The sequence below is a fragment of the Humulus lupulus genome, chromosome 5 (assembly GCF_963169125.1).
Source record: "Humulus lupulus chromosome 5, drHumLupu1.1, whole genome shotgun sequence".
Classification (NCBI taxonomy): domain Eukaryota; kingdom Viridiplantae; phylum Streptophyta; class Magnoliopsida; order Rosales; family Cannabaceae; genus Humulus; species Humulus lupulus.
This window is the reverse complement of record NC_084797.1, coordinates 164785117-164857205: the sequence shown is the minus strand read 5'-3', so window position 1 is coordinate 164857205 and position 72089 is coordinate 164785117. Positions and strand designations below refer to the sequence as shown.

Sequence of the window (72089 nt, the reverse complement as noted above, 5' to 3'; positions counted from 1 at the left end):
CCACAAACACCCCGTGCTTCGCTGAAAAGGCCTTAATTCCCTTCGAGAAGTAGGTGCCACCAGCGAGGCACCCCTGCGCCTTGGTTTCTAATGACATGTAAAGTTTGGAGCCTCCTCGATATGTGTATGAGGAACACTTGGAAACACCAAACAGATAAGTCAAATAATCATTAGGCGCCAAACATGAATTGATGAGGATGACTGGGTACAAGGTATGTGCACTAATATGGGATGTACGATCATGAAGAGGACAGAGGCGTGGCCCCGTCATCCGCGTCTGATGAGTAGTGGTGGTACGAACTTGTATGGAGAGTGGAGGCACTACCTAAGCACCCCCGACCATATACCAGAGTCGACAGTACGATGTCCTGCACCACTACTTTGGCATTGTCAGGGTAGACACCACTATGTCCTAAGCCACGACCCTGACCCTATACCGGCATACGTCCTTGTCCCCTGGGACCTACTTGTATCAGTGGCCAATAGAGCCCACCTATAAATAGGTTTCGACCCCTCATGTTAAGGGGTTGGAAAAATGATTGTATGGAGAGACATTAAAGAAATATATGATCCTTGATCCATTGTAGTTTTGTATTTTCTACTGATTCAAGTTCTTTCCATCTTATTCTTAGCTATCTTTCATAACCTAATTTGAGTTTTCTGACCTTGTATCGTTGACGAGTTCTTACGGTCAACAATTTGATGCCGTCTGTGGGAAGAATAAATATCAAGCCACTGTTCTTCCATTAATTATGGCAGGAAAAAAATTCCAAGATGTTCTAAACGACTGAGAGAGCCACGAGTGGTGGAGGTCCACCTTGATGGAGATCAGCTGAAGGCCTCCATGAAGAATCCTCTTCTGCCCAGAGATGTGGAGGCCCCAAAGGAACACGAGGTTCATGAAGATGAGAGGGAGGCCTCATCCCCAACTGTCCCACCATATGAGAATCATCCGAGGTCAAAAAATGCCCCTGCAGGAGATACCGACGAGTTCCTGCCCCCAAGGCCGCCGCAGGTGCCAAACTCCGACCGGCAGGATCTGGGCCCATCGATGTGCAGACCTGACAAGCATCCCCGGGTCCATTCTGTGAGCTCGAGTTCTAGATCTCGATTCTACAAAGAGGAGATACATGAACTGTACCGCAAGAACCAAAGGCTAGAAACCACCATAGAGAACATGCAAGAGGTGTTAAATGGCCTGTTGCAATGGAAATCAAACATATCTCTCCCTAAGTGAAAAGAGAGAGGTCAAGAGGGGGCAGAAAGCACCATCCCAGAAGATGATGGAAGGACTCGACTCACCACCAGTAATACCCCCCAGACAAAGCAACACAAATGTCCTGGACCAGCGAAGCAACCCCAGAGGACAGAGCAGAAGAACAACGCTGACCCTCGTAACGACGTCGAAGTCACCTCAAGGAGAACACCCTCAAATCTATGAGAGGAACTCAATAAGAAAAGGGCTGATAAAAGGACTACACCTCCTATGGCGCCTCGGGAAGGAAAGGGAAAGGGAGATGCTAACCCGTCCACGTTGAAAGACTCCTTGAAAAAGAGGAGGCAACACCTAGACACAGAAATGAGGAGCCTACGGAGCAAGATCGTCACCGCATCTGGAGGACAAGCCATTAAGGAAGAGTTCGACCATGAAACACCCTTCATTAAGGAGATCCAAGCCATCCAGCTCCCAGCCAACTTCAAGGAGCCTCATATGACCCCGTATGAAGGAAACACAGATCCTAAGTACCATCTGGATGCATTTAACAACCTGATGAAGTTAAGGGGGATTAGTAGCGAAGCCAGGTGCCATTGCTTTGCTGTCACATTGAAAGGACCTGCGTACAAATGGTTTAAGAGACTTCTACTAGGATCCATTAAGTCTTGGCAGCAGTATTCTGATGAATTTCTCCAACAGCATCACGCCATGTGTGATTACACAATGCCGGGCACCAGCCTCGCCAACGTGAAGCAGGGAGAAAATGAGAGTCGAAAGAGCTACATCCACAGGTTTAACATGGAGGCAGCCAAAGTAGGGAGATTGACCCGCAGGGAGTTAAAAATGGCCATCAAAGTCGGAGTGTGTCCGGGAAGCAAGTTGTGGGATAATATGCTCAAAAGGGAAGTCACTGACCTAGATGAATTCTACAAAAGGGCACAAAAGTACATTTGTGTGGAGGATGGCCATGCGAACTTAAAGGTAGGAAAAAATGAATCCCATGTAAAGCCCCCAGTCAATGAAGGGTCAAATGGGACGAAGAAGAAGAGGGCGTATGAAGGGCCAAGAGATGATCAACAGAGAAGGCCCAAACATGGAAGCGACCATAGGCAAACGGCTTACACATTCTATACGAGCCTGACGGACACTAGAGAGCATATCTACCTCACAAATGAGAATTGGGTTCCCTTCAAGAGGTCCCCACCGATGAGAAAAGACCGGTCCACGAGGGACCCTAGCAAATACTGTCAGCACCACAAGGATATCGGCCAAACCACGGCAGAATATACCCATTTGAAGGAAGAGATTAAAGTGCTCATCCGCAGGGGGCACCTAGGCCGATATGTCAGAAGGGAAAAGCAGAAATCGAAGGATGAGCCAGTGATACCTCAGGCACAAGGAAGAGCCTCAGAGCTACAAGGAGAAGTGAGAACGATCTTCAAAGGTCCGGGGTTTGGGGGAGAGTCTAGGTTGGGTCGAGACAGGTACGCTAGAGAAGCCAGACAGAGTCCACCACCGTGTCTCATGAGTTTGGAGCAACGACCCCCAAAAAGCTTTAAGGGAGAAAATGACTCAATCACTTTCATGCTGGAGGATGCACGAGGGGTGCACTTTCCCTATAATGATCCTTTGGTGTTAACAGTTCAGTTGGCCAACATGCGGGTGCATCAGGTGCTCGTACACAACGGAAGTTCTGTAGATATCTTATATCGCCCTGCCTTGGAGAAGATGGGTTTGGGCGTCAGACACTTGAAACCCTGTCAATCCTCCTTATACGAATTCACAGGGGACTCGATACAACCCTTAGGGGTGATCGAATTGGTACTCACCATGGGAGAACAACCTAGATAGACCATAGTCATGGAAAATTTTGTCGTGGTAGATTGTACTTCAGCTTTCAATGCGGTATTGAGGAGACCATCCCTAAGAGAATTGAAAGTGATTACTTCAATATATCACCTCGCCATCAAGTTTCCAACTCCCGGTGGAGTAGCGAGTATGAAAGGAGAACAAAGAGAGGCAAGGGAGTGTTATAACACCTCTCTTCGCACGTCTATGAAACCGCGAGAACTGATGGCGATGATGGTACATGGGGGCGCAAACCTGTAGGAACTAGACCCCAGAATCATGGAGGAGCCAGGGGCAGAACCCGTGGAGGAGGTAGAGGAAATCGTGGTGATGGAAGAGCCACTACGAAAGTTGAAGGTGGGAAAAAGCCTTCAGAGCGACATGAAGGAGAAGTTGGTAAGGTTTTTGAAGGACAATCTGGATGTATTCACTTGGAGTCACAAAGAAATGGTGGGAATAGATCCAATATCATGTGCCACCATTTGAATATCGCCCCCAAGGTGAGGCTCGTTAGGCAGAAAAGACGAGCGCTTGACCCAGAGAGGTACACAGCCTTAAAGGAGGAGGTTGACAAGTTGAAGGCCAACGGGTTCATCCGCGAATCATTCTATCCTATATGGGTATCGAACCCGGTGCTAGTCCCAAAACCGAATGGAAAATGGAGGACTTGCGTTGCCTTCTCAAACCTCAATAAGGCTTGTCCTAAGGATAGTTTTCTGCTTCCAAGGATAGATCAGCTCATGGATGCGATGGCCGGGCATGAGTTACTAGCTTTATGGATGCTTACTCTGGATACAACCATATACCTACGGACCCAGCTGATGAAGAGCATACGTCATTTATAACGGATAAATGACTCTACTGTTATAAAGTGATGCATTTCGTATTAAAGAACGCGGGTACCACCTATCAAAGATTGGTGAACAAAATGTTCGCTAACCAGATAGGGAGGAACATGGAGGTATACGTTGACAATATGCTGGTGAAGACCCAAAATTCCGAAGAACTCAACAAAGACCTAGGTGAGATGTTTGACACATTCAGGAGGTACCGAATGAAGTTGAATCCACTCAAGTGCACTTTCGGTGTATCCTCAGGAAAGTTCTTAGGTTTCATGGTCAACTCCAGAGGCATCGAAGCTAATCCTGATAAGATAAATGCCCTAATATAAATGAGCCCACCCAAGAACAAGAAGGAGGTGCAATGTCTAACGGGACGGGTGGCAGCCCCTAATAGATTCATTTCGAGGTCTACGGACAAGTGCCTCCCCTTCTTCAACATCCTAAAAGGGATCAAAAAGTTCGCTTGGGATGAAGAATGTGAGTGTAACGACCCAAATTTTCTAATAGTTCTTAGGGCCTTGATTAGCATGCCTGGAGGGCAATAAATGAATTAATGAGTTAATATGTGAATTTATGTGAGTATGTGATAGAGATGCTTGTTTAGTTGAGTCAAATGTGCATGTGGGCCCCGTTTGGATATTAGGGGTATGTTTGTGATTTTAGGCCGTCAAGGGCGTAAATGAGATAAATATGATATGCATGTGATATATTTTTGTGTAGCACGATCCGAGACAGTCCTGGGGAGCGGTTAGCCAGAAAGTCACAACGGGGTTGAGAATCCGACTCAGGGCGAGTCGAGGGCTAATTTGGGTGTTAGATGTGTTAGTGGGTTATCGGGGTATGAAAGTAAATATTCGGAGATATATTTGAGGTTAGAATGTCTAGGAGGGAATATTGGGGAAATTTACCATTTTGCCCTCAGGGACGTTTTGGTACCCCGAGCCTTGAGGTAACCCTATAGACTTAAGTTGAATAAAACAAAACTTGGAATAGTTTAGAACACTCAGAAACCGACCCATATCCTTCCTCATCACTTGGTTTACCTTTCTCTTCATCTCCTCTCTAAGTTAAGCAAGGAAAGCTTTAGGTGCCTATCAATCAAGACTAAGGATTTCAGCTGGGGATTTAGGGGAGCTTGAAGCTTGGAGCTTAGGGAGCTGGTTCATACGTTCAATCCAACAAAGGTAAGTTCCTAATATGTTGAATTGTATCCATTTATTAGTTGGTTTTAAGGTTGAATGTTTGAGGTTGCATGTTAGCTAAGTTTGTAATTTGTTCTTGATGGCTTGGCTGAATTTGGTGCTAGACTCTGTTGGGTTTTGAAGCTAATTCTGTGTTAGTACTTTTATGGTGATAAACTGGGACTGTTAGTTTAGTTTTGGGTGAATTGGTTTGAAGAAAATGCAGGAAGGGATGAAGATTTTTGGGTTTGGAGGTGAGGGTCTGGCCCTAGGAGGGGCATGCCGCGGCCCATGTGTGCGCGCGGCCATGGGAGGCCAAGGAGTTGGATGCGCGCCGCGGCCCGTGTGTGCTTTAGTGAAGTGCTAGCCTCTGTTTTAAGGCTAGTCGCGGTGCTTGTGGGTAGGGTCGCGGCTCTTAGTGCCAGTTTCTGTAATAATGTGTGTTTAGGCTTAGGAACTCAAAGGTTAAGGTTCCGGATGGATTTTATCACCCGGATTGATAAAATCCAAGGTTCCGAAGATTAGAGTTGTGATTCAAAGTTACTTAATAGACTAGAACTTGATGGATAGATATTGTTAATGTGTTGTGACTAGGGTTTCGGCAAGGCTCAAGTTAGAGGACTGTGCTCGGGATATCGATGCTCGGAGAACTCGGAACGCAAGTAAGAAAACCCTTGTTCCCATGGAGCTTGTATGCAGGGTTGTGCCCCAATATGTTTGAATTGCAGGGCGTAGCCCTTTGGTTGAGTTTGTTAGTGTTGAGTATTTGTGTTATTATGCTATGATTTCTATTGTGAAAATGTTCGGCAAGAGCCGGGAACGGTGCAGGGGCCGAGAGCGGCAAAGGGCCAGGAACGGCGTTGGCACGTTGAGTGCAAGGCCGAGCACGGCAAGGGGCCGAGAGCAGCGTTGAGCACGTGGAGTGCGAGTTGCTAGGGCGAGACCCTAAAGGATACCTGGGATATCCTCATGGTGTGGACCGCGAACCCAGGGCCTGGTAAAGCGCCTGGGATAGCTTGGCCGTATGTGTTTAGCCTATTGATGGCCTGTTTATATGCTATGTGCTGGTTTTGCATATGTTATCTGTTTGTGGGTTTTCTTGTTGGGCTTCGGCTCACGGGTGCTCTGTGGTGCAGGTAAGGGCAAGGAGAAAGCCAACCAACCATGAGTGTAGCAAGCATGAGGCGGCGTGTACATGTTTGGCCTGCTTGGCTGCCACAGCCAGTGGATTTTGGGAGATGATTGTAATAAAACCTAGATTTTGTCGTTTAGTCGACTTGGTTGTGTTTATGTGCTGTAAATATTTCTAAACAGTATTTTGGGATCCCAGGTGTTAAAATTTTATGATTTTCAATGAAATTGAGTTATTTCTAAAATTTCTACTCTGATTATGACTTAATTACACTCTTTCTTTATAAGCCTCGATTAGCGAGTGATTGCACATTTTTAAACTCACTTAGTAACGGCTCTAAGGTAGTAGGGCGTTACAGTGAGGATGCTTTTATCAAGTTGAAGGAACACTTAGGGAAGCCACCCTTGTTGGCAAAACCTGAAAAGCGTGAAAGGCTATACTTATACTTAGCATTATCCGAGCATGCCATAAGCGCTGCCCTGGTTAAAGGAGAGAAGAAGCACTAGCAACCCGTGTACTACGTCAGTAAACGGTTAGTAGATATGGAGAACTGATACCCAAAGATAGAGAAGTTGGCATACGCATTAGTTGTGGCTTCAAGGAAGTTGAGGCCCTACTTCCATGCCCATGCAATCGAAGTACTCACTGATAGCCCTTTAAGACAGGTCTTGCATAAACCTGAAACCTCGGGGAGACTGATGAAGTGGTCGATCGAGTTGAGTCAATTCGACATCAATTATACCCCAAGGACCTCCATCAATGGACAAGTGCTTGCAGACTTCATAGTGGAGTTCACCTATTGACCAAATGAAGGAGGAGATGAAGAAGAGGGAAAGTCAGTCGTAGAAGGAGAGCAAGGAGTTCTGAAGAATGGAGCCTGCATGTGGATGGAGCATCCAACGAAGGAGGATCTGGAGCAGGAATCGTGATGACTGGACCCAAAGGACATAGGATGTACTGTTTGTGGACGTTCAATATTCCATGCCCATAAAGGGTCCAAGGCGTGTGCTAAGGTCCCTTAAAGTCCTAAATTCATGTCTGATCCACGGGACGCTCGGGCCATCGTCCTTTCGCAGCAGCCTCGCATCAACTCGTGAGGCATGAGGTCCCAGCCACATCACCACAGCCTCGCTCGGCCCACCTCGCGCATGCACCTCCTGCCTTGTTTGGCCACGCCCCAGGCGCGCATCAACGGACTCGCTCGGCCATGCCCCTGGCGCGCATCGACGGCCTCGCTCGGCCACGCCCCTGGCGCGCATCGACGGCCTCGCTCGGCCACGCCCCAGGCGCGCATCAACGGCCTCGCTTGGCCACGCCCCTGGCATGCATGACGGCCTCACTCGGCCATGCCCCAGGCGTGCATCGAAGACCTCGCTTGGCCACGCCCCAGGCGCGCATCGACCGCTTCGCTAGGCCATGCCCAGCCGCGACACATCGACGACCTCACTTGGCCACGCCCCAGGCGCGCATCGACTGCCTTGCTAGGCCATGCCCAGCCGCGAAGCATCACCTTCCTCGCTAGGCCATGCCTAGCCGCGAGACACCACCCGTCTCGCTCGACCATGCCTTGTTCATCCACCCAGGCGCAAGACACCATCCACCCCACTCGGCCACGCCATCAGATGGCCACCCGAAGGAGGCCTCGCGATGGGGCTTCGTGAGGAGCTTGGGAGAGGCCATGCGAGGGAAGCCTCATAAAGGGGCGTCGTAGGCAGCTTGGGAGAGGCCTCGCGAAGGGGCTCGTGAGGGAGGCATCTCGTCTCACACCCTTAGACATCTGGCAAGGCCACGTGCCTATCACCCATGCTGGTGGGTGGCTTCGGGGCGCTTCAGGAATCTCGTGCCGAGGACCCGAGAGTCCCCACTTCACATCACGACCATTATGTGCACCAAGTGTCCCATTCCCTATACCATGAGACACCAATGCTTAGAGGCTCCGAAGCGAGTCGAATGGAATATACTTGCACGACCTGGTACTGGGTACGGCCGTTAAGACCCTGTACGTTGAGTACGTACACCTGTACCAGTGGGGGAGTGGGACTGCTGGGATAAGAGTTATGGCCCATACGTCTACGGCCAGGAATCAGAGTGGACACCACTACCACCTGCGCCGCTATGTCTGTTACCACTCCTCTAACAGGGGTACGGACAAGTAGTGGAGACATCTTCCTGACGTCTGCCCCTATACTGGATGCATGACCACAACCTCTGAAACCACTCTCCTGACAGAGTACTTATGTACCACTTGGTCTCTTGGACCACCATGTACCCAGGGCCATTAGAACCTACTATAAAATGGACTCTACCTCCACCTGAAGGGTGGTTAGAAAATTTACTGTAGCAAGTGCTTGAGAGTGAATGAAAGATTGATTTCTCCATTGTTGTTCTGTCATTGTTCTTGAGTTATTACTTAAATTTCTACAGCTTTTTTATTGACTATCTTTACTTGATAATTTTTTCCAACTCAACTTAGTTGACGAGTTCTCACCGTCAACATTGTTCGATACTGTTTGGGTTCAAAGCCTCGAACAACGAGGCGGAATACGAAGCGCTTCTAGTAGGGTTACGGTTGGCCCAGGGGCTAAAGGTAACGCATCTACACATTTTTAGTGACTCATAGTTGGTGGTGTTCCAGGTGAAGGGTGAGTATCAGGCGAGGGGTCCTAAGATGGCTGCATACTTAGAAAGGGTAAGAGGTTATCTGGGGCAGTTGGTGGAGTATAGCATAGAGAAAATCCCGAGAGAGAGGAATACCCATGCTGATGCCCTCGCGAAGCTAGTTTCAACTAAATATAGGGATATCCTTGAATCAGTACCTGTGGAATACTTATCGAGGCCAAGCATCGTTAATTCAGACGTTCACATGGTCAGCATCCCAAAGGAGTCATGGGCCGACCCGATTATAAGTTACCTGAAGGATGGAGTTGTGCCAACAGAAAAGAGGGAGGCTTGGAGGCTGGTGTATTAGGCTTCCCGATACACCTTGTTAGACGGGATCTTATACAAGAAGGGGTTTTCTGTGCCACTCTTGCGATGTGTTGATGAGGAGGAGGCTATGAAAGTACAGTATGAAATACATGAAGGTGAGTCCGGCAACCATGCGAGTGGACCATCCCCGACTCGAAAAACCATGAGGCAAGGGTACTACTGGCGCTCCATGGAGAGAGATGCAAATGACTTCGCAAGGAAATGTGACAAATGAGGCACGCAAGCTATTCCTGAAAACCCCCGAATGAGTTAACTAGCATGACTAGCCCTTGGCCCTTTGTTATCTGGGGGATAGACCTGATTGGCACCCATCTCGCATGTAGAGGTGGAGCAAAGTACGCAGTCGTAGCCGTAGATTACTTCACCAAGTGGATTGAAGTGGAACCTCTAGTAAAAATAACAGCCAAGCATATCACCATTTTTGTCAACAAATTCATTGTCTACAGATATAGAGTGCCCTACAAAATTATTTCTGACAACGGCATCCAGTTTGAGGGGGAAACGTTTGAGGAGTATTGAAGGGAAATAGGGATAAGGAGAAGCTTCTCAGCTGTTGTACAACCACAGGCCAATGGGCAGGTGGAGGCCATTAATAAAGTCCTTAAGAGGAACTTAAAAACAAAGCTAGAGAAGATGAAAGGGGCTTGGGTTGAGGAGCTGCCTAATGTGCTTTGGGCCTACAGGACCACCCTGCGCACAACCACTGGAGAACCCCTTTCTCCTTAGCGTACGGATGTGAGGCTGTCCTCCTGATTGAGATGAAGATTAACTCCTTCAGGATACAGGCATACAAGGACCAGGTCAACCAAGTGGCAATGGCCGAAAGCTTAGAAATACTAGAAGAAAGAAGGGAAAAGGTGCAAATGAGAGTGGCGGTATACCAGCACCGGGCAGCAAGGTACTACAGCTCGAGGGTGCGAGAGAGAATGTTCAGAGTAGGAGATCTGGTATTAAGAAAAGTACTCCCCAACACGCGAGACCCAGGGGCGGGGGTACTTGGAGCGAACTGGGAAGGACCCTACCAAGTCGCTCAATACATACCATCAAACACCTATAAGCTGGCGCGCATGGATGACACTGCCATACCTCGAGCATGGAATGTGGACCACCTCAAGAAGTACTACCAGTAAGACTTCCACATCCAATTCAAAGAATGTCTATGTTTAGTTTGCTGCATGTTATGTTAACTTAGTAGATAAGAATCAAAGAGGTTACCTAGATAACCTCCCAAGTAGATGTAAACATTTCATTTATGTCATTGTAACCTACCTACTATAAATGAAATTGTTCACAACTTCGCGAGTTGTTTTTCTTCTCTATGTGAGCATCAACCAAAGTGCCTGATGGAATAAATTTCACCAAGCACTTGGGGGGCAGGACAGGATGCACGTGTATAAGAAAAAAAAAAAAACTCCTATCTCTTATATTCAAAAGGATTAGCTACCCTTATGAATATCAAGGGAATAGTGTAAAAGGATGACTTCCAACCAAAGGCTGACACCCCCGCAGGGGGTGAGGCCGTAAGGAAAGGAATCTCCCAATAATTCTAGAACGGCTAGTAAGTCGGCTAGCCAAAATAGGTCCTAAAAGAGACCCTTGAAGAAATAGTACTAAGCATAATGACGAGAAGGACGCTTCTTGCAAAAAGTAACAATCGCGCGCAAAGAATATAAAAGGACCCCAAGAACCCAATGGGTTAGCGTGTCCTTAAAAGTATAATCAAGGTGCACCAGAAAGATTATCATCATCAGATCAAGAAAGAGACATTAAATCCACAAATAGTAATAATAAGAGGGGCTTACCAAAGTTCCTTAACTTCGATAAACACAAAAAGAGAAAGGGGAAACAATACGAGAGATTACATGGCAACAACATATGTAAACCGAAGGTAGTGGAATCTACAAGTCTCCGTCTTGACCCTTCCAATCCGAAATTTTCTCAAGCGCATAATCTCCAAAGGGAGACAGGTCAACGGCAGGGCTGGTCCTCCACACGACATGTAGCGTACGCTCAACTATGTCATTCTCAGCATTTACAAGCTCGGTCTCGAGCGTAGCAATCCTCTCATTCAGGGTATGGATGATAGCCTCTAGCTTGGTGTTGGAGCGATAGGTCAATGCAGCCTGCGCTAAAGTGGCATCCCTCTGTTGAACTGCCTCGGCCACTTGCACCTCCAAGTCACGAACCTGTGCTGATAAAGCATCCTTCTCGGCCTTGAGCGTAGCAATCCTCTCGTTCAGGGTATGGATGGTAGCCTCTAGCTTGGTGTTGGAGCGAGAGGTCAATGCAGCCTGTGCCAAAGCAGCATCCCTCTATTGAACTGCCTCGACCACTTGCACCTCCAAGTCACAGACCCGTGCTGATAAAGCATCCTTCTCGGCCTCAACCATCGAAAGGTTCCCCATGGCCTCCTCAAGCTGGTGTTGAAGTCGTTGTGCGGATGAAGAGCTTGAGGCGATAAACCGGTGACCCAGGATAGAAGCTTAAGTAAGTCAAAAGAAAAAACATAGAAGAAAACCTTGGGGGCCAAGCGATGTCAAAACAAAAAAATTTATTATTATTCGAAGGTTTTAACAAGTACCTGCAACGAGGCTCGCATATAGGCGTCTTCTAGCTCGATGTCGGGGACGTCCTGCAAGGTTCCCCACTCGCCTTTGGGAAAGGTTCCCAGGTGATGGCTCATGGTTTGTCCATACCGCCTTGCCAGAGGATGATCTTCAGAGGCAGAAGCATAAGCTTGACTAGGGGAAATGTGTGCGCTGGCCGAGGCACGTTTGGACAGAGAAGGGGACCGAGAAGGTCCTAATCCATCCGCAGAGGTGCAGGGGGCAAAAGAGCACGGAGTCACCTCCTTAGGTAAAGAGGCGCCTGAAGACCCCCGCCTAGAACATCCCCTCGAGGGTAGAGGAGCCCCAACAAAAGAAGGAATGACGAAATTCCTTTTAGGCACAGAAAGGCGGCGGATAGAGGAATCGAAGGAAAACTCGTCGCCAGGCATCAATGGTGGCACCCGAGAGGTAACACCGTCGGTATGTCCGTCGTCAGCCACGTCCCTAGCCCTGACGGCTAAAGAGTGTAGACACGAGTAGTTCTCAGACACCACCGTCTCCTCAATGTCCATATGATCGCCCAAAGGGTAGACCTAGTCTGTATCGGCTACCTCGTCATAATTACCTTCATCATGGCCGTATAGCCATTGACCTGTGGATTCAAATGAGGAGGGGCATAGACCTGCGGATTCAGATGAGTCGGGGCACAGACCCGCGGATTCAAACGAGACAGAGCATAGAGAGACGGTTTGGTCAGGGGTCAGCAACTTGTACAAGTGAAGGTTGCTCTCTGTAAAAAGGGCACAGGCTTGTTTGCATTCAGCCGGCAAGGCCAGGATTTTCATCACTCGATCGTGAGCCGATGGTTTCAAGGTAGAGCCAACAATCCCTAAGAGACCTGTCGTCAAGAGAAAAGAAATAACTATAGTTAGATAAACCATAGAAGAAAAGCAGAGTAAAAAGAATTGTCGTACTTGAAGTGTTGAAGCGAGTGTGTCGGGTGAACCCACTATAAGTGAAGAAGTAGTCTATTTTCCACGAGCCCTTATTTGAAATGGAATGCCCTTTATGGGCCATGAATTTCTGGAGCTGGCAGAACCCAAGAGCATATGTATTCGCCCTAAGGGTGAAGAAGTAATGAACCTCGCTCATGGAAGGCCCTCTGGAATGCACCTATTGGTACAACATGTATAGGCTTCTAAGCACCACCCAAGAGTTGGGGGACAGTTGTAGAGGCGCCAGTTCAAAGTAGTTAATTACTTTGATGAAAAAGGGGTGAAGCAGCAGAGCCCAACCAGATCTGATTATGGAGTCGCTGAAGGCCACGAACCCTTATGGCGGCTCAAATGCGCGTTCATTATGCTTTGGGATGACGAACTTGAGATTTGATGCTAGTTGATGAGCCTTTAACATACTGGCCAGTTTAACACTGGTAAGGCTAGACCTGACCGCATCTTCAGAAGTGTCAAAGGTTCTCTTCGGCATCTCGGCTACCTGGACAGAGATAGGCAGTTTGTGAGCTATAGACTTTCTAAGGATGCTGGAAGACCCCGCACGCGTCTTATATCTACCAGCACTTTGCTTGACCCTAGGGCGTAAGACCGAGGGCAGGGGAGGAAGCGTGGATGGGATCATAGAAAGAAACTATGGTTCAACTGATTCACATGTATTGCCTTCGAAGAACGGATCCCTATAATTGGGAGTGTAACGCCCTCCTAATAAGGATTGTTACGCTGTGTAGTTTAAATAGTGCTTAACTCGCTAACCGAGTCATCTGAGTTTAAATCGTGTAATTAAAATAACTACAGGTTTAGGTACTAAAAGCTTCGATCAAATTAAACGATTTATTAAAAATGTTTAACTTCCATGCATGGTATTTCATTGTAATTAAACACGGTTGCAAACCCAAAAACAAATACAACAGCCGACCTACGCGACAAAATCAGGGTTCAATTCTAGTTCCAACTGACAACCTCGGCCGTGGCGGACGAGCAGGCTGCATATGTACACTCCACCCCTGAAGCTCTCCAACTCATGGCTGATCTAATCTTTCCTTTTCTTTACCTGCACCAACTGGCACCCGTGAGCCAAGGCTCAGCAAGAAAACATAATCATACTTACAAGCAGTACATTATCACTTCATAGATTTACAACTAACATGCCTAGTATCAATAATCCTACTAACACATGCAATTAACTTAGCTGAGTGGCTATAGAGCCACACTAGAGCCCATCTCCATCTTTCGTACAGTCGGCTCTAAAGATGGCCAAGAGGGTGTGATGTTAACATTTCTGGCGACCTTAGAAGCATTCAAGCGCATGTCTCGCTTTTGGATTGGCTTAACCTTATCGGTCAACGTATGGCATGCTACCGCCACCCTCAATTCCTGGGTCGAGCCTTTAAACTCTTGACCAATAAGCTGAGTGCATCAGCCCTTTGACTAGTAAGTCAATTCCTTCAAAGTTCAACTGGTAAGCTGAGTCCTTTAACTTTCAACTAATAAGTCGAGGGCTTGACCTTTGACTAATAAGTCAAGTCTTTGTTTTTCGACTGGTAAGTCGCATTTGTAACCTCAGATTGACGAGTCAGATCCGTAATCTTCAACTGATAAGTAGACTCTTTAAACCTTTATCTGATAAGTCGAAACCTTTTATCCTTTGACTGATAAGTCAAGTCTTTCAATCTTCGTCTGATAAGTCGAATCCTTTAACCTTTGACTGATAAGTCGAATCTGTAGAGCATGTTATAATCCTGACTATTAAGCCAGGCCGTTTATCAGATTACACAGACAAACCTTCAGCTTATAAGCTGAACATTCCCAACCAGGTACACATATTAACAACCACGGGATTACACAAGTGTGTATCGCACCCCTTTTATTTGTATGGCATCCGGGCTAGTCAAGTCCATGTCGCACTCCTCCATTTGTTTGGCATCCGAGCCAGTTAAGTGCATGTCGCACTCCCTTTCCATTTGTTTGGCTTCCGCGCCAGTCAAGTGCATGTCACACTCCCTTTCCATTTGTTTGGCATCTGAGACAGTCAAGTGCATGTCGCACTCCCAGGGTGGCCTAGCCATAGTGGCCCACACTCCACATGCATAATGCCAATCTCAGCTCATAAGTCGAGTCCTACTGATCCTCGACTCATAAGTCGAGTCTTATAAGCCTTTGACTTATAAGTCAAAGCTTTAGGACCCTCGACTCATAAGTCGAGTCTCTCAGAATCCAACGTAACCTCGACTAATAAGTCAATCCCAACTAATATCCTAACAATCCCTTGGTTTATAAACTGAGCTTTCCAGACACAACAGACAATCACATATCTCATATAACATACGTATGAACAATTACAATGCATTATAATACATTCAAATAGCAGTCATAGGCATAATCATAATTATGCGCATTCCAGTGTACTTAACCAGACATTCACAAACATAATTATAATCATGCTCATTAACAGGACCAAAGCCTTAATCATATCTATATTCAGCATTGACTAAGCTCTAATCACACATTCACACAATGGGTGTAGTTTTCTTACCATTGATCCAAATGCAAGTTACTAGCGACGCCCTTTGAGTATGATTCCAGATCTAAGCCCTTAGCGATGACCTAGTCACAACCATAATAAAGAATTCCATCAACATCGAGTGATTAAAGGCTTTCAGATCAAGTCCTAGCCTCCGAGACATCAAATTCCACCCAACACAGAAGTAGAATTGATCCCGAGCCCAAAAGGTTAAGTTCCCGACCTAAAAACACTCCTAGGGCCAAAAATCCTCTTAAGGGTCGCTACCCTAAGGACCCATGCTGCGGCCCGCCTCTAAATAAGAGGCTTGACCTCTCTGGAAAACAACACATGTACCGCGGCGTTCCCCTGAGGCGCCGCGGCCCGCCTCTGCCTCCGAGCCCTCCTGGCTGCTTTTTGCTCCATAGGGTCGCGGCACACCAAGAACAAGGCTGCGGCCTAGCCCTTCGAACCCAGATTTTTTGGGGTTTTCCTTAGCCAAACCCTACCAGAAACAACCTAATTTTACCCCAAATCTTCCAACTCAATTCCCATAATTAACACAACCCTTTCCAGCAACAAAACCCAACTAATTACCAAATTAAAACTCATCAATAATCCCAAAACCCATCCTCCCAACTATCAAACAAGCAAAACACCATAACTCTCAATGAATTAACAGAACGACATAAGAACTTCAATTTAGAACCCTTACCTCAACTGTATGACCCAAGTTTTAATCTGCTCTCAACAATTCCTTGGTTTCAAGCCTCCCTTCCAAGCCAATTCTCTATCAATTGATTTAACCCACCAAAGCTCCAAGAGGTTATGTGTAGAACGTGAGAGAGAAGGAGGAGTTGCTGAGTTTCTTTTCTTTTCCTTAAGTTTCCTAAGCCATCTAAAGGGTTCCCAGCCAACCAAGTCCTACACTTGGACAGAAATGACCAAATTGACCCTTTGCCCTTAGCCTATTCATCAAATGTTCTCAAGGGCAATTTTTTCCTTTGTCTCATACCCCGCTATTCACAATTTACGTCCTATAATTCCCGTTACCTCCAATATTCTCACATGATTACCAAATAATTTCTCATTACCCACTAGTTCCCAGTAATGTACTAAATTACTAAAATACCCCCAAGCTCACCCCGAGCCGGGCATAAAACCCTGTTGTGACTTTTCCGCTAACTTGCTCATCAGGATCGCTTCGCGTTGACTAACCCAAATATATCTACATAATAATGTGGTCTCAATCACACAAGCACATATTTGCATTTATACCTTGAACGGGTCAAATTACTAAAATATCCTTCTTATAAGAAACGGGCCACATACACATTTAATATTCCTAACATAAAAGAATGATTATATTATAATATAATTCACATAATAACATAGTTATTGCCTTTCAGCTCCCTAATCCAGGCACTAGGCCACATTAGGAAATTTGGGATGTTACAACTATCCCCTCCTTATAGGAATTTCGTCCTCGAAATTTAACGTACACAACTCGGGATACTGGTCTAGCATGGTTGATTCCGACTCCCAGGTCGCCTCCTCGACCTTGTTGTTCCTCCACAATACCTTAACTAAAGGTATGGTTTTATTCCTCAGGATCTTGTTTCTTCTGTCTAAGATCTATCTAATATCTGAACTGACTGTTCCTCATAGGAGAGATCTGTCTGGAACCCCAGCTCCTCATAACTCAACACCTGAGTCTCATCTAATACATGTTCCCTCATCCCGGAAATATAACATACCTTATATACAGCCAACTCCGCCGTAGATAATGCCAATCTATAGGCCACCTGGCCGATCCTCTCCAGGATTTCGAATGGCCCACAATATCCAGATGATCCTCTCTGATTTATCATCAGTCTGGTAAGCTATACTACACTTCAATTGTGTATCCATCGCCTTCTATATCTTTCCCCAAAAATTGGAAGTAATAATAGAGTCCCTATCTGATAGGATGAACCTCAAAGTCTCATGAAGACATACTATCTCTCTCACATAGAGATATGTATACTAGCCAACTATGTTGTTCGTCCTTACTGATAAAAGTTAGCTAAATTTGTATACTGATCCATAATGACCCCAAGCTGAATCATGCTGGCCCACTACCCTGGGCGATCCTATCATAAAACTATTGTGATACCTGTTGGAAAAAGCTTATACAGGATCTTTATTTATTTTCATGTATATCTAATATTAAACAAATTAATACGAGATAGCCTAAAACATGTTTCTAAAATTGAATTCAAGAGAAACAAATAATAGAATACTTACAGTATACGCAGCGGAATTAAAGAGTCCTTCCTTCAGTTTCTCTAACTCTTGTATCCTTTCTGTCGCAGAGTATTATCAAGAAACTGAACCGATCTTCTATTTTCTTCACAATCTTCCAATGTATCCTTAGAACCACCTAGACTAGTGTGGGCAATTCTCAACACATGAGATAGATATAGAGAGAAGAAGAGAAAATAACAGAGAGGCTTAGAAAAGGACTTGTGTTTAGAGAGAATCTAAAACTATCAGAAAATCTAACTTGTGACTTATCAAACTTATGTTTTGACTTCTCTCTAAGCACTCCTTTTATAGACTCAATTAGGCCATTTAATTTAATTAAAAAATCAATAAAATAACAGCCATTTTGAAGCCCTAGGTCGAAATTATCATGGGCTATAGGCCCGTGAAATTTCCCATTTGATTATAAGCCCATTGGACTTAAAATCAAGGCGTGTGTTATTTATAATTGATTTAATTAATTGAATAACAATTTAAATCATTTATCAAATTAATTATTTATAATTTGAACCTTGATTTAAACTTATTTATTAATTTAGATACCAATTTATCTTAATTAAGAAATCTGCCATAATTTCTCTTTTCTTCTCAAAATTACACAACTCTGTGAAACTATCCAAAATTGACCTGATCAACTTTGATAATTCTAATTGATAATTAAATCAATTAATTGAGACTATCTAGATGATTTTATCCAAGGTACAATGGGGACCATGGGCCTATGAAATCAAGCTCCAATAAGTTATCATAAATCTAACAAATAAATTTACTAACTTATTAATTCCTCGTGACTCCACTGCAGAATTGGAATTGCACTGTTGAATTCATAGAACGCTCTATAACAAATATAGATACACCATTAATTATCCATTGTTACAACCATAATTGTCACTCAATCCTCTATAGACGGTCTACAATGAGATAGGACTAAAATACCGTTTTATCCATCATTGTATTTTATCCTTAAAACACTTAGTTCCTTGTAAATGATATTTCAGTAAACTAATTTAATTACGGAAATGAGATCTCTATCATTTAACACCTTGAACCAAACTAAAAGGAAACCATCATTTCACTTCTTTATCAGAAGCTATAGATGTTCATATCTATGATTAACACTCCCACTCAATTATACTACCGAGTTCCCAGGATGTAAGTATGGGCTAGTCCGTAGGGTAAGCTGGTAACGAATAAGTCAAAGAACTCAAATAATACAATCAGTTAGAATGCTAACCACTCAGAATTGAGATTGAATTGACCTATGGTCAACTATATGATATGACTAGAATATATAATAATGGTATGTTTACTTATCTTATCAACTGTCAATATCGGTCCAGTCCGATGTAACAAATGCATCCGATCTTATCTACTTTGCTAATGTTCTGGAAAGAACATAACACTATAATGTGTAAGTAGATCATATCGTAGATTGGCAAGTCATTGTAAATCCTATGCACTGACTAATCTTAGGACTACCTTATTTTGAACATATAATCATATTTATATTCCACTGTGATTACGTCACTATAAATAAGATTAGTTATATGCTCGGGATTTAATAGAAGTTTATATTAAACAAATAATCATGAAAATAAAACATGTGAGCAAAGTGATTAACCAAATCAAATAGTGATTTATATTCTTTTATTGATAATAAAATGAGATTACAAAGAATTTGGGTTTTAATTAGGGCATAAAATCCCAACAAACTCCCACTTGCACTAATTGAAACTAATGCCTTAATTCTACTAATCCCATCTCCTTGATATGCTTATGAAATGTAGCTTCTGGTAGTGTCTTTGTAAACGGATCCGCAAGATTGTCTTCAGTTACAATCTTCATAACCTTCACATCTCCCCTGGCCACATATTCTCGAATAATGTGATACTTCCTTTCTATATGCTTACTCCTCTTGTGACTTCAAGGTTCTTTTGAGTTGGCTATCGCTCTTGTATTGTCACAAAACAACACAAGCAATTTATCCATTTCTGGAATAACACCAAGATCTGAATAGAACTTCTTGAGCCAGACTATTTCCTTAGCTGCTTCTGACGCGGCTATGCACTCAGCCTCCATGGTGGAATCTGAGATTGCAGACTGCTTTACGCTTTTCCAAATCACAGCTCCATCCCCAAGAGTAAACACCATTCCAGAAGTAGACTTTCTGTCATCTACATCAGTCTAAAAATCTGAATCGGTGTAGCCTACAGGGTTCAAAACACCACCCTTGTAGACTAACATATAATCCCTAGTCCATCTCAAATACTTCAGGATATGCTTAACTGCTATCCAATGTTCTGGTCCTGGGTTTGACTGATACCTGCTCACTACTCCCCTTGCATAGCAGATATCTGGTCTAGTACACAACATGGCATACATCAGACTTCCAACTGCAGATGCGTAAGGAACTTTTCTCATTGCATCTTCCTCTTCAGGAGTCTGGGGAGACTGCTTCTTTGAAAGATGAATTCTATGGCGGGACGGTAGACGCCCTTTCTTAGAATTTTTCATTGAGAAACGTTCAAGCACTTTATCAATGTAAGCTGCTTGAGATAGAGCTAAAATTTTGTTCTTTCTATCCCTGATGATCTGGATACCTTGAACATAACTTGCTTCACCCAAATCCTTCATTTGGAATTGAGTTCTCAACCAATTCTTCACATCAAATAATTTCTTAACATTGTTTCCAATGAGTAAGATATCATCTACATAAAGAACCAGGAATACCACTATTTGATTTTCCTTCAGTTGGTAAACACAGGGCTCATCAATATTTTGTTCAAAGCCATAGGTTTTGATTATTTCATCAAACCTAAGATTCTAGGAATGAGAAGCATGCTTAAGTCCATAGATGGACCTATTCAACTTGCAAACTTTTCCTTCTTGTCCAAATACTTTAAATCCTTCTGGCTAATCCATATAAATGACTTCGTCAAGCTTTCCATTAAGAAAAGTTGTCTTGACATCCATTTGCCAGATCTCATAGTCGAGAGCGGCTGCTATGGATAGGAGGATGCGAATGGATTTGAGCATGGCTACTGGACTAAAAGTTTCCTCATAGTCCACGCCTTCTCTTTGGGTATAACCCTTTGCCACTAATCGAGTTTTATAAGTCTCGATATTTCCATCAACACCTCATTTCTTCTTGTAGATCCACTTGCACCCAATGGCCCTAAAGTCACTAGGTGCTTCCACAAGATCCCAGATGGAATTTGAGTACATAGACTCCATTTCCTGTTTCATGGCTTCGAGCCATAGTTCCTTTTCAGGGCTAGCCATTTCCTGTTTGAAAGACAATGGATCATCATCACTAGTGTCACCAACAACCATATTGGTTTCACCATCCAAACCATAGCGAACTGGGTTCCTAGAAACCCTCCCACTACGACGAGGTTTCGTGACTGTTTGCTCAGGAACAGTGGTACTTTCTTCATTTAAATCGACTTGCGTCGGTTGTACATGAAGAGTGGGAATTTCATCATCAACTCGCGTTGATGACGATGGAACATTGGTTGGAGTCAATTCTTTAACCATCTCCTCTAAAACTACTTTACTGTGAGGTTTAAAGTTCTGGACATAGTCATTTTCCAGAAAAGTAGCATTTGTAGAAGTAAACACTTTCTTTTCTGAATGATTGTAGAAAAGTCCACCCCGAGTACCTTTAGGATAGCCAACAAACATGCAAACTTCAGTTTTCAGTTCTAGCTTTCCCTCCTTTTTCCTCAGGACGTGAGCGGGACACCCCCAGATTTTATAATGGTGTAAACTAGGTTCACTACCATTCCAGCGTTCTAAAGGTGTTTTTGGGGATTGATTTTGACGGCACGACATTGAGAATGCCATTCGCGGTTTCAATTGCATGTCCCCAGAATGAAGTTGGTAGAGTTGAGTAACTAAGCATGCGTCTAACCATTTCCAATAAAGTTCTGTTTCGGCGTTCCGCTACACCATTTTGTTGCGGAGTACCTGGGGCAGTAAGTTGTGATAAAATCCCAAGTTCAGTTAAATAATCTTGGAACTGCATATCCAAATATTCTCCACTCCTATCAGATCGCAAGATCTTTAACGTTTTACCTAATTGGTTTTGAGCCATTGCTAGGAATTCCTGAAACTTTGAAAATGTTTCTGATTTCCTATGCATTAGGTAAAGACATGAGTATCTAGAGTAATCGTCAATGAAAGTGACGAAATACTCAAAACCACCCCTAGCTTGTACATTCAAAGGTCCACAAACATCTGAATGCACAAGACCAAGTGGTTCTTTGGCCCTATCACCCTTTGCAGAGAATGGACGCTTGGTCAATTTGCCTTCTAGACAAGATTCATAGGCAGGTAATTCACCTAAGGTGAGTTCCCTCAAAGGTCCGTCCTTTGTAAGTCTTTGAATCCTATCATAGCCAATGTGATCTAGTCTCAAGTGCCATAAATACGTCATATTATTGTTATCGGTCTTTTGACGTTTATTGGTCCTAGGTTTAGCTACTTTGAATAAATCATTATTAAGAGCGAGGGGTTTGTTAGGTTGCAGAATATAAAGCCCATTTTCCAAACATGCAATACACAATTGTGATCCATTGTAAGAAATAGATATATTAAAACTTGTGAAAGTCATAACAAATCGTTCTAATTGCAACATGGAAACTTAAATTAAATTTCTACTAAAATCCAGAATAAAAAATACATCTTTTAAAATTAAGTATTTATTTCCGAACTTCAGACGAGCTATTCCTCTAGCTTGGACCTTAACGAACGCTCCGTTCCCAACTCTAAGCTTTTAGTCGCCTTCATTCACTTCCTCCCACGATTCAAGAAGTTGTAAAGAGTTACAAACATGGTTGGTAGATCCAGAGTCAATAATCCAAACAGATTTATCATTCTCTAAAACACATGTTTCTAAGATAAATGAACTATAATCATTACCTTTGTCTTTTGCTACTAGAAACTTGGGACAATCTCGTTTCCAATGCCCCTTCTCTTGGCAGTGAAAACAATTATCTTTACCTTTCTTGTTTTTCTTGTTCTTCCCCTTAAGCGTCTGTGCACTTGGTTGTGCACTCGTCTTTGCAGCCTTTGCAGGCTTGGGGTTGTTTATTTGTCCACCTTTCCTCTTGTTTCCAACTTTCGAAGACGAAGCTTGGTTAGCTTCAGCCTTAGCTAGATGAGCAGCAACATCAGTAGTCTTATTTTCACCTCCTTTACTAGGTCCACCCATGACAGGTTCAATAATCTGAAGCCCGTTCATGAGCTGCGTCAGACCATAGTTGAGTTGAGCACGAACATGCAGACACGGTGCCATCCGAGAATTTACGGTGCCATCACGAGCATTGACGGTGCCATCACTAATGTGTGGACACGGTGCTCGTTTTGGGGATTCCTCAATCATGACGAATTCAAAGTTTTCACCAATCAACTCTATGTTGATATTCCGCTTCCAATTAAGGAAGTTTTCTCCAGTGAGTTTCTCCATCGAAAGTTGAGAAAGGATGGGAGTAGACACATACACTACTTAACTTAAAACTGCAAATTATCAATAAAATAGAAATCAATCACATTTGCTCAATAAAACTTCTATTCACACAAATTTCAAGAAATAGTACAACATATACAAAAATATGTAAGATATGAGAAAAAATACCAAAAACAATCATATCTCTATTTCTTTAGGTTTTTAACTAATCTATGATATCCTTGTCCCGGTTGGCGAGAGTCAAAAATACCACTAGTTAAATAGAGTTGTAAACTCATTTAATAATGGACACCATTATTAACAACCTACTATTCGATCAAAATAAGAAAACAAAATCTCTTATTTTATGAGCTAGACCCACGATTTCAATAATCATAGATTTAGTTCTAGTAGTCACCGTAGGGGTGAGTCTAGTAGAATTTGACCTATAATTATCTATCTTTCGAAATCTAACCTTGTCAAAATAACTAATGAACACCTTCCGTAGGGGGAGGAATCAAAGCGCCTCGAGGCCCCATTAAGCTATTGACTATGATAATCCAACGGTGGAGATCGAATAAAATTCTTAAAATAAGCTCATTATAAAATTAAAATTAGTATTTTTATTATTTATTTTTAGAAAATTAATGACTATGGTTTTCCAAAAAAAATTAAACAGATTAAAATTTTTAAAACCAAAGTCCTATAATTTCTTATTAATTCTAAAGTGTCACATTGAAACAAATTCAATTAATTTAGAATTAATTTGTTGCTAATCAATATTTAGGTTTAACTAATATAATGAACCTATACAATTAAGTCCAACTCAGGTAAATGGGCCTTAACAATTGGGCTTGTAAGGAGGAGGGTTGAGTCCAGTATGTCGTTCCCACTACAATGGCCCCCTATCTTCCATACAAGGTCCAAAAGACAGGAATTTAAACCTTCGTTTTATTAATTGTTATTAATTGATTAGGCCCACTATAGTCATGCAAAGCAAATGGGCCTTCAGAAGTGGAATCACCCACAAGAGAGGAATTTAAACTTTACATTTTCTAATGGGCCCAAATAAAACCTATCATTTTATGAATATTTTATTTGGCAAAATGCCATATATCTAACAAACATATGGCCCACTATATGCATCTAAGCCCAATTGCAAAAATACCACATATAGTGCAAACAGACATGTTATAATTGGATGGGCCTAATCATGTTACTATATGAGCAATTCTATGAATTTATGCAAAAATACCACAATTTATTTCATTTGCAAAAATACCACAATTAATTATCTAGAATTTATCAAAAAAATTCAAATTAATTAAATTTTTACAAAAAATAAGTCAATTTAAATGAAATTTATCAACAATTAACAATAGTTAATTTAAATTTCATTTATCAACAATCAACTTGGTTTTAGGTTAATTTGAAAAAAATATATATATTAATTTAATTTAAATAGGATTTATCAACAATTAACCAAAGTTAATTTAAATCCCATTTATTAAAAAAAATATATTTTATTAATTGGCTGAAAAAAATTGATATTTTTCAAAATTTAACTAATTTTAAATTTTAAAATCAATATCTAAACTATTTTCCAAAAATATCTTGTGTTGTTACAACTATTATCTAATATTTTAACCATTTAAAAATAATAAAATACAAATAGTTATAACAAGCCTAAAATATTTCAAATAGTTAAACAAATTCAAATATCCATAAATATATCTAACTAATAATATTAAATTTCAAATAATTTAAATATTAAAAACTATAGAATAAAAAGATATTTATATTTTCAAATAAAGATTTAATAAAAATATCAAGAATTTAAATGAAAATATCTTCAATATCTGATATCATAATTATAATATTTTAATATATTAAAATATTTAAAATTAAGTTGTTTGTCTAATTTTAAATTTGAATTTGAATCTTTGTAGAAAATATCTAATTATTTAAATCTCGACTAACAAAAATATCTTTATTTTAAAAAATTTAAATGATAAACAAAAAAGATATTTTAGGTTTTGATTATAAATAATAAATTTCCCCAAATTTAATTTTCTTTATTTTTTTAAAAAAAATCAAAATAAAAAAAAAAATTATGGATGAACAGTACCCGTATCGGGTACTGTTTACCGTGGTGTGCTCTGGCTGCTGGTGGCGCGCACGCGGGGTTGGGTGGTGGGGCCCTGGGCGCGCGCGCAGAGGGGTTCGGTGGGCGCGCTGTGCGCTGCTGCGCATGGTGTGCGCACGCGCATGGCAACCAGAACAAAATATTTCGAAAAAAAATTATGTGCAATTTTTTTCAACCAAAACCATTTTCTAATTAATTTTTAACATGTTTTACACAAAATAAATCATATATAAAAATTAATAGCATAGAAAACACAACAAGATAACCTAAAAATTGCTAAAATTCACATAAAATCAATATGTTCATAAAAACATGAAAAACCATCCAATTATTCAAACATATCAAATAATCCAATTTTAAACATGTTCATGCATGAAAATAAAGATTACCAAAGGCTCTGAGCCCAGTTGTTGGAAAAAGCTTATACAGGATCTTTATTTATTTTCATGTATATCTAATATTAAACAAATTAATACGAGATAGCCTAAAACATGTTTCTAAAATTGAATTCAAGAGAAACAAATAATAGAATACTTACAGTATACGCAGCGGAATTAAAGAGTCCTTCCTTCAGTTTCTCTAACTCTTGTATCCTTTCTGTCGCAGAGTATTATCAAGAAACTGAACCGATCTTCTATTTTCTTCACAATCTTCCAATGTATCCTTAGAACCACCTAGACTAGTGTGGGCAATTCTCAACACATGAGATAGATATAGAGAGAAGAAGAGAAAATAACAAAGAGGCTTAGAAAATGACTTGTGTTTAGAGAGAATCTAAAACTATCAGAAAATCTAACTTGTGACTTATCAAACTTATGTTTTGACTTCTCTCTAAGCACTCCTTTTATAGACTCAATTAGGCCATTTAATTTAATTAAAAAATCAATAAAATAACAGCCATTTTGAAGCCCTAGGTCGAAATTATCATGGGCTATAGGCCCGTGAAATTTCCCATTTGATTATAAGCCCATTAGACTTAAAATCAAGGCGTGTGTTATTTATAATTGATTTAATTAATTGAATAACAATTTAAATCATTTATCAAATTAATTATTTATAATTTGAACCTTGATTTAAACTTATTTATTAATTTAGATACCAATTTATCTTAATTAAGAAATCTGCCATAATTTCTCTTTTCTTCTCAAAATTACACAACTCTGTGAAACTATCCAAAATTGACCTGATCAACTTTGATAATTCTAATTGATAATTAAATCAATTAATTGAGACTATCTAGATGATTTTATCCAAGGTACAATGGGGACCATGGGCCTATGAAATCAAGCTCCAATAAGTTATCATAAATCTAACAAATAAATTTACTAACTTATTAATTCCTCGTGACTCCACTGCAGAATTGGAATTGCACTGTTGAATTCATAGAACGCTCTATAACAAATATAGATACACCATTAATTATTCATTGTTACAACCATAATTGTCACTCAATCCTCTATAGACGGTCTACAATGAGATAGGACTAAAATACCGTTTTATCCATCATTGTATTTTATCCTTAAAACACTTAGTTCCTTGTAAATGATATTTCAGTAAACTAATTTAATTACGGAAATGAGATCTCTATCATTTAACACCTTGAACCAAACTAAAAGGAAACCATCATTTCACTTCTTTATCAGAAGCTATAGATGTTCATATCTATGATTAACACTCCCACTCAATTATACTACCGAGTTCCCAGGATGTAAGTATGGGCTAGTCCGTAGGGTAAGCTGGTAACGAATAAGTCAAAGAACTCAAATAATACAATCAGTTAGAATGCTAACCACTCAGAATTGAGATTGAATTGACCTATGGTCAACTATATGATATGACTAGAATATATAATAATGGTATGTTTACTTATCTTATCAACTGTCAATATCGGTCCAGTCCGATGTAACAAATGCATCCGATCTTATCTACTTTGCTAATGTTCTGGAAAGAACATAACACTATAATGTGTAAGTAGATCATATCGTAGATTGGCAAGTCAGTGTAAATCCTAGGCACTGACTAATCTTAGGACTACCTTATTTTGAACATATAATCATATTTATATTCCACTGTGATTACGTCACTATAAATAAGATTAGTTATATGCTCGGGATTTAATAGAAGTTTATATTAAACAAATAATCAAGAAAATAAAACATGTGAGCAAAGTGATTAACCAAGTCAAATAGTGATTTATATTCTTTTATTGATAATAAAATGAGATTCCAAAGAATTTGGTTTTTAATTTGGGCATAAAATCCCAACAATACCCTCCTACCATACAGTCCTTAGCTATTCCAGCTAGAACATTCCCACCATTTTTTTTCAGTCGGGGGGTCTCTTACCCCTTTTTCCTTGATCCTTTCTAAAATAATAAACTATAGCATAATGTTTGACTAACTCGTCCACCAGTAACTCTATTCCAGCTCTGGTTGTACTCTTCAACTGATGTGATGCATAGGCAACCACCTTTTCTGTTCTTTGAAGCTGTTCTCACACTTTTCTGACCATGCACACTTCTGATTTTCGCGCGTCAGTTTATTAATGAAGTAACTATCCTTGAGAATCCTCCCACCAAAGACATGTAATATCTTGCCCTATCAAAGGAAAGACCCGGTCTTCAGGGGTTCCTTAACCCCGGACAATCTCTGACTGAGAGTATACCAAATTATCATCGATAGAGATGATCACAAATCGATTTAAAAATCCCTTGAACACTCTGTTCACCAAATCCATAAGTGTTATCGAGGCATTAGTCCACCCAAGTGACATAATCTAGAACTCATAATTCCCGTATCTGATATAAGAAGTCGCCATCTGAATAATTTCCCCCTGGTCCTTGCTAGTATTAACCAGATCAAGGATCCACCTTGGAGAACACCATCTTACCCAGTAACTGAATCTTTAATTTCCTCGACTCTACTGGAGCTCTTTAAAACGGTGCCCAGTCACTACCTCATCCCTGATACTGATTCAATAACAAACTCTATCTACCTGTGTAGAGGTAATCCTGACAAATTCTCTGGAAACACATCCAAAAATCCACCGACTAATCTAGTCCACTATGGTCCCACTTGCACGACTTGAGTGACAATCACCACACTAGCTAGGACTCTTATGCACCCTCTTTGCAACCAGTCACTAGCTCTAACTACATGTATCATAGGTATAGGGTCTATGCATAGTGCCAACAATTACAGAAGGGGTCCTCACCCTGAGACCAAAAGGTTACCATCAAGTTAGCCATAGTCAACTTCATCAATTCAACGGACAATACTCTACCATTCACTACTACTGATAATATCTTGACCCATCTCCCGATAACCACTAACTCCTTAGCAGGCAACAAGGTTCCAAACCCATTACTTAATATTCCCAGTGTGGCACCTCCTACACAGAATACACTCTAAGAAATGCTCTCCAGGTCTCACTGCCACCTTGGCAGCCTAGTAGTACGTCTTGCAGCCTCCTATCTGGTCCTATAGCTGAAGGTATACTTCTCTTTAAGTCATAATGGCCTATGGCTCCACAAAACCCACAAATGGAAGTCTCAGCCTCCTAAAATCCCTTCTAGCTGTACTCCAACGCCAGATCTCTCTTTTTTTTTTCTACGCTCTCAATTGTAAGTGTCTTCTCAATGACCTGTGTATTAATAGTTACTTCTAACATAGTAGTGACACGAGCATTCCGAGCTATATTAGACGATAGCCCCTAGAGAAACCTCCCCTACTAATCCCATTTATGGGCACCGGACCACCGGCAACCTTAGCAAGTTTGTCAAATGCAAAGCATATTCGGACACTACCATGCTACCTTGAAATAACTTGTTGAACTCTTCCACCTTCACAACTTTGACTGCGTCATTGTAATATTTCTCGTTGAACATAGCTCTAAATTCTTCCCATTCCATAATGTTTACTGTCTTGGTCTGGGATGCCACTTCCCACCTGACCCCGTGAAATCCATAATGGTGCTTATCATAACCATCCACTTATCAACCTTTAATGGGCCTAAACTACTCTAAAACTAGAGGGTGTTGCTTCCTGAACCTCCTATGCAGGGTTTTCCATCCATCTCCCCCTACCTGGGGCTGTATTACCACTAGAATTCCTGGCTGTCACACCGCTAGTACTGCGGACTATGGGTTCCCTACTGGAACCTGCAGTGTCTCAAGAGATAAATATCATCCTCCTACTTCAATGTCCTAACCCACTTAATTGCAAACAACTTATGCTAGTTCTCTGGGTTGGCATTGGGCCTTGGCCCTGGTCATTCTCTTCCCTGGCCTACATCTCTTGGCTGGTCAACTTCCAGACCTTCGAGGAAACATATTGATATCTAACCCACTCTACAGTGATCAAACCGGCCGTTAACTAAGTAATAACTATAGCTCTTGCCGCCTAATGGTTCAAAACCAAACAACCAAATAGATGCAGTGCTAATAAACACGACTACACAATATATTCAGCCAAGGTGCTAATAAGAAATTCCTTATATTTATCACCAAATAGCAACACTAATAAGCATTTATGTCATTCATAAGCAATAACAATACAAATAAGCATGTTCAAGAATTTACACATTAATAACAATGCTATTAAGCATGTTCTTTGATCTATGCCTCTATTAACAGTGCTAATAAGCATTTCATGGCCTACATACAATTAACATAGCTAATAAGCGTTTCTTTAACATTTATAATCAATCGTAGCGCTAATAAGCATTTCAATAACTTTCACATACGACAATCATGCTAATAAGCAAGTCAGTCTATATTCATGCTCAATCAGGGTGCTAATAAGCACATTCTTCCCGGTATTCATAATAGTAATAGTGCTAGTATGCACATCTCTTATCATACATACAACAGTCAAGGGCAAGGTCCTATAATATAACCCATGATTCCTAATCAAGCATGCAAACAAGATATTCATACGACAATTAGGCAGATAACATGGATTAACAAAAATAGTTACCGAACCCTGAGTCGAGCTTGTCTTCAGCGATGGGTGTACATGCCCAGCCAATCTTCAGGAATCAATAAACCTAAACCGCTTTGATGCCAAGTTGCAATGCCCTCCTAATAAGGATTGTTACACTGTGTAGTTTAAATAGTGCTTAACTCGCTAACCAAGCCATCTGAGTTTAAATCGTGTAATTAAACTAACTACAGGTTTAGGTACTAAAAACTTCGATCAAAGTAAACGATTTATTAAAAATGTTTAACTTCTATGCATGGTATTTCATTGTAATTAAAAACGGTTGCAAATCCAAAAACAAATACAACAGCTGACCCACACGGCAAAATCAGGGTTCAATTCTAGTTCCAACTGACAACCTCGGTCGTGGCGGACGAGCATGCTGCATATGTACACTCCACCTCTGAAGCTCTCCAACTCATGGCTGATCTAACCTTTCCTTTTCTTTACCTACACCAACTAGCACCCGTGAGCCAAGGCTCAGCAAGAAAACATAATCATACTTATAAGCAGTACATTATCACATCATAGATTTACAACTAACATGCCTAGTATCAATAATCCTACTAACACATGCAATTAACTTAGCTGAGTGGCTACAGAGCCACACTAGAGCCCATCTCCATCTTTCGTACAGTCGACTCTAAAGATGGCCAAGAGGGTGTGATGTTAACATTTCTGGCGACCTTAGAAGCATTCAAGTGCGTGTCTCGCTTTTGGATTGGCTTAACCCTATCGGTCAACATATGGCACGTTACCACCACCCTCAATTCCTGGGTCGAGCCTTTAAACTCTTGACCAATAAGCTGAGTGCATCAGCCCTTTGACTAGTAAGTCAATTCCTTCAAAGTTCAACTGGTAAGCTGAGTCCTTTAACTTTCAACTAATAAGTCGAGTGCTTGACCTTTGACTAATAAGTCAAGTCTTTGTTTTTCAACTGGTAAGTCGCATCTGTAACCTCAGACTGATGAGTCAGATTCATCATCTTTGACTGATAAGTCGAGTCTTTAAAGCTTCGCCTGATAATTCGAACACTTTCATCCTTTGACTGATAAGTCAAGTCTTTCAATCTTTGACTGATAAGTCGAATCCTTTAACCTTAGACTCATAAGTCAAATCTATAGAGCATGTTATAATCATGACTATTAAGCCAGGCCCTTTATCAGATAACACAGACAAACCTTCAGCTTATAAGTTGAACTTTCCCAACCAGGTACACAGATTAACAACCACAGGATTACACAAGTGTGTATCGCACTCCTTTTTATTTGTATGGCATCCGAGCCAGTCAAGTGCATGTCGCACTCCCTCTCCATTTGTTTGGCATCCGAGCCAGTTAAGTGCTTGTCGCACTCCCTTTCCATTTGTTTGGCGTCCAAGCCAGTCAAGTGCATGTCGCACTCCCTTTCCATTTGTTTGGTATCTGAGCCATTCAAGTGCATGTCGCACTCCCAGGGTGGCCCAGCCATGGTGGCCCATAGTCCACGTGCATAATGCCAATCTCAGCTCATAAGCCGAGACCTACTAATCCTCAACTCATAAGTAGAGTCTTACAAGCCTTTGACTTATAAGTCGAAGCTTTAGGACCCTCGACGCATAAGTCAAGTTTCTCAGAATCCAACGTAACCTCGACTAATAAGTCAATTCCAACTAATATCCTAACAATCCCATGGTTTATAAACCGAGCTTTCCAGACACAACAGACAATCACATATCTCATATAACATACGTATCAACAATTACAATGCATTATAATACATTCAAATAGCAGTCATAGGCATAATCATAATTATACGCATTCCAGTATACTTAACCAGACATTCACAAACATAATTATAATCATGCTCATAAACAGGGCCAAAGCCTTAATCATATCTATATGCAACATTGACTCAGCTCTAATCACACATTCACACACTGGGTGCGGTTTTCTTACCATTGATCCAAATGCAAGTTACTAGCGACGCCCTTTGAGTATGATTCCAGATCTGAGCCCTTAGCGATGGCCTAGTCACAACCATAATAAAGAATTCCATCAACATCGAGTGATTAAAGGCTTTCAGATCAAGTCCTAGCCTCCGGGACATCAAATTCCACCCAACACAGAAGTAGAATCGATCCTAAGCCCAATAGGTTAAGTTCCTGACCTAAAAACACTCCTAGGGCCAAAAATCCCCTTAAGGGCCGCGGCCCTAAGGACCCATGCCGCGGCCCACCTCTAAATCAGAGGCTCGCCCTCCTTGGAAAACCACACACGCGCCGCGGCGCTCCCCTGAGGCGTCGCGGCCCGCCTCTGCCTCTGAGCCCTCCTGGCTCCTTCTTGCTCCATAAGGCTGCGGCATACCAAGAACAAGGCCCCTGCCCAGCCCTTCGAACCCAGATTTTCTGGGTTTTTCCTTAGCCGAACCCAACCAAAAACAACCTAATTTTACCCTAAATATTCCAACTCAATTCCCATAATTAACACAACCCTTTCCAGCAACAAACCCCAATTAATTACCAGATTAAAACTCATCAATAATCCCAAAACCCATCCTCCCAACTATCAAGCAAGCAAAACACCATAACTCTCAATGAATTAACAGAACCAACATAAGCACTTCAATTTAGAACCCTTACCTCAACTGTATGACCCAAGTTTTAATCTGCTCTCAACAATTCCTTGGTTTCAAGCCTCCCTTCCAAGCCAATTCTCTATCAATTGATTTAACCCACCAAAGCTCTAAGAGGTTAAGTGTAGAACGTGAGAGAGAAGGAGGAGCTGCTGAGTTTCTTTTCTTTTGCTTAAGTTTCCTAAGTCATCTAAGGGGTTCCTAGCCAACCAAGTCCTACACTTGGATAGAAATGACCTAATGGACCCTTTGCCCTTAGCCCATTCATCAAATGTTCTCAAGGGCAATTTTGTCCTTTGTCTCATACCCCGCTATTCACAATTTACGTCCTATAATTCCCGTTACCTCTACTATTCTCACATGATTACCAAAAAATTTCCCATTACCCACTAGTTCCCAGTAATGTACTAAACTACTAAAATACCCCCAAGCTCACCTCGAGCCGGGCATAAAACCCCATTGTGACTTTTCTACTAACTTTCTCATCAGGATCGCCTTGCGTCGAGTAACCCAAATATATCCACAAAATAATGTGGTCTCAATTACACAAGCACATATTTGCATTTATACCTTGAACGGGTCAAATTACTAAAATACCCTTCTTATAAGAAACGAGCCACATACACATATTTAATATTCCTAACATGCAAGCATGATTATATTATAATATAATTCACATAATAACACAGTTATTGCCTCCCGGCCCCCTAATCCAGGCACTAAGGCACATTAGGAAATTTGGGATGTTATAGGGAGACTCGTCACTATAAAAGGAAAAAGGCTCAGGGGGCTAGTTTTCTTCTAGGCAAGCAATTTCAGAAAGGCAATCCTGAAGGGCTGATTGTAGCTGGGAAACGTATGTCACATGCCAGGGGGAGAAACCAAAGCGTTCATCCCTGGTATTAGATTCTAGCTCCTTCTCCAGGTCGCACGCTTTTTGCCCGAGGTAGAACAGTCTCTGGAGGTAGAGCATTAGCACACCCGCATGATTAGAGGGTCTGGGAACGTCGGCCTCAGAGTTGGAGGATGACAACTCAATGAATTCAACATTAGATGTACTTTCGGGACATCGCCTAGACGCCATGGACTAGCTAAGACTCGAGGGCGTATGTGCATAGGGATAACCCTATATCTATAACATGAGTATGAGGGGTATAAGAAAAGGGTCTGTGCATATGTACTTGAAAGGCTATACGAAAAGAGAATGACAACCTCTAAAGAATGAGCGCATTACAACCAGTAATTCTACCCCTGCATAATAGATATATAAAAAAAGCATATGTATCGTTTGAGGTAGGAGGCATACCTAGAGGTATATGTATGAAGCCGAAGGTGTGAAAGGATAGACTTGTGGAGGCATAAGGTCAGTCGAGCGATAAGCGAGGGCGAGACCTTAGCAGCAAGAGAATGCCTAGCGACACCGAAATGCAAGCCCGATATAAGGAGAAATAAAAAAGAAAGGAAAAATAAATAAATAAAAAAAGGGAGAAAGAAGGAGGATGAATAAACGAAATGGAGAGAAAATTACCTCAAGAATGCTTCTATGGAGGATAGAACCTTTGAGCTCTTTAAAGTGGCTTAAAGGGAATACCACTAGGCTAGGCAAGTTTTGGTGTGGAGAAATGACTTCAAGCCTTGGGGTATTTATAAGGAAAGTCAAGGCTTCCTATCCATTGGATCCAATATGCATGAATGGTGGAGATCAAGAGTATGGGCAACCTTGGGATCCATAATTGGAAATGATTGGACCTTATTCAATCTTAGGGACACACATGGATCCCCACAAAAGTTGGTTGGTTTTTTAGTTTCTTTCAACACTATAAAGAAACACACCATCTAAATCCACTTTGTGTTTTTAAAGCAACATTGGATAACGCGCCAAGGTTGAGTCTCCCAAAACTTGCCATACATATCAAACAAGAGAAGAAGAAAAATTCTACAAGCACACTTGAAAGTGCACTTATAGACTCAGCGGCAAGTGTAAATGTTGAATAATATCCTAAGAAATATTTGAAGTAGTGTTCATTCTTGAAGGCTTTTTATAGCGAGGGCCGATGTGCCCACGCTAGGATGATAAGCTCAAGAGTTGAGATGCATAGACACATGCATCCAAGTATAGGTTTTCAAGGGTTGTCATGCGAGGAACTCGCCATGTAAGGCTACCCTATGTCTCTCTATGTGAGGCTGCCTTGTGCCGCGTCGTGCGAGGCTACCACGCACACCCAAGCACCCGAACACGGGTACCCCAAGGCACCACCCTCGCTATGCGAGGTTTAAGGCTAGCCTCCCGTGTGCCGCGTCTATACAAAAGATCGCGCCTAGCCTCCGCGTGATCACCATAGGCAAGCCTCGATACTTCTCACGTGTCCCGCGCCCATAGGCGCATGTGTCCGCACCTAGGCCAGCCGCGCAACGCGAGGCACCCTCGCTATGCGAGGGTGCAGCATCGCTACATCTCATGTGTCCCGCACCCATAGGCGCATGCGTCCACACCTAGGTCAGGCTCGCATGGTCTCTCATGTCCCACCTACATAGACCGTTGCATCCAAACGAGGGTCTCCAAGGGTCATCTCACTATGTCAGACCCTCAAAGGATCCCTAGCATCTTGTTATGCGAGACCTTCACTAGGTCTCCCGTGTACACCTTGTCTCTTCACAAACACCCCGTGCTTCGCTGATGAGGCTCTAATTCCCTTCGAGAAGTAGGTGCCACCAGTGAGGCACCTCTGCACCTTGGTTTCTCATGACATGTAAAGTTTGGAGCCTCCTCGATATGTGTACGAGGAACACTTGGAAACACCAAACGGGTATGTCAAATAATCATTAGGCGCCAAACATGAATTGATGAGGACGACTGGGTACAAGGTATGTGCACTGATATGGGATGTACGATCATGAAGAGGTTAGAGGCGTGGCCCCATCATCCATGTCTGACGAGTGGTGGTGGTACGAACTTGTACGGAGAGTGGAGGCACTACCTAAGCACCCCTGACCCTATACCTGCATACGTCCTTGTCCCCTGGGACCTACTTGTATCTGGGGCCAATAGAGCCCACCTATAAATAGGTTTCGACCCCTCAGGTTAAGGGGTTGGAAAACTGATTGTATGGAGAGACATTAAAGAAATATATGATCCTTGCTCCATTGTAGTTCTGTATTTTATGTTGATTCAAGTTCTTTCTATCTTATTCTTAGCTATCTTTCACAATCTAATTTGAGTTTTCTGACCTTGTATCGTTGACGAGTTCGTATCGTCAACACAGGTGTAACACCCTACTACCTTAGAGTTGTTAGCAAGTAATTTATAATGTGCCATTAGCTCGCTAATCGAGGTTTTTGGTTGAAAGTGTGATTAAATAAAAATAAAAACTCATTTCATAACACTAATTATAAAAGATTTGTACATTCATTAAAATTTTAAAAGTTATACATTTGGGATCCCAAAATATTGTTTCAAAATGTATTACAATTCAAAAGTTAATAATACAGTCAACCTAAGCGACAAAATCAGCCATTTACAGTAAATTCCTCAAACAACCCTGGCCGTGGCAGCTAGGTAGGTCGAACATGTACACGCTGCTCCACGCTCTCAACCTCATGGTTGGTCGACATTTCCATTGCCCTTACCTGCAACATAGAGCACTCGTGAGCCAAAGCCCAGCAAGAAAACTCAACGCATAGCAAATCACAATTCAATCCAATAATATATAGCATAAACAGTCAACAGATTAAACATATAACGACCTATGCCGACCCAGGTGCTTTACTAGACCCTAGGTTCACGGTCTTCACCGAGCAGGTGGATACATCACCTTTAGAGGGTTTCGCCCTAGCGATCTGCACTCAGCGTGCTTTCGCCGTTCTTGGCCTTTGCCGTTCTCAGCCTTCGCCATTATCGGCCTTCACTGTTTTCAGCCTTCGTCATTCTCGGCCTTTTTCATTCTCAACCTTCATCCTTCATTCATAATCATGCACAACATAGCATAGAATTTACAAGGATTCACACATATTAGGGCCACGCCCTAAAACTCAAATAATAGGGCCATGGCCTTTTCTACGGGCACAAATGGTTTTCTTACGTGTGTCTCGAGCTCACAGATTAACGCAATCACGAGGACGATCCCCTAAACCCGAGCGTCGATGTAAAACCTAGTCATAATTCCATAATAAATATATATCCATTAATCCCTAACCAATTAAGAACTTCATATTAAAATACTAGCCTTCGGGACCTCAAATTCTACTAAACCGGGTAGTAGAATCCTTCCTGTGCCTTAACATTTGGGTTCCCGAGCGTAAAACTTTCAATTGGCCAACATTGTCCATTTGATTCGTGGCCCAACCCTTAAGGGCTGCTTCATACAACAAGTCAGAGAGCCTCGGGCTCTCATCAAAGGGACATGGGCCACGGCGTGCCTCAGCTTGTGCCACGGCGCCTAGGCAAAAATCCGAGGCCCCCAAACCTCTGAGTTCATGCAGGCTGCGGTGCTTGAAGAACAGGGCCACGACGCCAGCCCCAAAACCCAGAATTCCTCATGCATTTTACTAGTTAAACTTCTTGAAATTCACCAATCTCGAACCTTAAACCTAGAATTCAGTCTAGAATCCATATCCAAGCAACATAACTGATATAAGCACCCCAAGAACTTAACTAAAACTTCACTACAACCTAAGCTTAAACACTTGAGAGTTCAAAACCTTAAAATACTTAAAGTAAACCAAAGAATTCAGTAAGGACACTTGTTCAGAATCTTACCTCAGTGATAATTCCGACCTTAGACTAGATTGCCAACACCTTTAGCTTGTTTTCCCCATGTTCCTAGCTTCAATTCTTAGCCAAAACCTCAAGAATTCACCAAGGCTTCAAGCACACCAATGAGAGGGAGAAAGAGTCGTGAGAGAGAGAAGGAGACAAGGCTGGGGATTTCTGTTTTGCTTTTCCTTAGTTCTAGTACCTTGTTCAGCTTAAGCCTATCCTCAATTATATAATGTCAAAAATGCCCTTAAGTCTACCCTTAATCCTTTAATGCCACCAAGGGAAACCCTGTCATTTGCCACATCCCGTTGATTCCTCGAGTGTTCCTATTACTCCCCATTTATTCCCAACATACCCAAATGATTGCTAAATCACTACCTGTTACCTGGTAATATCGAACACACGCTATGTACCCATAATACCCCTAAGCTCACCATGAGTCGGGTATTCGACCCCGTTGTGACTATTTTGCTATTCCACTCCCTAGGTCCATCTCAGATCGCACATCACAAATATATCATCACAATCTTGTGGTATCCAGCATAACATACATATAATTCACATTTATGCCTTCAACAGGCCAAAATTACAATTATACCCCTACTAACCAAAATGGGCCCACATGCATATTTAATTCACCTAAACATTCATTTCGAATCACATAGTCATTTAATCAACGTATTAACATAATTAAATCAATTTTTTCCCTCTCGGCACGCTAATCAAGGCACTAAGCCTTATTAGAAAATTTGGGACGTTACAACTATCCCTCCTTCAGAAATTTCGTCATCAAAATTTACCTAAATAACTCGAGATATTGATCCCACATCTCAGCCTCAACCTCCCAAGTTGCCTTTTCCACTTTGTTGTTCCTCCAATGCACTTTTACTAAGGCAATGGTCTTGTTCCACAAGACTTTATCTTTCCAGTCTAGAATCTGAACTGACTTTTCCTCATAAGACAGATCTTGATCCAACTCCAGGTTCTCATAGCTCAGCACATGCGTAGAATCCAACACGTACTTCCAGAGCATGGACACATGGAATACGTTGTGAACCCTTGATAAGGATGGATGCATAGCCAATTTGTAAGCTACCTCCCCACCTGTTCCAGAATCTACAAAGGGGCCAACAAACCTTGGGCTTAACTTGCCCCTCACCTCAAATCGTTTCACCCCTCTCAAGGGAGAAACTCTGAGATATACATGATCACTGACTTGAAACTCTACACCCTTGTGTTTCAAGTATGAGTAACTCTTCTATCGACTCTAGGAGGCGAGCATCCAAGCTCTAATCTTCTTAATCACCTCATTGCTCCTCTGAACAGCCTCAAGACCAAAATACTTCCTCTCACCTGTCTCATCCCAATGGATTGGCGATCTGCACTTCCTCCCTTATAACATTTCATACGGAGCCACAATGATAGTTTCCTGATAGCTATTATTATACGAAAATCCAATCAAAGGGAGATAATTACTCCAAGATCCCCCAAAATCCAGCACACATGCTCGCAACATATCCTTCAGTATCTGAATCATCCTCTCAGACTTTCCATCCTTCTAAGGATGATAGGCAGTACTAAACCGCAACTGTTTGCCCATATCCTTCTGTGGGCTGTCCTAAAACATAAAGGTGAAGGTGGGGTCCCTATCAGATATTATCAACCTCGGAACCCCATGAAGTCACACAATTTCCTTCACATATAACTCAGCATACTGCTCCACTGTATAAGTTGTCATAACTGATAAAAAGTGGTATGATTTGGTGTATCTATCCAGAATCATCCACACCGAATCTTACTGTCCTACTATTTTCGGTAATCAAACCATGAAGTCCATGGTGATGTCCTCCCATTTCTACTCCAGAGTCCCTAAACGCTGTGATTAGTGCTCAAAAATATCATTTTATTAGTCTTAAAATTTTAAAATTAATTAAGTTTTAATTAATATTTTCATGGATTTATTGTCATATATTTTATATTTGAAAATATTAATTTTAATTTAATTTGTGTTTAATTTTCAGGAAATAAAATATATTTTGACAAAAAGAAAAAGAAAGAAGAAAGAAAGAATTAAAATTGAAAAAATCATGAAGAAAATGGCATTTTTGAAGATGGAATGGCCCAAAATTAAGCCCAAACAGCTTCTCCCCCACGCTGCCACATGGCAGCTTGCCATTCGCCCAGCCAAGCCGAAGCCAAGCCGGAGCTGCCACACGGTGCCACACCTGCCACGACTGACGCACGCCGTGCGCCGTCCAACCTGAGCCCGCCACCTGTCCCGCACATCAGCTTCTGTCTCCCACGCGCCCGACCGCTCAGCTGCCACGATCAACTATTGTCTGCCACGCGCCTGAAATACTCCATGTCGAACCAATGAAAGCTTGACACGTGGCCAACGTGTCTGCTGCACTTGTCCCACTTTGCACCTATTTTGCAACCATTTTTCCCACACTTTAGTACACGATTTTAACACATTTTGGGTCATTTTTTTTACGATAAATAAAAGACCAAATGGAGTAAAAAGTATCAGATTGTGGAATTAAATTGTGGAGAGTATAGTGAGAGAGTAAAGCATTTTTTGTTCTTATTTTTCTTTCATTTCTTTTACATTACTTTGAGTGAAAACAATGCCTATTTTAGGCTAAATTCTCTTGTGGAAAGGCTAGAGTGAAGTTCATGTTTTACATTATATTTTTAATATATTGATTCTTTATTTTGTTCTTCATTTCTATATCTTTGTTACAATTAAATTTATTTTCTACTAATTTTTATTCTAAATTTATTAGTGTCTTTTACATAAGTCTAGTCATGCTCTTCTTATGTAATTTAGGCTTTTAATATAATTTTGAATAATTGTTATATTATATGCTTTTTACTGCATTCTGTCATTGGTATTTTGTCGCTTTAAGGTATATAATATGATAAGTTTTTAAAATTAGAAGTTAGTATAATTTAATTAAAGAACATATTTTAAGGTGAGCTTTCTTATATATATTTTCCAACTATAATTAATGGTGTACAATTATAGTTGAGTATAATGAATCAATTTTATTAAAATATATATATGTTTGCATGAATGAAACTTATGCCTTATGCCTTCCATATTTTTTTTCTGATTCTAATTCCTCAATTTTGTTTGTTTAATGTTTATATTCTTTTTCAAAGTTACATTATTTCAAAGTTTATTATTTCTAATTTATTAATCTTTCTTTTTACTTGTATTTTACCTCTCTGTGGATACGACATAGCCCAATTTCTACTGCGACCGCTTAGGAGTTATTGGGCGATATCAATTTTTGGTGGCGTTGCCGGGGAGGTAATTCTACAATTAAAGGTTTGCATAGTAAATTAATTTTTTTTTTCTATTTAAAAAAAAAGTAGTATAATTTTTCTCTTTTATTTTATTTTTCCTTAGTAATTTTATTTTTATTTATTCATTATTTTTTAGTTTTTTTGGGTTTAGAATTTTATTTTCTAGATTTAGGTTTTTTCCGAAAAAAATAGCATAAAATTTTAAAAAAAAACTAAGTATTGAGAACATTTGTGTAATTTTGGAAATTAGTAAAAATCAAACTTGTTTTGTCATAGAAAAATTGGTTCTTAAATAAGGTCTATGTTAGCGTTACCCTCCAATCTTTTCTAAGAACCTCAGGGAGTTCTAGAAAAGCTCTTGGGCCTAAAGTGGTACCTTGGCAGCCTTTCCAATTGGCCTGTGAACATTTTGGTGTATACTTATTACATTATTACACACTTGCACTTATAATACTTACAAAATAAAAAAATATTTATGCCATGAAACAGAGACGCACTAGGGAGATTCGTGAGACAACAAATAGAAACTTTAGAAAACTCTCATAGTTCGTCGTTTTCTTCCATTCGTTCAAACACTCCTGATTCACTGAGACTTCCTGAACCACCCACGATGGCTCATCAAGATGAAGTCCAACCAAGAATGCTACAGGAATATTTACATCCTACGCGTACAGCCACACCTTCATGCATAATGTATCCCAACAATATGCCAAATTTTGATTTCAAACCCGGCATGATTAACCTCTTACCAACCTTCCATGGGTTGGAAAATGAGAATCCGTACGTGCATATATGAGAATTCGAAGAGGTGGTGGGTACATTCAACTACTGAGCTGATGTCACCAACATTGTGAGATTGAAATTTTTTCCTTTCTCTCTCAAAGACAAAGCAAAAAGCTAGTGGTATTCCTTAAGGCCTAGATCTATCGGAACATGGGACGAAATGACAAAAGCATTCTTTGCCAAATATTTCCCACCCCATAAGACTAGCAGCCTTACAAGGAAAATCTCAACCTTCATCCAGAAAGACCATGAAACTTTCCATCAGGTCCGGGAGAGGTTTAGAGATTTGATAAATCAATGCCCACATCATGGATACGAAAGTTGGCGTCTGATTAGCTATTTCTATGACGGTCTCACAACCGGACAAAGACAATTCGTACAAATGATGTGCAATGGTGAATTCCTTCAAAAATATCCCGATGGAGCTTTCGAGTACCTCGACGATCTTGCTGAAAAGTCCTACACATGGAATGGACCGAGTCCTATGGACAAGTCGCGATCAACTGGAATCTACCAATTAAAGGAAGATGACAATGTAAAAAGCCAAATTGAATCATTGAGACAACAATTCGAGGCTTTCAAATCTCAAGAAGGTAGAGGAATCCATATGGCTGCAAAGGTAGAGACATGGGATCCATGCTTCATATGTGGAGGGACAGAACATCAACCGCAAGAGTGCCCAACTCTTGGTGAGTTAAGAGGAGCAAATGAGGAACAATGCAATGCTTTAGGGTATTACAAGAAGCCTTATAACCCTTTCTCAAACACTTACAATCCCGGTTGGCGCAACCATCCAAATTTCAGCTGGAAGGATACAAACCAAGCATCTGGAAGCCAATGGAGGCCTGAGCAGCAACAACCACCAAAATCATACATTGCTCCTCAAAATAACATGCATTCAAGTAATTCTCTTGAGAATACTTTGCAAATGCTTGCGCAAACTCAAATAGCCTCAACTCAAGAGCTCAAATCTAGTTTCACACAAATGGTAGAGGAAATGAAAGACATGAAAATCCAAATGACAAAGCTAAACACTACTTTGGCAACTCAAGAACATGGTAGACTTCCCGCTCAACCTCTAATCCATCAAAAAGGGCAACATGTGGCACAAAGCTCCTCCTCTGCAGATACAAATTCAAAGAGGTTAATTCCATCTCTACTCGAAGTGGTCAAAGTATGGTTTCACCGTTAACTAAGACAATGAGTATGTCAATGCCCGCTCCAGATGATGATGTGCCAATAAGCATTCCAGTAAAGGCACCCTTTCCTCAAGCTTTGAAATCCACTGGAAAGGTACTAGAAAATCAAGGTGAAATCCTAGACCTTTTAACATAAGTGAAGATCAACTTGCCATTGTTGCATGTGATCAAACAAGTGTCGGCTTATGCCAAGGTTATCAAGGATTTGTGCACCGTTAAAAGAAAGAACCATGTCAAGAAAATTGCATTCTTAGCAGAACAAGCTAGCGCGGTAATTGACTGCAAGACACCACCTAAGTACAAAGATCCTGGTTGTCCCACCATCTCATGCCAAATTGGGGAGCAGGAATTTGGTCAAGCCCTTCTAGACTTAGGAGCAAGTGTAAATCTCATGCCATATTCAATGTACTTGCAATTAGGTCTAGGAGAACTCAAGCCCACATCCATGGTGCTACAACTGGCTGATCTATCAGTTAAGAAACCTCAGGGGAATAGTAGAAGACGTTCTGATTCAAATTGAAAAATTCTATTACCCTGTTGATTTTCTCATCTTGGACACTCAATCCGAAGTAAGTATAGAGTCCAAAATTCCCATCATTCTCGGTAGACATTTCCTCGCAATATCAAATGCACTCATTAACTGTAGGAATGGTCTCATGAAAATCTCTTTCGGGAACATGTCTCTAGAAGTGAATGTTTTCCACATCGGCAAACAACAACCTGACAACGATGAGTGTTTCAATCCTATATGATCGATACACTTATTTCGGAAGAGGTCAAATCAAAATACATGTCTAATCATTTTTATCACCTCTTCAAAATTTTAGAAAGTTCTGAGCCCGATGAGTTTGCAATCAACCCTGAAATCGTCAAACACTCACAGGCTAGAAGAACCATGTTTTGGAATCCAATCTTTGAGGAACTCCCTCAAGATCGAGAAACATCAAAACCATCTATTGAACAAGATCCTCAACCAAAGTTGGCACAACTTCCCAAGGGTCTTAAGCATGTTTTCTTGGGAGCTGACAACACTTTTCCTATCATAATATCCTCCAAGATCAATGCCACACAAGAGCGCCAACTCATCAATGTGTTGCAAGAACAAAGAGATGCATTAGGATGGACGATAGCTGACATCAAAGGTATTAGTCCTTTAATTTGTTCCCATCACATTCAATTGGAAGACGGGGCTATACCACATCGTGACCCTCAAAGAAGATTGAACCCAATGATGAAGGAAGTAGTTAAGACTGAAGTCTTGAAACTTCTTGATTCTGGCATAATCTATCCTGTTGCTGACAGTAAATGGGTCAGCCCAACTCAGGTTGTTCCCAAGAAATCTAGGGTAACAGTGGTACAAAATGAAAAGGGGGAACTTGTTCCTACCAAGGTCACAACTGGGTGGCGCATGTGCATTGATTATAGAAAATTAAATGCAGCCACCCGCAAAGACCATTTTCCACTTCCATTCATCGATCAAATATTGGAACGTGTGGCAGGTCATCCTTTCTATAGTTTTCTCGATGGTTATTAAGGGTATTACCAAATCAAGATTGCCTTAGAAGATCAGGATAAGACCACATTTACTTGTTCTTTTGGTACTTTTTCCTTTCGGCGCATGCCATTTGGCCTGTGCAATGCTCCAGCCACTTTCCAGCGATGCATGATGAGCATATTTAGTGATATGATCGAGAAATGTATGGAAGTATTCATGGATGATTTGACAGTCTTTGGAGATTCCTTTGAGTCAAGCCTTCTCAATTTAGAGTCTGTGCTTAAACGTTGCAAAGAAAAGGGCTTGGTACTCAACTGGGAAAAGTGTCATTTCATGGTGCCATCAGGCATAGTCTTGGGGCATGTCGTGTTGGAACGAGGAATTGAGGTTGATCAATCAAAGATTGAACTCATATCAAAGCTGCCCACCCCCAAGACTATTAAAGACATTCGATCTTTTCTTGGGCATGCAGGATTCTATAGGAGGTTCATACAAAATTTCTCGACAATTGCTCGCCCTTTGTCAAACCTCCTAGCAAAAGATGTTGTGTTCAGTTAGACACCTGAGTGTGAGGAATCTTTCCGAACGCCGTTGCAAAACTCACTTCCGCCCCTATCATTCAGCCACCAGATTGGAACTTACCGTTCAAAGTCATGTGTGATGCTATCAATTATGCTATAGGGGCCGTCTTAGGTCAAAGAAGGGAAGGGAAGCCCTTCGTTGTTTATTACGCAAGTAGAACTCTTAACAGTGCTCAAATGAACTATTCTACCACTGAAAAAGAGTTACTTGCTATAGTATTCGCATTTGACAAGTTTCGTTCCTACCTGATTGGTTCACCTATCACAGTCTTTACGGACCATTCTGCCTTAAAATACCTCATTTCCAAAAAGGACGCAAGGTGCGTTTCATTAGGTGGATCCTTCTGTTATAGGAATTTGATCTGACCATAAAAGACAAGAAAGGAGTTGAAAACGTGGTAGCGGACCACTTATCTCGTCTTGAATTTTCTGATTCCGCTAATGCCCCAGCCATTCGAGATGACTTCCCTGATGAACATCTCTTCGCAGTCACTAAGTTGCCATGGTACGCTCATATCGTTAATTACTTAGTAACTGGCGAACTTCTATCAAGGTGGACTGGCCCATATGTAGTGAAATTTGTCTTTCCCAACAGTGTTGTTGAGGTCATAGACCCAACTAATGGGAGAGAATTCAAAGTAAATGGCCAACAACTGAAACACTACATAGAGAGGGTGACCCAGCCTGAAGAAGTCACTCTCGTGGAACCAGTTTACCAAGCCTGAGTAGTGTTCCAAATTTTTTGTACATAGGTTTGTTTTCTGTTTATTTCCCTTTTGTCATTTTATTTTATTTGTTATCATTTTGTGTTTTTTAGTTTTTCATGTTTTAGAGAATCAATATTCGCTCTATCACTCGACGCTCGCTATCCAGGTGTTCTCTTTCCCTGCTCTTTTACATTTATTATCTTTTGAGACATTGAGGACACTGTCAGATTTTTGGTTGGGGGTGGTGAGCATATTCATGCAAGTTCATGTTGATTTTTTTCATACTAATATTTTCATGGTCTTTTTTTTTTTTAAATTACTTATTTATTCTTGCAAAATGTTACTTTTGAGTCAATTTTTGTTATTTGTATTACGAAGAGTTTCTCTAGAGTTACCTAATGCACATGCCAAATGTTGTGGTAAGATGGTTGTTAGCACATATTTGCTTATAAATTTTCCATGTTTAAGTAATTCATTCTTTTGTGTGTGAAGTGAGACTTGAGAAAACAACTTTTAATTTATTTTTTTTATTCTTAGAAATGGTTATAATTATTTGGACAAGGTATTGTGGTATGAATGGATGATGTTTTAGGGATAATATTTTCTATAGAGAAATCTTCTTAGAGAGCCTTTTATTATGTTGTTCATGAAAATGAAAAAAAAAAAAAAAAAAAGAAGAAAGAAAAAAATAGAAAAAAAGGAGAAAGACACAAGAGCAATATTTCTATCATTTTCAATTATGTTGTCTCTTGTGTTCAAGAAAAAAAAATGTGTGTGATATTAATTTCATGTTTTATTTTATGGCTCTTAGAATAAATGTAAAGATTGTCTATTTAATTTAAAATCCTGAAAAACTGGTTTTGTGGTACTCTTTATGGTGGTTGTCTAAATAGTTTATTTCCTATCTTCGTTTCAATAATATTTAAGAGTTTGTCCTAAATATATACCCATTTGATGAGTGCTTACTTCTTTTCCAACTCCATGAGTGAAACCCTTAAACTTTAAATATTTTCAATTACATGAGAGGTTAATGGAGTTGAGACATTTACATGGCATAATTTCGAAAGCTTTATGTGCTATGGTTTGCCGTAAGAAGGTTCAAGTTTGGTGCACACACTCACAACTCTAGATTTATTTGAATTAAATTGGATAACTCTTGTTAACTTATTACTAACATTTTGTGTTAGTACTTAAGTTGTTTTATAATTTTTGACCTGAAATATATCATGTTGACATTTATTATTTCGCTTGAATTGCTAGAGACTAGCAATAAGCTGGTTGGGGGTTGTGATTAGTGCTCAAAAATATCATTTTATTAGTCTTAAAAGTTCAAAATTAATTAAGTTTTAATTAAAATTTTCATGGATTTATTGTCATATATTTTATATTTGAAAATATTAATTTTGATTTAATTTGTGTTTAATTTTCAGGAAATAAAATATATTTTGACACAAAGAAAAAGAAAGAAGAAAGAATTAAAATTGAAGAAATCATGAAGAAAATGGAATTTTTGAAGATGGAATGGCCCAAAATTAAGCCCAAACAGCTTCTCCCCCCACGTTGCCACATGGCAGCGTGCCATTCGGCCAGCCAAGCCAGCCAAGCCGAAGCCAAGCCGAAGCTGCCACATGCTACCACAACTGCCACACCTGCCACGACTGACGCAAGCCGTGCGCCGTCCAACCCGAGCCCGCCACCTGTCCCGCACATCAGCTTCTGTCTCCCACGCGCCCGACCGCTCAGCTGCCACGATCAACTATTGTCTGCCACGCGCCTGAAATACTCCATGTCGAACCAACGAAAGCTTGACACGTGGCCAACGTGTCTGCTGCACTTGTCCCACTTTGCACCTATTTTGCAACCACTTTTCCCTCACTTTAGTACATTATTTTAACACATTTTGGGTCATTTTTTTACTATAAATAGAAGACCAAATGGAGTAAAAAGTATCAGATTGTGGAATTAAATTGTGGAGGGTATAGTGAGAGAGAAAAGCATTTTTTGTTCTTATTTTCTTTTATTTCTTTTACATTACTTTGAGTGAAAACAATGTCTATTTTAGGCTAAATTCTCTTGTAGAAAGGCTAGAGTGAAGTTCATGTTTTACATTATATTTTTAATATATTGATTCTTTATTTTGTTCTTCATTTCTATATCTTTGTTACAATTAAATTTATTTTCTTTTAATTTTTATTCTAAATTTATTAGTGTCTTTTACATAAGTCTAGTCATGCTCTTCTTATGTAATTTAGGCTTTTAATTTAATTTAGAATAATTGTTATATTATATGCTTTTTACTGCATTCTGCCATTGGTATTTTGTCGCTCTAAGGTATATAATATGATAAGTTTTTAAAATTAGAAGTTAGTATAATTTAATTAAAGAACATATTTTAAGGTGAGCTTTATTATATATATATTCCAACTATAATTAATGGTGTAGAATTATAGTTGAGTATAATGAATCAATTTTATTAAAATATACATATGTTTGCATGAACGAAACTTATGCCTTCCATATTTTCTTTCTGATTCTAATTCCTCGATTTTGTTTATTTAATGTTTATATTCTTTTTCAAAGTTACATTATTTCAAAGTTTATTATTTCTGATTGACTAATCTTTCTTTTTACTTGTATTTTACCTCTCTGTGGATACGACATAGCCCGATTACTACTGCGACTATTTAGGAGTTATTGGGCGATATCATGCTGCAGCAACCCCGCTAGCCTTTGATGTTCAGCCTTCACTTACTGACAGGTCAAACACTTGGCCACATAATTCACTACATCCCTCTTCATCCCAGGCCACCAATAAAAATTTCTCAAGTCTTGGTACATCTTTGTCGTACCTGGATGTAAGGAATATGTAGTGGTATGAGACTCATCTAAAATCTCTCACTGGATACCGAAATCCATCAGAACACAAATCCAACAATTATACCTCAGTATCCCACCTCCAAAATAGAAAAGTCCTTAGCCACCCGACTAAGACATCCTCTATGTGCTTCTTCAACCGTGGATCCTCCTTCTACGCTTACTTGATCCTCTAAAGGAGAGTGGACTAAAGAGTGATATTGGCAAGGTGACCAATTACAAATTCAATTCCTGCTCTGGTCATCTCTTCAGATAACCTCTCTGATATCTGCCTGGAACTAAATAATTTCCCTGGGCCCTTCCAACTCAATGCATCGGCCACAACATTGCCCTTCCCTAGATGGTATAGAATGTCACAGTCATAGTCCTTTACCGATTCCATCCAACGCCTCTAGTGCATATTCAAATCCTTCTAAGTAAAGAAATACTTTAGACTTTTATGGTCGGTGTATATTTCTCACTTCTCTCCATATAGATAATGCCTCTGAACCTTCAGTGCAAATAGCATCGCTGCCAATTCTAGATCGTGTGTGGGATACCTCTGCTCATACTCCTTTAATTTCTCGACGCGTAGGCTATCACCTTTACAACTTGCCTCAATACACACCCCAAACCCTGGCTCGAAGCATTGCAGTTGACTACAAACTTCTCATTGTCTGATGGCAGGCTCAATACCAGAGAGTTGATCAGTTGCCGCTTTAACTCCTTGAAATTGTTCTCGCATCTATCTATCTAGACATACTTGGTCTTCTTACGCATCAACTCAGTAAATGATGTAGCTATTCTAGAGAATCCCTCAATGAACCACCGATAGTATCCTGCTAATCCCAGGAAACTCCTAACCTCTGCTACGTTGCTCGGACTAGGCCAATCTCTCACTACCTCAATCTTGTTTGGGTCCACTAGAATCCCCTCCTTACTTACAATGTGGCCCAGAAATGTTACTTGGGGTAACCAAAACTCACATTTGTTGAATTTAGCATATAACCTATGCTCTCTCAACCTTTGTAGTACCAAGCGAAGGTGCTACTCGTGCTTTGTCTTTGATTGAGGGTACACCCGTATGTCGTCGATGAATACGATCACAAACTTATCCAAATAATCCCTGAAGACCCTATTCATCAAGTCCATAAAGGTTGCTAGGGCATTTGTTAATCCAAAGGGCATGACCAGGAATTCATAATTTTCATACCTTGTCCGGAATGGGATCTTTGGTATGTCTTCCTCTCTAATCCTTAACTGGTGATAACTGGACCGAAGGTCAATCTTGGAGAACACCATCTCCCCTTGTAGCTAGTCAAACAAGTTTTCGATCTTGAGCAGTTGGTATTTGTTCTTAATGGTAAACTTGTTCAACTCTCTATATCCAATGCACATCCTTAAGGATCCATCCTTCTTGACAAACAACACTGGAGCACCCCATGGCGAAAAACTAGGTCTGATGAATCCTAAATCCAATAAATCCTGGAACTGAATCTTCAGTTCCTTCAACTCTGCTGGAGCCATTCCATAAGGTGTCTTAGATACTGGCTCCACCCCTGGTGCCAACTCTATGACGAACTCAATCTCTCAGTGTGGTGGCAACCTTGGCATGTCTATTGGGAAAACATTAGGAAACTCACATACTAATCTGGTTTCTTCCGGTCCAACTAAAACAATCCTAGAGGTATCCAGTATGTTTTCTAGGAATCCTATGCAACCTTCTTGCATTAGGTCTCTAGCCTTCAGTGCAGAGATCATAGGTACTCGTGCCCCACCCACTGTCCCCACAAATACAAAGGGTACCTCCCCTTCCATTTCAAAGTTCACCATTCTTCGCTTGCAGTCTATCATTGCCCCATACTTTGATAACCAATCCATCCCCAGAATCGTATCAAAGTCATCCATTGCTAACTCAATCAGGTCCACAGACTACTCCCTATTGTCTATCTCTACTGGTAATGCCCTAACACATCTCCTAGAAACTGTCAGTTCCTAGCAACAAAGTCCTGAATCCCTTAGCATACATATCACAAGGTCTACAGAAATGATCTATCAATCTAGCAGACACAAACAAATGAGTAGCTCCTTATTCAATCAATGCAGTAAATGAAGAACCAGTAATAGAAATATGACCTTCCACGAGCGATGGACTAGCCTCAGCCTCAGTCTGGGTCATGGTAAATACTCTAGCTAGAGTGAGGCTGTCGCTCTTCTTCTATACTTCTTTTCTGGCTTGTGGGAAGTCCTTCATCAGGTGACTGACACTACCACAAGTGAAGCATTCTCTGATTCTACACTCTCCTTGATGTCCTCACCTGCACCAATGACACTCTGGGAAGCTCCTCCAGTTCTCTCCCTGGCCATGATGGCCACTAAAAGCACCATGTGCGTTCCTATCTAAACCAGGAGGGATAAAAGAATATGGGGCCTTTCTCTTCTGCTCATTGGGGACACTACCCCGGCGAGAACCACTGAAATGAGGCACCATCCTCTGAGCATCGCGCCTTGTGGAACCCTCACTCCATATCTGATCCTCGACCCCATCAGCAGTTGGGCCTTCTCCACTACCTGTGCAAAGGTTATAGTCCTCGGGTCTAATGTTATCCTGACATCACGGGCGATCATAATGTTTAATTCACCCACAAACCAATCCCTACATATCATATCAGTAGGCACCAAGTTCGGCGCGAACTTTGCCAACCAGTCAAACTTTAATGTGTTTTCTATAACCGTCAACTGGTTCTTAGTTAGGTTGACAAAATCATCCACCTTTGCAGCTCGAACTGCAACACTATAGTATTTCTCATTGAAGACGTCTCTAAATTCTTCCCAAGTCATAACTATCACATCCCTCCTCTAGGACACAACTTCCCACCAGATGCAAGCATCTTCTCTCAACATGTAGCTAGCACAGGCCACCCTATCATTTCCTTCCACCCTCATTAAATCCAGGATGGAAGAAATCATATTCATCCAATACTCTGCCCGCAGTGGGTTTGGACCTCCCTCAAAGGTGGGAGGGTGCTGCTTCCTGAATTTTTCACATAAAGGCTCCCACCTATTTTCCATCATAGGCTGGGCTGGCACTGGTGCCACAGCCTACAGAATCTATAACCCAATACCCCGAGGAGGGGCCTGTTTCCTTAATTCCCAAAGCTCGTCTTTCATTTGCTGAAGCCTTGCTTCAATTTCAGCAAACAACTATTGCCAATTCTATGGGGCAGGTGGAGGATCCTGACCCTGGTTGTCATTTCGTCCCTATTGTCGCGGAGTCTAATCGATCACCAAGGCATAACTGCAATATGCCTGTGATTAATGATGCCACACATCAAGCATGATAACAACATCAAAAATCCACCTCCTAGTCCTATCAGTGCAATACAAACATCAATTCACACCACATACACATAACATAAGCATATAGCAATCACGGTGGCATGCCCTAGTATCATTCATATACAAACACATTCATCATGCTCCATCTAAAATATTCAGGCAAACAGGGCAACTCAGACAAGTAGTTAAACACATAGTTCATTTAATATCAACCAACCCTAAGTCGAGCTTGTCACTGGAAGCGAGCGTACATGTTTGGTCAATCTCCAGGAACCATAAACATTGGCATGCTCTGATACCAAGTTGTAACTCCCTACTACCTTAAATTCATTACCATGTGATTTATAAATGTGCCATTAGCTCGCTAATCGAGGATTTTGGCTGAAAAGTGTGATTAGATTAAACAAAAACCTATTTGATAACATTAATTATAAAATATGTGGACATTCATTAAAATCGTAAAATTTAAACATTTGGTATCCCAAAATACTGTTTCAAAATGTATTACAATTCAAAATTTAATAATACAGTCGACCTAAGCGACACCATTTATAGTAAATTCCTCAAACAACCCTGGACGTCGAAGTCAGGTAGGTCAAACTTGTACACGCTGCTCCACGCTCTCCAACTCATGGTTGGTCGACCTTTCCCTTGCCCTTACCTACACCATAGAGCACCTGTGAGCCAAAGCCCAGCAAGAAAACTCAACGCATAACAAACGACAATTCAATCCAATAATATACAACATAAATAGTCAACAGATTAAACATATAGCGGCCTATGCCGACCCAGGTGCTTTACTAGGCCCTGGGTTTGCAGTCTTCACCGAGCGGGTGGATACAACACCCTTAGAGGGCCTCGACCTACCGGCTTGCACTCAGCGTGCTTTCCCCATTCTCGACCTTTGCTGTTCTTGGCCTTCACCATTCTCAGCCTTTGTCGTTCTCGACCTCCATCGTTCATTCATAATCATGCACAACATAGCATAGTATTTACAAGTATTCACACATATTGTGAACACAAATATTAGGGCCACGCCCTAAAACACAAATAATAGGGCCATGCCCGCTCTACAGCCACAAACAATTTTCTTGCCGGTGTCCTGAGCTCACTGATTAACGTGATCCTGAGCAGGATCCCCTAAACCTGAGCTTTGACGTAAATCTTAGCCACAATGCCATAATAAATATATATCCATCAATCCCTAACCAATTAGGAACTTTGGATTAAAATACTAGCCTTCGGGACCTCGACTTCTACCAAACCAGGTAGTAGAATTGTAACGCCCTATCTCGTTAGAGCAGTTACTATGTGGGTTAAAAATGTGTCATTAGCTCACTAACCGAGGTTTTAGGTTAAAAGTGTGACTAAATATAAATAAAACTCGTTTAATGAAATAAATTATAAAGATTTGGACAATCATTGAATTCATAAAAAGTTATACAGTTGGGATCCCAAAAATACTATTTAGAAAATGTGTTCCAACTCAGAATATAAATACGGTCGACCTAAGCGACAAAGAAACTTATTACAGTACATTTCCAAAAATAACCCTGGTCATGGCAGCCAGGTAGGCAAAACATGTACCCATCACTCCACGCCCTCCATAATCATGGTTGGTTAACCTTTCCTTTGCCCTTACCTGCACCATAGAGCAGCCGTGAGCCAAAACACAACAAGAAAACTCAATGCATAATAAATCTACAATATACAGCGAAATAGTCCACAGACTAAACACGTAGTGACCTTCGCCGACCCAGGTGCTTTACCAGGCCCTTGGTTCGCGGTCTTCACTGAGCAGGTGGATACAACACCCTTGGGGGGTCTCGCTCTAGTGGCCTGCACTCAGCGTGCTCAACGCTGATCCCGGCCCCTTGATGTACCCGTCTTCTCACCGTTCTCGGCCTTCGCCGTTCCCAACCTTCGTCGTCCCCTCATAAACATGCATAACACAACATAATAATCACATATATTCACACATATACTAAACATAAACCATAGGTCCATGCCCTGTAACACAAAGAATAGGGACATGCCCTGCTCTACGGGTACAACAGTTTCCTTACCTGTGTCCCGAGCTGAATGGTTACCGCTATCTTGAGCTTTGACCTAAACCTAGTCAAGACACATCAATAACAACAATCCATCAAGCCTTAATCCAAATAATAACTTTGGAATATTATTCTAGCCTCCAGGACCTTGAATTCTACAAACTGGGTAGTAAAATCCTTCCTGAGCCTTAACACTTGAGTTCCTGAGCTTTAAACCTAGAATTGAGTCTATATTTCCTATCCACACAACCTAGGCATCATAACAGTCCAAAAACAATTCCTTAACCTCATCAAACACTCAAAATCCAACCAAACTTTAACCTAAACCATCATATAAAAAATTACAACAAAAACTTCAAAAATTCAGTACAAAATTCTTACCTTTGTGATATCCTCAATCCTTGAGCTAATCCCAAACACAGCATGCTTTCAATCCTTCAATTCTTTAACCTAGAATCCTCAAAGTTTCCTCAAAACCTTCAAGCACCATAGAGAGGGAGAGATAACCGAGTAAGAGAGAGAGAGAGTGCTAAGAGTTCTATTTCCTTCTTTCTGTTTCTTTCTAAGCGACTCTAGAATCTCAACTGCCTATGGTCTAAGTTTATCCCCTAGCTGAAAAGTAAAAATTACCCTCAAGACTATCCTAAATCTACTAGTGTCACCGAGGGCAATCTCGTCAATTGCCACATCTAGCTAAATCCTCGAGTGTTCCTATTAATCCCCATTCTGTCCCCGATACACCTAAACAAACGTTAAATTGCTACCCGTTACCCGGTAGAAATTTATGCCTTCAACGGGCCAAAATTACAAATATGCCCCAAATAAGAAAATATGGCCCACATGCATATTTAATTCACCTAAATTTAGGATACTACAACTATCCCTCCTTCCAAAAATTCTGTCCTCAAAATTTACCTGAATAACTCGAGATATCAATCCTGCATATCAGCCTCAAGCTCCCAAATCATCTCTTCCACTTTGTTGTTCCTTCACAACACTTTCACTAAGGCAATGGTCTTGTTCCGCAAGACTTTATCTTTCCGGTCTAGAATCTGAACCGGCGTCTCCTCATAAGATAAATCTTGATCCAACTCCAAGTTCTCATAACTCAGCACATGCATAGAATTAGATACATACTTCTGGAGCGTAGACACATGAAATACATTGTGAACCACGGATAAAGCTGGAGGCATCGCCAATTTGTAGGCTACCTCTCCAACCCATTCTAGAATCTTAAAGGGGCCAACAAACCTGGGGCTCAACTTGCCCCTCACTCCAAATCGTTTCACCCTTCTCATGGGAGAAACTCTGAGAAACAATTGATCACCGACTTGAAACTCTACGCCTCTGCATCTCAAGTCTGAGTAACTCTTCTACTGGCTCTGGGAGGCAAGCATTTGAGCTCTAATATTTTCAGTCATCTCATTGGTCCATGGAACAACCTTAGGACCTAAATACCTCCTCTCACCCATCTCATCCCAATTGATGGGTGATCTACATTTCCTATTGTAAAGCATCTCATACGGAGGCACTCTGATAGTCGCCTGATAACTGGTATTGTACGAAAACTCAATCAAATGGAGATACTTACTCCAAGATCCCCCAAATTCCAGCACACAAGCTTGCAACATATCCTCCAATATCTTAATAATCCTCTCAGACTGTCCATCCGTCTGAGGATGATAGGCGGTACTAATATGTAACTATGTACCCATAGCCTTCTGCAGGCTCTCCCAAAACTTAGAGGTGAAGGTGGGGTCCCTGTCGGATACTATCGACCTCAGAACCCTATGTAGTCGCACAATTTCCTTCACGTACAATACAACATATTGCTCCAATGTATATGTTGTCCTAACAGGCAAAAAGTGGGTTGATTTGGTATACCTATCCACAATCACCCACGCCGAATCATACAGTCCCAAAGCCTTCGGTATTCCAACCACGAAGTCCATGTTGATATCCTCCCACTTCCACTCCAGAATCCATAAAGGTTGCAGTAAACCTACTAGCCTTTGATGTTCAGCCTTTACCTGCTGACAAGTCAAACACTTGGCCACATAATCCACCACATCCCTCTTCATTCCCAGCCACCAATACAAGGTTTTCAAATCTTGGTACATCTACATCGTACTCAGATGTAAGGAATAGGGAGTGGTATGGAATTCATCTAAAATCTCACTCCATATACGAAAATCCATCGAAATGCAAATCTGACCTTTGTACCTAAGTAAACCCATTTCTGAAATAGAAAATTCCTTAGTTGCTCTGGCTAAGACATCCTCTGTGTGCTCCCTCAACTGAGGATCCTCCCTCTGTGCTTCCTTGATCCTCTCAAGGAGCGTAGACTGGAGTGTGATACTGGATAGCTGACCAACTACCAAGCCAATACTTGCTCTAGTCATCTCTTCAACTAACCTATCTGATATCTGCCTTGAACATAATAACTATCCTGGGCCCTTCTGACTCAACACGTCAGCCACCACATTGGCCTTCCCAGGATTGTATAGAATGTCACAATCATAATCCTTTACCAATTTCAGCCAACACCTTTGGCGCATATTCAGATCCTTATGAGTAAAGAAGTACATCAAACTCTTATGGTCAGTGTATATTTCGCACTTCTCGCCATACAAATAATGCCTCCAAACCTTTAGTGCAAATACCATCATTGCAAATTCCTAATCGTGTGTGGGATACCTCTGCTCATACTCCTTCAGCTATCTCGAAACGTAGGCTATCACCTTTCCAGCTTGCATCAATACACACCCCAAACCCTGTTTGGAAGCATCGCAGTAGACTACAAACTTTTCATTGTCTGACGGCAGACTAAATATTGGAGCGGTGATCAGTTGCCGCTTCAACTCCTTGAAACTATTCTCACACCTGTCTGTCCACACATACTTAGTCTTCTTTATGTGTCAGTTCGGTCAACAGTGTAGCTATTCTGGAGAATCCCTTAACGAACCGCCCATAGTGCCCTGCCAATCCCAAGAAACTCCTAACTTCTGGTACACTGCTGGGCCTGGGCCAATCTCTCACTACCTCAATCTTGCTTGGGTCGACCAGAATCCCCTCCTTACTAACAATATGGCCCAGAAATGTTACTTGGGGTAACCAAAACTCACAATTGCTGAAGTTAGCATATAACTTGTGCTCTCTCAACCGCTGTAGTACCAGGCGAAGATGCTTCTCATGCTCTAACTCTGACTGATATTACACCAGTATGTCATCAATGAATACGATAACAAACTTGTCTAGATAATCCCCGAAGACCATATTCATCATGTCCATAAAGGCTGTTGAAGCATTGGTTGATCAAAATAACATGACCAAGAATTTTTAGTGTCCCTACCTCATGTGGAATGCAGTCTTTGGTATGTATTCCTCTTTAATTATTAACTGGTGGTAGCCGGACCGAAGGTCACTCATGGAGAACACTGTCTTCCCTTATAACTGGTCAAAAAAGTCATCGATCTTGGGCAGTGGGTACTTGTTCTTGATGGTCAACTTGTTCAACTCTCTGTAATCAATGCACATCCCTAAAGATCCATCCTTCTTCTTATGTCCACGAGGACGTCCTGCTAATCCAGGTCATCGACCTCAGCCGCGGAATGAAAGTTTCACAAATAGAAGTTACTGGACGGGGAGCCAGCGTGGAGGCAGGTCTGAAAGTGATCTAATGAATCATCTCAGTTTAGCACAAAGTTATCGTTTTAATCCACATCCTGACCTGCGTGATCATTTGAATTCACAAAGGAGCTATCCAGCTCGCAATGATAATATGAGTTATACTCAACACGAGGGAGGTCCGATTATCATGCGCAACAATGGAAATGTCCCACCTAACCAAGCTCAAACTTGGAGAGACAACAACCCATCAAATGCGTACAATATGATGGGAGTTAGTGAACAGATCCCAGCTAACCTAGAGAAAAAAGACCCAAACCTCGAGCGGCTGGCCTTGATGGATGAACAAATGAAGAAGCACTTATTTGGAAAAAGGATTGATGATTGTGACTCTGATGAGGAGCTCAAGCCTTTCACTCCAAACATTGCAGCAGTTGTTTATCCTATTGCTTTCAAGATGTCAAACATGCCAACATTTGATAGAAATGCAGATCTGTGGAGTCCAAGAACTTGACTTAGCTAGTTAGATAGTAGTAATAATAGTAATACTAGTAGTATTTTTATGACTGTGGGTTTTTGTTCAAACCGGGATTTAATTGGACACTCGTAGTAACACTTGTAGATTTTCTAAGTTTAACCTATAGTTTAAGAATATTAATTTTAACTTAAGGTTTGATTAATATGACTGATATTGATGGTGATATTTATTATATTATAAGGTTTAGATAGACCCAATAAGATAGTAACACGTGTCATATGTATGTTTAATGAAAATTAAGTATTTTTGAGGAATAAGTTTATTAAGATAAATATTTGAATATCCTAGGGTCTGTCAGCAGCTTTGAAATCGTTAGAGGACTTAGTCAAGGTGTTTTACTCAATTCAAATTAGGCTAAAAATGTGCAATTTCGTGTTTAAATATTCAGCGTATGCCGATATATCGCAGCTATAGGGGGCGATATATCGCAGTACGGGGATACAAAAAACACGTAACTTCGCACGATCACCTCGACGAGCCTCGGGCATACTGACCCAAGCGATATATCGCCTACTAGGGGTGATATATCGACTCCTTTGATGAATTTTTGAATGTTTTTTAAAACGTTCTCATTTTAATCTTTAACCTCTTGATAAGTCCAACATCTTTCTGACCGAGTCTTCAGCCTCTACTGAACGATAATTCAAATATTTTTCACTTAAAAAGCCATTATTTTATTCAAGTTAAATGAAGATATTTTCATTCTTGAACTCTATAAATAGGATCTAGTACCCAGCCATTTATTCATTCATCAAGCTAAGTTCAGAGGCTGCAAGCTGCTAGGTTATTTTTGAGTGCTTAAACACTTGGGTTGGGGATTATAAGCTTACCAAACACTTGGGAAGTAAGGTTTATAGCACATTTCGGTTCAAGGTTTAGATCGGTCATAGAAGCATTCAAGGTATTCCAAACTCTAGTTCATTTTGGTATTGTTTTCCTTAAGTTCTTATAGTTTTCTACTCAACATCCTAACTCTATTATTTATTCTTGGTTAGGAAATCTAAAATCTTGAACATAAGGTTCTTGGTAAGTATCTTTCGATGGAATAGTTCTTTCATTATTTTCATCCCTTTTCTTTAAGTATACTCACCTTCCTTTGATGGTTTTTAGGAGTGTCCCAAGGTCCCAAACCTATTCACATATCCCGGTATTTTTGGTAAGGAAAATAGGATAGGATATTATATGTTATGTATATGTTATCTTATGATTATGTGTTATGTTAACTTATGATTTATGTGTTATGTTATGTATGTTGTAGACTTGGGCATATGACTTGTATAACTAACAAGCCCCAATAAATTTATGGGCATATGACTTGCTTAGCTAGCAAGCCCCACAAATCTAATGGGCATATGACTTGTTTAGTTTACGAGCCCTAAGTAATAATGGCCATTATAGTATGTGTGACATATGTTTATGATATGCTTTATCATATGTTGCATTATGAATTTTATGTATATGGTTTATATGATAGGTCTTCCTTGCTGGGCATTAGGCTCAATCCTTTATGTTTATATGTGCAGGAAAATAGCTTTGGTGGCGGGAAAGGTTCTTGGAAGCTTGGGGATATGTATTGAGGGGGAATGGAATCGATGGACCGAGCGTTCGATTCGAGGATGAAGTCTCTTTAAATATTCTATGTATTTTCCACACTTTATTATGTAATCCATTTGTTTAAAAATTATGTTATGTTTTTATTTTAAAAACAATGGGATCCCATATCCTACTTTAAATTTTATGTAGTTTAACATTTGTTTTACAAGTTTTTAATGAAGATTATGATTATTTCACTTGTAAGTTTTATTAAAAATTAGTGTCTATGTATAGTAGTCATTAATGGTCCAAAGTCTAGAGTAGTTGGGTCATTACAAAATCCATCAGACCACCACAGGATGTTCAACACGTTGATGATGGCCCACAATGTCGGGTTCGACCTAAGATGTATTAAGTTCCCCACGACTCTGATCGAACCTGCCAGACAGTGGTTCTGATTCAGGTTGACAAACTCATCCACCTTTGAAGCCCAGAGTGCAACAGTATAGTATTTCTCATTGAAGACGTCTCTAAATTTTTCCCAAGTCATAACTGTCACGTCCCTCCTCAGGGACACACTTCCCACCAGATGCGGGCATCTTCTCTCAACATGTAGCTAGCGCAGGCCACCCTATCATTTCCTTCCACCCTCATGAAATCCAGGATGGATGAAATCATATTCATCCACTGCTCTGCCCGCAGTAGGTCTGGACCACCCTCAAAGGGGGGAGGGTGCTGCTTCCTGAATCTTTCATATAAAGGCTCCCACCTGTTTTCCATCACAGGTTGGGTTGGCACTGGTGCAACAGCCTGCGGAATCTATAATGCAATACCCCGAGGAGGGGCCTGTTGCCTCAATTCCCATAGCTCATCTTCTGTTTGCTGAAGTCTTGCTTCCATTTCGACAAACAACTGTTGCCAGTTCTGTGGGGCAGGTGGAGGGTTCTGACCCTGGTTGTCATCTTCGGCCCTATTATTGTGGAATCTAATCGATCGCCAAGGCATAACTAAAATATGTCTGCTATCAATGATGCCACACATCAGGCATGATAACAACATCAAAAAAACACCCCCCAGTCCTATCAATGCAGTACAAACATCAATTCAGACCACATAGACATAACATAAGCATATAGCAATCAAGGGATCGTGTCGTAGCATCATTCATATATAAACACATTCATCATGCTCCATCTATAATATTCAGCCAAACAGGGCAAGTTAGAAAAGCAATTAAACACATAGTTCATTTAATACTGACAACCATGAGTAGAGCTTGTCATTGGAAGCAAGCATACATGTTTGGTCGATCTCCAAGAAGCATAAATCTTGGCACGCTCTGATACCAAGTTGTAACTCCCTACTACCTTAGAGTCGTTACCACATGATTTATAAATGTGCCATTAGCTTGCTAATCAAGGATTTTGGTCGAAAAGTGTGATTAAATTAAAATAAAAGCGCATTTGATAACATTAATTATAAAACATTTGGGTATTCATTAAAATCGTAAAAGTTATACAATTGGGATCCCAAAATACTATTTCAAAATTTATTACAATTCAAAAGTTAATAATATCATCGACCTAAGCGATAAAATCAACCATTTACAATAAATTCCTCAAACAACCATTGTCGTGGAAGCCAGGTAGACTGAACATGTACACGCCGCTCCACTCTCTCCAACGCATGGTTGGTCAACATTTCCCTTGCCCTTACCTACACCATAGAGCACCCGTGAGCCGAAGCCCAACAAGAAATCTCAACGCATAAAAAATCACAATTCAATCCAATAATATACAACATAAACCCACAAATTAAACATATAGTGCCCAATGTCGACCCAGGTGCTTTACCATGACCTGGGTTTGAGGTCTTCACCGAGCATGTGGATACAACACCCTTAGAGGGTCTCACCCTACCAGCCTGCACTGAGTGTGCTTTCCCCATTCTCGACCTTTGTTGTTCTCGGCCTTCGCCATTCTCGGCCTTTGTCGTTCTAAACCTTTGTCGTTCATTCATAATCATGCACAACATAGCACATCATTTACAAGTATTCACACATATTATGAACACAAATATTAGGGCCACGCCCTGAAACACAAATAATAGGGCCATGCCTGCTCTATGGGCACAAACAGTTTTCTTACCGGTATCCCGAGCTAACTAATTAACGCGATTCTGAGTAGGATTCCCTAAACTTGAGCTTCGCCGTAAATCCTAGTCACAACGCCATAATAAATAGATATCCATCAATCCCTAACCAATTAGGAACTTCAGATTAAAATACTAGGCTTCGGGATCTCGAATTCTACTAAACCAAGTAGTAGAATTGTAACGCCCGATCTCCTTAGAGTCATTACTATGTGGGTTAAAAATGTGCCATTAGCTCACTAACTGAGGTTTTAGGTTAAAAGAGTGACTAAATATAAATTAAACTTGTTTAATGGCATAAATTATAAAGATTTGGACAATCATTGAAATCATAAAAAGTTATACAGTTGGGATCCCAAAAATACTATTTAGAAAATGTGTTACAACTCAGAATATAAATACGATTGACCTAAGCGACAAAGCAACTCATTACAGTACATTTTCAAAAATAACCCTAGTCATGGCAGCTAGGTAGGCCAAACATGTATCCGTCGCTCCACGCTCTCCATACTCATGGTTGGTTGACATTTCCTTTGTCCTTACCTGCACCATAAAGCACCCGTGAGTTGAAGCCTAGCAAGAAAACTCAACACATAACAAATCACATATATAAATACACAATATACAACAAAACAGTCTAGAAACTAAAAACGTAGCGGCCTACGCTGACCCGGGTGCTTTACCAGGCCTTGGGTTCGCGGTCTTCACTGAGAGAGTGGATACAGCACCCTTGGATGGTCTCGCTCTAGTGGCCTACACTCAGTGTGCTCAATGCCGATCCCGGCCCCTTGTCGTACCCGTCTTCTTGTCGTTCTTGGCCTTCGCCGTTCCCGGCCTTCGCCATTCCCTCATAAACATGCATAACACAACATCATAATCACATATATTCACACATATATTAAACATAAACCATAGGGCCACGCCCAGTAACACAAACAATAGGGCCATACCCTGCTCTATGAGTACAATAGTTTCCTTACCTATATCCCGAGCTGAATGGTTATCGCGATTCCAAGCTTTGACGTAAACCTAGTCAATACGCATCCACAATAACAAGCCATCAAGCCTTAATTGAAATAATAACTTTGGAATATTATTCTAGCCTCCAAGACCTTAAACTCTACAAACCAGGTAGTAGAATCCTTCCCGAGCCTTAACACTTGAGTTCCTGAGCTCTAAACCTAGAATTGTGTCTATATTTCCTATCCACACAGCATAAGCATCATAACAGTCCAAAAACAATTATTTATCCTCATCAAATACTCAAAATCCAACCAACCTTGAACCTAAGCCATCATACCAAAAATTGCAACAAAAAACATAGAAAATTCAGTACAGAATTCTTACCTCTGTGATATCCTCAATCCTTGAGCTAATCCCAAACACAACATGCTTTCAATCCTTCAATTATTTAGCCTAGAATCCTCAAATTTTCATAAATACCTTCAAGCACCATAGAGAGGGAGAGAGAACCGAGTAAGAGAGAGAGAGTGTGCTTAGAGTTCTATTTCCTTCCTTCTGTTTCTTTCTAAGTGACTCTAGAATCTCAGCTGCCTAAGGTCTAAGTTTATCCCCTAGCTGAAAAGTCAAAAATGCCCTCAAGACTATCCTAAATCCTCTACTGTCATCAAGAGCAATCCCGTCAATTTCCACATCCCGCTAAATCCTCATGTTCCTATAAATCCCCATTTGATCCCCAATACACCTGAACAAACGTTAAATCGACACTCGTTACCTGGTAATTCCCGAACACATACTATATTCTCAAAATACCCCTAGGCTCCTCCCGAGCTGGGTATTCGACCTCATTATGACTATTTAGCTATTCTGCTCCCTAGGACCGTCTCGTATTCCATCTGACAAATATATCACCGTACTCTTGTTGTATCAAGCACAACTTACAAATATGTTGCATTTATGCCCTCAAAGGGCCAAAATTACAAATATGCCCCTAATAAGCAAATGGGGCCCACATGCATTTTTAAATCACCTAAACATGAATTTCTAATCTTATAATCATTAAATTCCCATATTAGCATAATTAAATCAGTTATTGCCCTCCCGACACACTAATCAAGACCTTATGCCTTATTAACAAATTTGGGACGCTATAAGAATCCTTACTGTGCCTTAACATTTGGGTTCCCAAGCTTAAAACCTTCAATTGGCCAATGCTGTCTATTTGAGCTGCGGCATGCCACAAGTCAGAGAGCCTTGGTCTCTCATCAAAGAGACACGACCATGACGTTCATCAGCCTGCTTCGTGGTGCTTGGGCAAAACTCCAAGGCTCCCAAGCATCTGAGTTCATGCGGGTCGCAACACCTGAAGAACAGGGTCGCGGTGCGAGCCCCAAAATCTAGAATTCCTCATGCATTTTACGAGCTAAACCTCCTAAAATTCACCAATCTCGAACCTTAAACCTAGAATTCAGTCTAGAATCCATATCCAAGCAACATAATTGATACAAGCACCCCAAAAGCTTAACTAAAACTTCACTACAACCTAAGCTTAAACACTTGAGTTCAAAACCTTAAAACACTTAAAGTAAACCAAAGAATTCAGTAAGGAAACTTGTTCTGAATCCTACTTCAGTGATAATTCTGACCTTTGACTAGATTTCCAACACCTTTAGCTTGTTTTCCTCAAGTTCCCAGTTTCAATTCTTAGCCAAAACCTCAAGAATTTACCAAGGCTTCAGGCACACCAATGAGAGGGAGAGAGAGCCGAGAGAGTGAAGGAGACAACGCTGGGGGTTTCTGTTTTGTTTTTCCTTAGTTCTAGTGCCCTGTTCAGCTTAAGCCTATCCTCAACTACATAATGTCAAAAATTCCCTTGTTGTACCCTAAAAATTAGCACGAGTTTAATCACTTAGCTATGGGTATAGTTGGTAGATGAATATATGGAAAAAGTAGATGAGTAGAACATCTAGCTATTGATGATGTGAGCAACTTAAGTTAATACTTGACAACACAACATTCAAGCAATTGGTAGGTTGCCTCTTGGTGTGACGATCCAGTTCGAGTCATGTAGCGGCCGAATCCCCTATAGGGTGCTCTGAATATGTTCAACTCGTGGAAACCTAGTCATAATGCATACTGATGGATCCCAAGAGACTCGGAGGCACTATATACACTCATTATTGCCTAGGCTGTATTGCACATTTATTATTTATCCAAGATAATAGGATTGTATTTTGTTAGGCAATCATATCCCTACGTATATGGGAATTATCATTATTAAATGTATACCATATTTTTGCACACGGTTACCCAAACCTATCCATGAAATTCCACTATAAATATCATGGATAATGGACAAGAAAAGGGACAACCCTTTTTGTGATATTGAAACTCTGCAGAAATTGTGAGAGAAGAGCAATAATATTGTCTCATGGACTATGTTGATTTTAACCACTGAACCACATAAAATTGTGTGTGTACAAAAGGGTTCTTATAAGTTCATTAAGTTTTGCAAATAAGCACTAATACTCTTATTAGATTTCTAAATCTATTGTTGGCAAAAAATTGCATCAACGATTTGGTGCTTTCATTGAGAGCAAATTAGTGCTTAATTCTTTACAAGTTTCACTCGACGTTCATCATGGTGGTTACTAGATCGATGCATGAAAATGAAATGGAACAGAGTGGTGGGAAAGAGGCGCATCATACATTCGTTCCCATTGAAAAGGTGCCAGATGTTCAGCAACATCCTGGAAACAATCGGTGGGCCAAGATGACACTGAGAGTTCAGGATATCTAACAGCCATCGAGATGGAGAATGCCCAATTAAGGAGCCATCTCGCTAGGTAAAACAGGTAGATTGAGGAGGTCCTAGCTCAGTCACCCCCTCTTAGAATCGATGCTAATGTCGAAAAGAGGCAAAGTGGTAACCATAAGTCCCATAGGAATAACCGGTCCAAACCCAGTCGTTCTGTCAGGACTGCCACTCCAAAGTCTGACCTTCAAAGAGAAATCACCAAAGTACTCAGCCCACTAATCATCATAGGAACCATCATGCGCATGTCAATCTGTTGGTCAGAACTGCGACTCCTAGCTCCGTGCCTTCCGTGCAAATTCCTAGTAAAGCCCATAACAACCCATCAGGGTGAGCTGGGACATTTCACAGAGACAAAACATCCCAGGGAATCCTCTTGCGCTACGATCAGAGCCCCAGGCACAGAGAACACGGGACATTGGGGTATAACTGAGGCGGGTTAATTTAGTATGTCTTGATGGAACAAGGATAGCCTCAGCGATAAAACATCTGCCATCATCGGTTAGACATCCAATACCACTGTGCCCACAAAGAGATGCTCCAGCTCGTGGAAATTGTAGGAGAAATACTCCCCCATCAGTAGACACTAACGTCCCATGGGGACATGCTGATAATCCAGGTCATCGACCTCAACTGTGGAATGTAAGTTTCACAAATGGATGTTACTGTACGGGAAGCCAGCATGGAGACAGGTCTGAGAGCGACCACATGAATCATCTCATTTCAGCACAAAGTCCATGTTTTGATCCACATCCTAACCTGCATGATCATCTGAATTCACAAAGGAGCTATCCAGCTCGCAATGATAATATGAGTTATACTCAACACGAGGGAGGTCCGACTATCGTACGCGACAATGGGAATGTCCCACCTAACCAAGCTCGAACTTGGAGGGACAACAACCCATCAAATGTGTGCAATAGGATTGGAGCTAGTGAACAGATCCCAGCTAACCTAGAGACAAAAGACCCAACCCTCGAGTGACTGGCCTTGATGGAGGAGCAAATGAAGAAGCTCTTACTTGGGAAAGGTATTGATGATTGTGACTCTGATGAGGAGCTCGAGCCTTTCACTCCGAACATTGCAGCAGCTGTGTAACCTATTGGATTCAGTATGCCGAACATGCCAACATTTGATGGAAACGCATATCCATCAGACCACGTCGGGATGTTTAACACGTTGATGATGGCCCACAATGTCGGGTTCGACCTAAGAAGTATTATGTTCCCCATAACTCTGTTCAGACCTACCAGACCGTGGTTCAAGAAGTACAAAAAGCATTGATAAGCTCTTGGAAGAAGTTTTCTTCTGAGTTCAAGAGAGCATTTCAAGCTTCAAAGGCAACTCGCGTAGAGGTTTACTCATTGTCCAACATAAAACAACAACCTGGTGAATCCTTGAAAGCATATATGAGCACTTTCGCCAACGTTGTAGCACAAGCTAGATATGTTGATGATAGCTCCGATCTCATGGCTATGAGAACATGAATCCTAGTGGAAGGCGATCTATGGCAGAAGCTCCAACAAAAAGGGGTGAAAAGTGTAAATGAGTTCTTGGCCTGGGCTCAGGAGTGGATAAACTTGGAGGAGGCGTGATTTGTTGTCACAGGAACAACCTGTTATATTATTTTATAATATAATGTTTTAGATTAAATAAATGTGACATAGAGTGTCACATATTGTAACATATAATAAAGAGTTACATTATTTGGATATATGTGAAATATCCAAACATGTAACATATTTGGTGTTACAAAATCATCACAAATTTGTAACTCCTAAATATCACCCATTATTGTGTAGATTTGTTGTTACACAATATTGAGATGAATTTCTTAAAGCCATATGAGAAATGGCTGATAGAGATGTGATTTTAACTCCCATATTGTGTATGGAAGTTACAAAATCAAGTGGGAATAAATTGGAACGTTTTGGAAAAAACTAAAAAAATGTGTTGCTAAAATTGACTGAGGGCCGCGGCGCCTGGAACATGCACCGCGGCCCTAATGGCTGACAGCTTCATATAATTTCAGTTTTTATCCAATTTTGAACAATTCCAACAGCCAAGTAACTCCCAAGTCTCTATTTTAATTCCATAAAACACCCAATTAATCATTGGTAACAGCCATGGGGTTGGTGGAATTTGAAATTCAAAGGGTGTCTCTAAACTCTATAAATAGGAGCCTAATGCTCACTTGTAAGACACACCATTTTTCTATCCACTAGAGCACTTGGCTAGAAAAACCTTGAGGCTTGATTATTCTAGAAAGCATTTCCAAAATCTGAGAGAGATCCCTTAGTGCTTGAGTTAGGGGGAAATAAGCTTTTGGACAAAGGTTTTAAACCTTGTTCAAGTTGGTGATCCCCAATCCTCTTCACTTAGGTTGTGTAAGTGAAAGTTTGTTTGTGGTTTATGTTCTTCCTTTTATTCTATTGATCTTCTTCTTATTCTCTTGTTTTATTTACTTGTATATTTTGTTTAAGAGTTGTAATCTCTTCATTTGGTCCAAACACTTTATTTTATTTGTAACTTTTGTGTTGAGTTGTATTTTACTATTCTCTTCTTCTTCATCATCTTCTTCATTTCCTTTGTTTTATTTGTATTTTCAGTTATAGAGTTGTAACACTTTATTTAATCAATCTTGTCCATTGTAATATTTTGCATAGAGTTGTAACATTATCTTACCATTTCCATTGAGGCAATATTATTTTTCCTTACATTCAAAAGCTTATCCCTTTTTGTTTCAATGGAAGGGGAGACAATCAAAATCATGAACCAAGACCTAGTGAGATTGGATAGGTTTGATGGATCCAATTTTACTAGGTGGCAAGACAAGGTGAGGTTTCTTTTAACCACTCTCAAAATCGCCTACATCCTTGAGTCTTCCTTGGCACCTCTAGCCGAGCCATCCGACAAAGACACTCCCGAGGAGGTGGAGAAGAGAAGGAAGAGGGAGGAGGAAAATCTTCTTCGTAGGGGTCATATCCTCAACGCCCTATCCAATAGGCTCTATGACCTCTACACCGAGACCAAATCGGCCAAGGAGATATGGGATGCACTTGAGAAAAAGTTTAAGGCGGAAGAGGAAGGTACCAAAAAGTTTTTGATATCTCAATACTTCGATTTCAAATTTTTTGGTGATAAACCTATTCTTCCTCAAATTCATGAATTGCAAATTATTGTTAATAAATTGAAAGTGTTAAAGATTGAGCTTCCCGAGGCCTTTCAAGTTGGTGCTATAGTGGCTAAATTACCACCAACTTGGAAGAGCTATAGGAAAAGAATCCTTCAAAAAAATAAGGATTATTCTTTGGAGGAGATCCAAAAACATATTCGAATCGAAGAGGAATCGATATGTAGAGATAACCTTGTGGAGGGGTCTAATGGAGAGACTTCCAAAGCAAATGCGGTGCCACAACCAAAACATCCCAAAAACAAAGGGAAAAGGGTAATGAGAAACCTTTGGGTCCAAAAACCAACCCAAACAAGTTTAAGGGCGAGAAAGGTCCTTAATTTGTGTGTGGGAAAAAGGGTCACTATGCTAGAGAGTGTAGACATAGAAAAGACAACCAAGGACCTAAGGTGAACGCAACTCAAGAGGAAAACATAGTTGCTACCCTTAGTGAGGTGAATGCGGTCCAAGGCAAGGTGAAAGGGTGGTGGTATGACACATGTGCCACCGTCCATGTCACCTATGACAAATCATTGTTCAAGACCTTTGAAGAGTCAAAGGGCAACCATGAGATACAAATGGGCAATGAGGGAAAATCCAAGGTACTTGGAAAAGGTACTATTGATGTCTACTTCACCTCCGGCAAGAAAGTTACATTAGTGAATGTACTTTATGTTCCCGAAATGAGTAGAAACTTGGTAAGTGGTGATTTGCTTGGCAAGCCCAGCATTAAAGCCGTTTTTGAGTCCGGTAAACTTATACTTACCAAATCAAATGTATTTTTGGGAAAGGGGTACTCTTGTGAGGGTATGGTTAAATTATGCACCAATGATGTAACTTTCAATGTTATCAATAAAAATGCTAATTCCGCCTATATTGTTGAGTATGATTCTTTATTTTTGTGGCATCTTAGACTATCGCATAGAGGTTTTTCAACCATGAAAAGAGTAGTAAAATGTGGTATGATTGGATGCAATATTAAAAACTATGGTAAATGTGAAACATGTGTTAAGGCAAAAATAATTAAGAAACCATTTCCTAGTGTAGAAAGATCATCTAATTTACTAGATTTAATCCATAGTGATCTTTGTGAATTAAATGGTGTTTTAACTAGAGGTGGTAAAAGGTATTTTCTTACTTTTATAGATGATTTTAGTAGATATACCTATGTGTTTCTTTTAAAGCATAAAGATGAGACTTTTGATGCTTTTAAATTGTATAAGTTAGAAGTTGAAAACCAACTAAATAAAAAGATTAAGGTGCTAAGAAGTGATAGAGGAGGAGATTACTTCTCTAATGAATTCAATACATTTTGTGAAGAAAATGGTATAATTCATGAGTGCACTGAACCTTATACACCACAACACAATGGTGTTGCCGAAAGGAAAAATAGGACTTATCTAGAGATGATAAATTCTATGTTGGTGTTTTCTAAGTTGAACTTCAACTTATGGGGTGAAGCGCTTTTAACCGCTTGTCACATTCTTAATCGAATACCGATGAAGAAAAATGAGATATCTCCATATGAGTTATGGAAAGGAAGAAAACCCAACATAGGGTACTTCAAAGTGTGGGGGTGTCTTGCATATTGCAAGAAAATCGAACCTAATAGAACAAAGTTAGGCTCAAGAGCCATAAAGTGTGCTTTTGTTGGTTATGCCAACAATAGTAAAGCTTATAGGCTATTAGACTTAGAGTCTAATATTGTGATTGAATCTAGAGAAGTTGAATTCTTTGAGAATATGTTATGTGACAACAATTCTCAAGCTTCAACATCTCTAAAGGAGAATTTGTTATATGAGAATAATTCTCAAGCTTCTACATCCAAAGTTGATTCTCAAGAGGATAATTCTCAAAAGGATGTAAAGCAACCCTTTGAACCTAGAAGAAGTCAAAGGCTTAAAAATCATAAAAGTCTAGTAGTGGATTCTCAACGAATTTCATTCTACATGGTAGAAGGAAATAGAGAGGAAGTCATTAGGAAAATTCCTATTGTACTTCTCGTTGAGGATGATCCTAAGACTTATAGAGAAGCTATGCAATCGAGAGATAGTGCATTTTGGAAAGAAGCCATCAATGATGAGATGGATTCCATTCTTTCCAATAACACTTGAGAATTGGTAGACCTCCCACCGGGGTCTAAGCCAATTGGGTGTAAGTGGGTATTTAGGAGAAAATATCACACTGATGGCACTATCCAAACCTTTAAAGCTAGATTAGTAGCTAAAGGGTTTAGGCAAAAAGAGGGTATCGATTATTTCGATACCTATGCGCCTGTTGCAAGAACAACTTCTATAAGAATTTTTTTCTCTTTAGCTTCTATACACAACTTGTATGTTCATCAAATGGATGTCAAAACGGCATTCCTTAATGGTGACCTCAATGAGGAGGTCTATATGGAACAACCCGAAGGCTTTGTCCTACCAAAATATGAACATAAAGTTTGTAAACTTGTAAAATCCTTATATGGATTGAAACAAGCTCCTAAGCAATGGCATGAGAAATTTGATCAAGTCATCATGTCTAATGGGTTTAGACATAACAATGGAGACAAGTGTTTGTATTCCAAAACTTGTAAGGAATATGTAATCATTGTTTGCTTATATGTGGATGACATGCTTATTCTAAGTAATAGCATGAAAGGGATAGAAGAAACGAAGAGGTTTCTATCATCAACCTTCATGATGAAAGATCTTGGAGAAGTTGATACCATACTCGGTATCAAAGTAAAGAAACATAGTGGGGGTTTTGCGTTAGGGCAAGCCCACTATGTTGAGAAAGTATTGAACAAATTTAACCATCTCAAGGTTAAAGATGCCAATACTCCATTCGATCATAGTGTAAAACTAGAGAAGAATGAAGGAAGAGCGGTGGCTCAATTGGAGTACACTAGTGCTATAGGGAGTCTAATGTACGCTGCCCAGTGTACTAGACCTGATATAGCATTTGCGGTAAGTAAACTTAGTAGGTTTACAAGTAATCCAAGTGTGGATCACTGGAAGGCAATTGGAAGAGTCCTTGGTTATCTTAAGAAAACCAAAGGACTAAGCCTTCACTACTCCAAATTTCCTTCAATATTAGAAGGATATACAGATGCAAGTTGGATATCCAATATTGGGGACAACTTGTCCACAACTGGTTGGGTATTTACACTTGGTGGAGGTGCAATTTCTTGGGGTTCCAAGAAACAAACCTGTATATCTCATTCCACTATGGAAGCGGAGTTCATAGCTCTAGCTGCTACTGGCAAAGAGGCCGAATGGTTAAGGGATCTGTTGATAGAGATTCCCCTAATCAAAGATAATGTATCTACTATATCGATACATTGTGATAGCCAAGCAACATTGGCTAGAGCATACAGCGGAGTGTATAATGGGAAGTCTAGACATATTAGTCTAAGACATGGATATGTAAGAGAATTGATTCAAAGAGGCGTCATCTCATTATCCTATGTGAGA

General features: G+C 40.7%; 1 non-coding gene across 1 annotated transcript; it reads right to left on the bottom strand.

Moving 5' to 3' along the window:
* Positions 1 to 41818: 41818 nt before the first annotated feature.
* LOC133781005 (small nucleolar RNA R71) lies at positions 41819 to 41925 on the bottom strand. Its single transcript, XR_009869805.1, has one exon. It is a non-coding gene; the product is annotated as a small nucleolar RNA R71 (small nucleolar RNA).
* Positions 41926 to 72089: the final 30164 nt, after the last annotated feature.